Source organism: Tachypleus tridentatus, chromosome 4 (genome assembly GCF_004210375.1).
Source record: "Tachypleus tridentatus isolate NWPU-2018 chromosome 4, ASM421037v1, whole genome shotgun sequence".
In the NCBI taxonomy this organism is placed as follows: Eukaryota; Metazoa; Arthropoda; class Merostomata; order Xiphosura; family Limulidae; genus Tachypleus; species Tachypleus tridentatus.
In genome coordinates, this window is record NC_134828.1 from 95,071,155 (window position 1) to 95,143,243 (window position 72,089).

Here is a 72,089-nt window from a genome sequence, read left to right on the forward strand (position 1 = left end):
CTCCGAATGATAGAGATTCTCAGGTGCTGGAAAGTGATACCTTTCATGTATTGTTTTGTCACATTAGTATGTATGTATAGTTTCTGCTGCATTATCACCTTTTTTAAACTTGTAAAGCATTCTATATCTAATGTGCTCCTTGGACACATCCATCTTCATAAGGGTTTATTTGGTTAACGATCTGAAAAAGTGGAGTTGTGTTAGTTTCTTTTATTTGTCTGAACATTTTTATACATGTCCAACTACATATTTTAGTCATTAAAGCCTTCTACAAAGACAAAAATGATTATGCACTTTCTGTATTAAATTTTTGGACATTACTTATGTGATGACCTGATACATCTGATTTTATTTTCATTATTAAAATTTTATGTTTATTCAAATTATTACTAAAGGGAAGGGGGTTTATTTTACTTTTAATAATTATACATACACTGTGTTAATCTTGTTAAGTACTGTTGAATACTGATAATATTGGTATTAATTGATGTATTGAAACCAAAATAGACTGTATAATCAATGGAGATTTGTTAACCATCAAAGTGGTACTTTACATTTACTTTCATATGAAAAATAGAATGTTTGGGAATATTATAGAGTTCAGAGTAATAACTTGTTGCATAAGAAATGTGTTTGTAAGTAACAGCTTATGGTACCCTGTTGAATATTTTTATGCATATATATATATATATATATATATATTGGTCTTTTACTATGGTAAAGAATAAAATAATAAAAAAAAGACTAAAATAGAAAATAAAGAAATAGATAAAAGGAAAAACAGAGTTTGGACAGACTATTGGTTTAATGTCCAGGTTTATCAGTGGGTTTTCAGAATGTTTTCATGAAATATAGCTGTCAGAAATATGAAAGTAATTTTAAATTTCAAAGAAATTACAAAATATCAATTTTCTTATATTGAAATTTTATAAATATTGCTGAAATTGTCAACCTCCCATCCTACAAAATAGATAATTATGGTAAAAGTGTGTAGACAATTTATAAATGGCTGCAGAATTAAATAATTTTATTTGTGAAAAACTATATAAGAAGCAAAAATCTATGGCAAGCATGTTTATTTAACACAGGAATCTATGATGTCATAGACTAATAATAAGTGTGATGAAAATGCATTTAAATGTTCTTACTGATGTGCATCCTTTCTGCTGTCATTTAGTGTGCATGTGTATGTGGCAAATCTGAAGTAAACGTAATGTGATATATAGCTACAAGTTGGATAGAGGTACTAACAAAATTATCTTCAGCACTATGCACTTATAAACTGGTAAAATGTATCCCAAATCTTATTATATTTCTATTTTTTTAAATGTTAAAAAGTCTAAAACAAGTGTTAAGACACTTTATTAGGTTGGTTTAGAACACACATTGATTTAACAAGAAGGTTAAATTTATTATTAATTTTAATTAAATCATTACAATGTTGACTTTGCAACCTTGGTTCAGAATTTGTCCTCTGAAATGTATGTCTAGACTTTGAAAAACCAGTAACTGTTCTGTGTAATGCCTTAATTACCATCACATTCCAAGTATGGGTTTGCATTTCCTAGAAAACATGTGTCTTTAAAGGTTTTCTTCTCCTCCTAGAGTGTTGGTAGAGTTTAGTGGCATTTTACTCAGAACTTTACACACAAACTCATACTGTTGATTCAACTGGGTTTAAAATAACTTTTTGTTTCTAGATTTTTAAAGGCAGTTCTCAGTTTGAAACCTTTGAACTCAACTGTCTCTTGAAAAATTTTCAATTTTAAATACAATAATTTTTATTCACTATACAGTGTATTTATTAAAATTAATTTTATACTTTTAGGATTTATAAACTGGTGCTGAGGGAAAAGAGTGTGTATATAAGTGTGTGTGTGTATAAACATGTACAAGCAAGAGCTTTTAACTGAAAAAAGTGTATTTGAGTAATGTGTTGAATGCTTTAGTATTTTAAATTTCAGCATTTTAACTATGATTGTAGTGTGTTTAAAACTAGTCACTGCACAGAAAATTTTAAGCTGATTAGTCAATTAAATGAATATATGTAATTGTCTTAATAATATGATTTCATTTTAGTTTGAAAGATCCTCTGAATACAGTTTGAATCTAATTTTTATCCTATATTTTGCAGTTTTTATTTTTGGTGCAATCTAAAATAGTCATTTCATATGATTGTACAACTGGAGGATAGAAGGATAAAAATAATTACAAAATTAATTTTTTAAAACTTAGTAATATTGAAATAATATAGTCAAAAAGTAATGACTGTATTTTTTTGTTAATCCATATGTATTTTGATTGCATGCATATCTAAGTGGGTTCAGATTTAGTTATAATGAGCTGAAGGACAAGGAACCAGAACAGACCCCACTTATATAGTTTATCAAATGGCGAGAAACACTAAACCAATTTATATATACATAACAGTGCAAAACATAAAGTTGAACAAAAAATAACTGGCAACTAATTCATATAACCACTTTGTTTTAATGTGAATAATCAAGGTCAAATACAATCTTGAAACAATTGTTTGTCTTTCATGTCATGTCAGCTAGTTACATAAATGGACTTTACTGCCTGGATTAATATGAAAAGAACTTTGAATTAAAGTGCTAGGAATATCAAAGTTTAGAAAATGCTTAATACCATAATCATTCTTAAATATTAACATCATGCTATTTTAATTGTTTTAATTACTTCTGTTCTGTCAAATTTACATACACAATTTATAGACTTCAATGGTACATCTGTGCCATTCCATCCACTAAACTCTAAAATAAAAATAAAAAATTCAAAGTAAGCTTTTAAAATTTAAATATTTAATAAATCTGTCTTTAAACTTCCTTAACATAAAATCTTACATTGCAGAGTAGTGAGTGAAGCCATACATTTACCTTAGTTTTCTTAATTTTATCTATGTAAAGTCTACTAATGGCAATAAAATCCATTTTTCTAAGTATGTTGCATACTGTGGACATTATAGCAAGAATTACTAAGGCAGTTCTAGTGCACATTAAGTGTAAGTAAATGCCCAGGTCATTGGCAACATTTGAAAACATGGAAATCAGGATGAGTTGAAGGTTGTTAGATGCTTTTCTGTTATTCTTACCAAGAACAAACTTTCTAAACTGGAGAATTTTTTATGGGAAATATTTGTTCAGAACTGTAAGAGAGTAATAGCTTTGTTTTTGATTTCGTATTCTGATAGCCAGTAAGGAAATCAAACACGTTGTGCACAAAAACACAAGTTTTGATCAGTGCAAGCATACTGATGAAAGAGTATCCAGAATATTTAGGAATGTTTGGACATAAAATCAGTTTTCCTGTAGTATAATTTTAGTGCAACTCTGGTAATCTTAATCCTGCACAATACTTGGTGATCATAACAGTGTGGTCATGAATCTTGTCCAGGAATGTTTTCAGAGATTCATACAATTCAATAACCAACAGCAGTTAAATATTTTATGCTCAGTACTAGTTTTGTTGAGTTTCTCCAGAGAATATATCCATGGCACTGCTTGAATCACTGATTTTGTTTGATTCATTTGACTCGTGAGAGTTTTGCAATATGTCTGGTTTCTGTTGATGTTTGTTTGTGGTGTTGTATCAAAAACCTTCTTTACATGTACATCACCATTCTTAAATACCTTAAAACTAAATTATGCTATGGTCAAACAGCAAGTGCTCAAACTGAAAGGTGATCTTTAACATTCCTTAGTAGTTTCAGTTGTGCAGTGAACCATGTGTCTTATCCTCTCCATCTAATACCAGACCACATTCATCAAGAGACTAAATAGTGTGATCTAATAAGTTTTTTTTTCTGTATTTACAGTGAGGTTTGATTTGCCTAGTTTATCTCCTCGTACACCACACAAGCATTAACCAATTTTACTGTTAGGATTGTTCATGATGTGTCAGGGTAACTCCTCTAAGTTTCCAGTCCTCAAAGTTGTAATGAGACAGTACAGCAACCAGTTACTGTTGACTTATTCCTTTTTATAATTTCCTTGTGTAGAAATTGTTTTAGTCAGATAACAGCTATGATCTTTTTTTTTTCCTATATGTACCACTTCTACTCTGATAGTCAATTTGCCCTCATTAAGTCCTGTATATACAAAGTGGTTTGTCCACATTCCATTTAGCCAGATACTTAATATGAATTAAAAGTAAAGGAAGATTGCTGTTACTTTGATTGGTAATTCGTGGTGTGGGTAAATTGAATCTGACTTTTTATTTCTGAATGTTTCAATTCTTCAAGTCTTCCATTAGGAAAAGTAGCATTTAAAAAAAAACTTGTGAAGTGGTTATTTAAATTTTGTTGTCATTATTTTATCTTTATGGGATATAAAGCCAAAAATGTGGTGGTCTCAGAATTTTTTCCAGTAGCCATCTTTCTTTTTTGTTTTTCTGTTAATTTCTCTCTCATGTGCATACTTTCTCTCTTTTGTCACCTTCCAGTATGCACATGACTAGAAAGAGACACCAGAATGTAGTTAGTGCAGTCATGGGGCAAGTGGTTTGAATTTAAGAGTCTGAAATAGGGATTTAGAAAAGATATGTATGTATTTTAACCTGGGCTGTGGGTTTTGTAGCAGTCCAGGATTGTGGACAGATGTCCTGATTGCCCTTCTTGAAATGCAGTCATGATTCTAAAATACATATTCAATCTTTGTAACTTTTTTTTCAAACTTCTCGAAATTAGGTGTGTTGTAAACCTTTAATTTAATATATATTCATGTAGGTTTTTACCTTTAGATATTTCACAAACAAACTTGGTGAGGGAAGACAAAACTTTGAAAAACACTATGTATTTGTTAAGAACCTTTCAAGATGCTTATGTAAGTGATATTTTACAAATTAAACAGAATACATTTTAATATTTTTAAACCTTGATTCATATCAAGATGTTATTTTCAAACATGACTATCTGCTAATGATTTTCTGTTTTATATATTTTTTTAAATGCTTTATGTACTGTAACATGATTAAAATACAAAGCATAACTTTCACATTTCTCTTAAGGTATAATGTAAGCGCTTGAAAGGAACAAGTGAAACATTATGCAGAAGCGACAAGAAACGAGACAGATTGCTAAAACAAGTATTGTGCCAAGAGGAACACATAATCAGCCAAGACTGTCTAGTTCTGGAAGTTCAGGAGTGTTGATGGTTGGACCCAACTTCAAAGTTGGTAGAAAAATAGGATGTGGTAATTTTGGAGAATTAAGATTAGGTGAGTTACTTTTAGAGGTGCATTTAATTGTGATAATTATGATAAACTTTTGCACTAACTAAGATAATTAATTATATAAATTCATATAAAAATACTTGTAATTCTATGTAGTTGTGGAAGACACGTGGAAAGCATCTGCTACTAGGGTTGACAAGCTGGTCTTCAGTTAACATCTCATTATTGGACCAATTTTGTATTTTTTAAATATGACTACTCTTTTGACCAATATTCTAACTCATTGTTGCATGTAATCACTTTAAAGGATCACTTGGAGCTAAACAGTAGACAGCAATGTAACTTGCATTCTTACACCATAGCTCAGCCATTGGAAATAAGTTTGATATTTTAGCTGTATGATCAGGGTTACAGTACATCCCATTTTGCTCTAGAATAGCCTTGTTACAAGAGGTGTCTCCCAGTTTACCATTTTTATATGAACACAGTAGCAAATTTAGATATACACATTTGGCACATGTTGTTTGGTCATAATATATAAAGTAAATGATCAGTGCATAATTACCAAGATCAGGGTTGTTTTAAAGTGTAGTTATATTGATGTGAGTGATGAAATTAGTCCTTTTCTAGTTTTGTGTAAGAAACACATTAAGTTAGGGAAGTATGAAATGCACTGTGACTCATCATTATATTAAAGTATTTGATACATTTCTGTCATAAAGTAGAACTCTTACATGATACAGCTGACAAATTTATCAAATTTGATGTGTATTTTCTTTGAAATTGTTTATTTAAATGAAGATTTAGTTGAATAGAATGGCCAAAAATAATGTTTTTATTAGAACTTGGTGGTTTAATCAACATAATCATTACAAATGATTATTTGTCATTTGAATTAAACGTCTATTAGATCTCCTGTAAAAAAATGTTGTTGCATGCCACTTTTTTATGATTTTTTTACGAGGATACTTTAAAAAATTATAACTTAAAATTAGGTTGAACACCATCCTGATTTTTTTTGTATATTATATTCAGAGATGTAAGAATATATGGTAAAAATCTGAAAAGGCTGAATAACTGGTGACATGGTCAAACTGTGGCCTGAAGTAGGGCTATTTTTAGCTAAGTCATAAAAAGTTGCATGCAACTAAATTTTTTTACAGAAGATCTAACAGACTTGTAATTACAACAATTGCTGATTTATCAACTGATATGTTATAGGAATTAGAAAAAAAAATCAGCTTTGTATCATATTAAGTCTTAGAGCTATGGCTTATTACATAAACCAATGTTTTTTAAGATTTTGGGTTTTCAGGTGAGTTTACAGCCTCACTATGAAAATCCTAAGAGAGATAAACTTGGTTTGAGACCGTTTTTGAATTCTGTGAGATTAATTCAGTCAGTGTCGCAAATTTCAGCCTTCTACCACCATTACTCTTGCAGCTTTAAGCAGCCAAAGTTGCCTAAAAATGAATTTGCCAAATATAAAAAAAAATTAATTAAATTTTACAGGGCTGTAAATCAGAAACTATTAGAGATATTGATCTAATCTTTGGCAGTTTTTCATTATATGGATAGATGAGCACATGTGAATATTTTCAAGGCATTCTGAAGGGGTCACCTGGAAAATTTTCCAAAATCTGGATGATCTGACATGGAATGACCCAAGTGTGACTAATGTTATAGAAATTGCAATGATGCAGAATGTGTGCACTCATGTTATCATATCCAATAGTATAGAGCTGGTTTTTACAAAGTGACTTGTCTTGGCTTTGTCCTAGTGGACCAGTATTTTAGAAAATGTTGTCACATATTGGTTATAATACATTACTTGTATATGTATGTTATTGCTATATACAAACAAGCACTTAAATTTTGGTTATTTTTCTTAAAACACAGAACAGTAAATAAGGAAGTATAGAAAACAGTTATCTTTTCTAGTTATAAACTGTGTACTTGTTTGCCTCTTACTGTAATTTAAGTCTTGACAAATTTTGTGTGAAGGATGTAAAACAAAATTATTGTTTTACACTTTGTATTTGCAAATTGAAAAAACAAATTACAATATAAATACCACATAAATACATCATAACACTATGTAACACAAGTTTTGTTCCTGGATAGTATGCATTACTTTTTAATTGCTTATGTTGTAAAAGTACAGAAAATGGCCATTATTCCCTTCAAACTTTGCTTTTGTGACCAGGATAATGAAATTTAGAAAATAACCTATTTTCTATGTAAAAACGAGCAATTTTGCACATTTTCATTTGCATGAGGTCTGAATAAAACAACATATGAATCAAGATTTACATGTATTTATACTAAAGTTATACAAAAATGAACAAAAATGTGTAGAAGTGAGTAGTTTTTTGAGATTTGCAACTGTAATATAAATCACTTTCACGTATCAGCCCTCAAATATAGTCTCCCATCATGATTTCATTATATGCTCCCAGGTCAGAAAAGCAAAGGTTTTGAAGAGAAAAATGGGCCTTTTCCATTTACTTGAGGCATAAGCAATTGGGAAATAACACTTTCTGCCCAGGAGCAAGCAAAAAGAAAATATTTTGTTATGTTGTGTAATTGTACAAAAGAATATTTCAAATAATATTTTCACTTATCCCTTTCTTCTGAAATTTGAGACAAAAGAGAACAAGCTTTAGGAACTTTCCACTTTCAAGAGCTAGAAAGCCATATGGAGGAAATTCTAAGCTTTTTATTGGCTATAAAGTAATGGAGTGAATACAGTGTATATAAGGAAGTATTTCCAAAAATGAAAAGTGGGTGGGGTTACTATATTTAATTTTTTATGTATAATAATACTTCTACAAATAGATATTTTAGGAGGTTATTATAATATATTTTAACTTGCTAACATCAATAACTTGAGTTTTGATTTACAAGAAACCGTTAATTTTTTTATTTGGACATCAACAACAACGAATTTGAAACATGCTTTATGACACACAAAAGGATTTCTTTAAATATTTACTTTTAAACTAAGAAATTAACTAATGTGTAATACTAAATTCTTAATTACAATTTACATTTTGATACCACACTTACTGCTAGACATTCATAAAGTATTAGTTCAATAAAATGTTTAAATCTATAACACAACCTTTGACCCGTCCGTGGAACAAAAAGGTTAAATTCTCACAAACATGATCAAGTATTCAAAATTGTTGTTTTCAATTAGTACTGTTTTTGATTATTTCAACAATCAATTAATTAAAATTATCACATAATTAATGAACTTATTGAAATTAGGGTTTCCAGTTATTCTAATTACCATTTCAAAATATTGCAACCAACTTGCTAATTCTTTGTTATGGCAAAGTTACCAAAGATATCTACCACTATCACTAATTGCTGAGTAGTTGACAACATTTTCCTTTTAAGTGTGTGTATCAGGCTGCTATATATGAAATGTCGGATTTTTGTGTGCAAATTTCAAACTCGATTTATAGTTTCTGAAAGAGAAGTATTACTGTAAATTTGTCAGAATAATATGATATATTGACTGGTTCATTTCAAGCTTTCTTTACTTTAGAAACTAAATTGAATTTATATTGATTTTTTATCACCATGGATAAAATTGTTATTAGTTCTAACTTGATCACAGTGAGGCAGTAGCAGCTCATTATATCAATCATGCATTTGGTAATGCCACAACTAATGAGCACATAGCATTGGTTTAGGAGGGTTCGGCCATACATACCAAACCCTCTTCGATGTTTCCAATGTCAGAGATTCGGCCACTTAAAGACATCTTGTCGTGGTTCCCCGACATGTGCTCGTTGTGGAGGCAAGGACCACGATGCCTATGACTGTGACATGAACCCACATTGCGTAAACTGCAATGGTTCTCACCCCTCTTACTTTCATTCTTGCCCAAAATGGTTGGAGGAAAAAGAGGTGCAGCATTTGAAAACGACACATAACATTAGTTATCCTGAGGCTCAGAAATTGCTGTCCACAACTCCATCTCGGACATATGCTGCTGCACTTCATTCCACAACTACAGTGGAAGTGCAGACAGATCTCTCTGTTCCTCTAAGAGAATCGTTTTCAAAACAAATGAAAAGCCTTTTGACCTCCGTGGTTAAAAAGGTTGATGAATCGACTTTCACACCCATCTCTGTTCCTCCCATACCTTCCAACAAACCTCAAGATCCACGTCCTTCAGTTTCAAATACAGGCATTTCTTCTGATACATCTTTTTCTCCCACCACAAGAGACAAAACAATTATTCGTTCACGTCCTCAGTCACTGGATTCCCCTTCCAATAACAAAAAACCTGCCCACTCGACCCAGAGCAGGATCCATGGAGGTTGACAGACCTCCTCCGACTAAAGACAGTAAAGAAAAAAGATGTGGTCGTAAACTAAAGGGTTCTCCAGCCACTTCACCTACCCGTTCTTAAAAATGGCCACCTTGATACAATGGAACTGTCGAGGTTTACGTTCTAATCTGGATGATATCAAAACGCTGATTGCTTCCTACCATTCTGTTTGTCTTTCTTTACAAGAAACATTTCTCAAAACTGCTGATACTGTCTCCATTCGGCAGTTTTCTCTGCACAGAAATGACAGGTTGTGTGATGGTCGAGTACATGGAGGGGTGGCACTGTTGGTTGATCAACACGTGCCCACCCTGTCTTTGTCACTCAACACACCCTTGGAGGCTGTAGCCATCCATGTTTCCTTGGGTTATACCATCACTGTTTGTTCTCTGTACCTGTCCCCTGGAGAGACATATGATCAATCAGATCTTGATGCCCTTGTTGAACAGTTGCCATCTCCATTTCTAATCCTAGGGGATTTTAATGGACATCATCCCTTCTGGGGAAGTGCTATTATTGATGGGAGGGGCCGATCTGTAGAGCTCTCTGATCTCTTTCTCTTTTCAATACTGGTTCTTCCACTTACTTTCATGCACCTAGTCAGTTGTTTACTGCTATTGATCTCTCAGTTTGCTCCCCTTCATTATTCTCCCATTTTTCATGGAGGGTTGACAGTAGTCCACTAGGCAGTGATCATTTTCCGATCCTTTTGAGAGAGATTGGCCGTGGTCGATGCCACCCTACCCTCGTGCCCCGGTGGAAGCTGGATCAGGCAGACTGGTCCACTTTCACTGCTCTCGCAGAACTTGATCCTGCCATCGTAAATCAGCCATCAATAGGCGACTGTGTAGCAGCGGTAACTGACTGTATTACACATGCAGCTGCTCCGTGTATTCCTAAAACCTCGACACGTTTTCCACGATATCCTCGTCCGTGGTGGAATCCTGCTTGCCACTTAGCACGGAAGGCTAAGCGGGCCTGGGATACTTTTAGTAGATATCCCACACTTTCAAACCGGGTTGCTTTTCAATGGGCCCGTGCACATGCTAGGTGGGTAAGACGTCAAAGCCAGAAGGAATCTTGGATTAAGTTCACAGCTAGCATATCTTCTACCACCAGTTCCAAGATCATATGGGACAGGATTCGAAAGGTTAATGGGCACTACAATTCTGTCCCCCTATCGATCTTACTCTCTGATGGTCAGGAGGTGACTGATCTTCGGAACATCGCTAACACTCTAGGTGAAAGCTTTTGCTGGGTATCTAGCACTTCTGCTTGTTCCTCCACCTTCCTGGCCATCAAGACTAGGGCAGAGCGATCACCTCTTTCCTTTCGAACTGACTGTTTCTTTGACTATAATTGTCCCTTTACCCTGGTGGAACTAAAAATGGCCCTTCATCGGTCTGCCAGTATGTCTGTTGGACCTGATGATATTCATTATGACATGCTGAACCATCTATCTCCTGCTTCTCTTGATGTCCTTCTGATTGTTTTCAACCGGATCTGGCAGGAGAATGTTTTTCCTGATGCCTGGTGCCAGGCTATTATTTTACCTTTCTCTAAGCCAGGGAAAGATCCCAAGATTTCTTCAGACTACCGTCCAATTGCTTTGACGAGCTATCTCTGTAAGACATTAGAAAGGATGGTTAATGCTCGTCTTGTTTGGTTCCTTGAATCAAACAACTTCCTCTCGCCCACCCAGTGTGGGTTCCGTCGACAGCACTCCACCACAGACCACCTAATTCGTCTTGAAGCATCTATCAGAGAAGCCTTTCTCAACTGCCAACATCTTGTATCAATATTCTTTGACATAGAGAAGGCTTACGACACAACATGGAGGTATGGCGTTTTTCGAGATCTCCATACATATGGGTTACGTGGTGATCTACCCATGTTTATTAAAAATTTTTTAATGGACAGGAGATTGCAAGTTTGTGTGGGTTCGACACTTTCCCGTTCTTTTGTACAGGAACTTGGAGTCCCTCAAGGCTGTGTATTGAGCGTTACACTCTTCAGTATAAAGATAAATGCCATCACCGAACAACTCCCTCTCACTGTTGCGAATGGGCTGTATGTCGACGACTTTCACATGTCAGTCGTCAAACATGAGATATATTGAGCGGCAACTACAAACTGCCCTCAATTGTGTACGGAAGTGGACTCTGGCGAACGGCTTTAATTTATCTCTCTCCAAAACTGTATGCATGCGCTTTTGTCATCGACGGGGTATTCACCCTGATCCAGAACTTCATATCGGTGAAGTTTTGCTGCCAGTGGTCCCGGAGACCAAGTTTTTGGGGCTTATCTTTGATCGTAAACTGACCTTTATACCACACTTAAAGCAGCTTTGGGTCAAATGCACAAGAACACTGAACATCCTCCGTGTTCTGTCTTCTACCAGTTGGGGGGCAGATCGCTGTTCAATGTTAAAGGTATATCGTGCTCTTATTAGATCGAAACTTCGATTATGGATCAATGGTCTATGGCTCTGCCAGACCCTCGCCTTAAAGATGCTGGACCCCATTCATCACCAAGGACTTTGACTCTGCACTGGGGCTTTCCATACCTCTCAGTTCAAAGTATATACATTGAATCTCATGAACCTTCTCTACACCTTCGCCGTTTGCAACTATCTTTACAATATACTTGAAACTTCATTTCTTACCAAAGCATCCCACCTGGAAATGTGTTTTCCTTCCTCAGTGGGCAGTACTTTTCAGAACAGGCGATCTGTCATTGCTCCGTTTGGTCTTTGCATCCGGGTGCAATTGGATGAATTGGGTCTGTCCTTGGATAACATTGCAGATTCCACAGGTTGGCCCATCCCACCATGGCTTATTACAGCCCCAAATGTGACCTTTCTTTCAGTCACCTAAAAAGGCAGATACTCCAGATTGGAAGTACCGTCTTTTATTCAATGAATATCTTTCAAACAATCATTCAGTTCCCATTTATACAGATGGTTCCAAATCAGGTAATTCAGTGGGCTCTGCTATGGTTTGCTACGGGTCAGTAGTTGCGCGCAGAATCCCTTCTACAGCTTCTATGTTCACTGCTGAACTGTATGCCATATCTCTTGCCCTGGATCATATTGCAGCTGAGCAGTACTCCAACTACACTATTTATACTGATTTGCTTAGTTCTATACTTGCCTTGGAATCGCCACACGTTAGCTCACATCCTATTCTCGCTGATATTCGAAACCGACTGGCCCATTTCTCATTAGCAGCTACTTCAATCCAGTTTTTCTGGATACCAGGCCATGTTGGTATTTGGGGAATAAGCTTGCAGACATGGCAGCTAAATATGTCTGCTTCAGCACCATCACTCCTATGCCTATTCCGTTACATGGACTATGGTGTTGTCTTCAAGGCTCTGCTCCGTGCCAGCTGGCAGTCCACTTGGAGTGAGCAGCGAGACAACAAACTTTTTCAAATCAAACCCAAAATTGGACCTTGGCCATCTAGCTTCCGTAAAGTTCAGAAGGAGGAAGTTGTTCTCACTAGACTACACATTGGTCACAGTTTTTTAACTCATCATTTTCTTTTATCTGGAACTGATGCACCAATGTGTAGTTTGTGTAACACTCAAATCACTATCAGCCACGTTTTACTTTCTTGCCATCGTTATAATTCTCAACGACGGCAATATTTTAAACATATTTTTTCCCATGGTCAGTCTGTAACATTGGACAGAGTTATTGGTGATGGTAACTCTGTCCACCTTGATAATGTTTTTAATTTTTTAATGGCCATTAATCTTTTTAAGCTCATTTAAGTGTTGCATATTTATTCATTACACCTTTTTAATTGTGGTTCCTTTTTTACAGTTTTAATCTCTCTCATTCAATTTGACATTGGACAATGGCCAGAACATTAAATAACTCGACACCAGGACTGGAAAGGCCAACTTCAGGTGACTAATGCTACTGTTTGAAATATCCGTTTGAACTACTCGTTAGTCATCCTGGGGAGTTGTTATTATACTTTTGCTGCATATCATTTCACACTTTTACTACTTTACTTTTTAGTACTGGCCATATTGACTCATAACCTGGAACCAGGACTGGAAAGACCAACTTCAGGTGACTGACAGTGGTTTTTATACTTACCTGTTAGTCTTCCTGGTGGGTTATGATCATTACCATTCTGCTACAGGTAGTCCTTTACAACTTTGTTGACTGGATGTCACCATTGGTTTTTACACAATTTTCTGTTTTAATTGCTGTTTTGTATTTACCTTCATTTACTTTTACAAATTTTACTCCATTTACTTGACTTTATCTTTTTACTGGACATTTGGCTACTCATTGTTACAATTTTGCTATGTATCTTTTAAAACTTCTATTCTTTTACATTTTGATACTGGTTGCTATGATACATAACCCAGAACCAGGACTGGAAAGACCAACTTCAGGTGACTGAGGTGGTTCTTGAACCTGTTAGTCTTCCTGGTTATGATCATTACCTTTTTGCTAGAGTAAATACCTTACAACTTCTTATACTCTGCCTTCTATCTTAACATTGTAGACTAGGTGTCAACATTGGTTTTATACGTTTTTGTTTTACCTTCATTTCCATTTATGTCTATTACTACATTTATTTATTTTTTTATTTTTTTTACATTTTTACCGAATGTCTGGCACAGATAGCCTCGCTGCTTTGTGCCATAAAACACTAAATCAATCAATCAATCAAAGCATTGGTTTAGGAGATTTTGCTTTGATCTTACAAGCCTTGAAAATGAGCCTCAGGACTGCTGTCAAACAGCCATTAAAGAAGAAGAACTAAAGGCTTTAGTTGAATCAGATACCTGCAAAACCATGAGAGAACTTACCAACAAATTTAATGTTCATTATTCAACACTGTTCTGATATTTTGATGCAATTGACAAGGTGAAAAATCTTGACAAAGAGGTTTCTCACGAATTGACTGAAAACCATCAAACAAGACGAGTTGAAATTTGTTCCTCGCTTCTTACTTGCAACAAAAACAATTCATTTCTCCATAGAATTGTCACTTGTGATGTAAAATGGGTTCTTTACGACTATCTGTGATGACATGCACTATGTTGAAGCACCAAAACATATGCCAAAACTAAGTGAGCTCTTCACCCCAATAAGCTGATGGTTATTTTTTGGTGATTATCAATAGATGTAATTCATTATTCATACTTAAACCCAGAAGACACAATCACAGCAAAGACATATTGTTGTGAACTTCAAATTATGCATCAAAATCTGTCACAGAAACATCCAGCAATAGTCTGTTGCAGTGGACTCTAACTGCTTTGTGACAGTGCTGTCATGTTTCAAATGTTACTGTCCAAAAACTAAACAATCTTCAGTATGAAACTTTATCTCATCCACCATATTCACCACATTTTTCCCCTACAGATTATCACTTTTTTAAACATTTGGACTTTTTTTTAAAAGGAAAAAAAATCATTTGCAAACCAAAGGTTAATTTAACATGCCTTTGAAGACTTCATTGCATCAAAGGACATCCAGTTCTTTAAAGATGGCATTTATAAACTTACATTTCATTGGAAGAAGTGTATTGTGTCCAAATGAGCTTATTTTGATTAAATAAATTAAAGAGCAAAAAGATATACTTGTTTCACATTTTCCTTTAAAAATCTGACATTTTACTTGCGACAGCTTGATACCATGGTTTAAGAAACACTGTATTAAGTAAATGTAATACATTAATAAGGCCATTTATCAATCACTTAGCAAATACCAGTAATCACCCAGATCTAGTGTATATTTAATAATCAACAACATAAAGAATACCCATGTTTAAAAAGACATTATAAAGATGCTGATAAAATGAATGTTCTCACTGTTTGTCAGAATTTTTTATGCTTATTGTAGCATTTCTTACATTAAGAATAACTTTAAAACTGAAAAATACATAGTCAGTATGAGAGCAAATACTAGAAGCTAAATTATTTTTTATAGTAGTGAACTATTAGACAAGAATCTAGAAATTCCTAGAAAGCAAGCAGCCTTTATATAAGTCTGTAATCAGACTTCATTTCAAAATTATTGACTAAATTTTTTGTTTCTGTTTTCTGTGACTTGTACAAGGTACTGAATCAAGTATTTTCAATATAATAACATTTGTGGCAATTTTGGAATTAAATGAGGACTTTATAAATGCTTGTTTTGTGATAGTTTATATTGGAAAAGATTAGAGGATAAGTTTGTACTTGTCACTTTGAGACACTTTAAGCTCCTAGAGGATATCAGAGTATGAGGGAACTTCTGGCAAGGTATTTGAAAAATGAGAAACCTATTGAGGAATAGTAATTATGAAATTGTGAAAAAGGGCAAAGTGTTTGTATTTTCTAAGTTTAAGCAAAAATTTGAAAAAGTGTTAGTAAATGTGAAATTCACGTTCTTCGTAACTGTGTGCAAAATGCAGTAAATGCTTTTCTCATTGAAGGCGAGTGTCTGATTGTAAAAATCAATTTCTTTTTTACATATTTAGTGCTTGTACACCTAGCTAATGAATTTCTGCAGATTTGCTGATGTTAAGTTAGGATGCAAGGCTTTTTCTGTACAGCTGACAGTTACATTCCATTGCTATGTCAGCCAGAGTGTCAGTTAAAACAAGTTTTGGCTCAAATACATACACCCTTTATTCTGATCCACCAGGGTTTTAGAAGGTTTAGAGTTTATACCCTTAAAATGTTGGGTATTTTGGTATCTTGATTGAGTACCAGAATGCTTTACAATATAGAATTCCTCCTACCCTCATTTCACATAATTTTAATTGAATTTGAAGGACCCAAGTTATAACTTTTTCCTAGGCATAATATTCAACACTTGCTGAGGTAGTTTTGAACAGCCCATATGGTGAGATGTATTTAGTGTTTGTGCATGGATAACTGAACATATTCAAACAGACAACACTTATTATGAACATTTATATCTGTGATAAATTGTAAAAGTTTGCAAATGAAAGATGTAAGTCAAGAGTGTAGAAATATTTATGGCATGAGGTATGAAAAGTTTCTGAAATAATAATTTAGAGAAAGTGTATAAATTGACAGTCTTCAAGTTGAAAGGTAATGGCTCAATTATGTGAATCATGCACTGCATAATTAGAACTGTGAGAAGATAGTTTCAGTGAAGCTTATAAGTTTTGCTTTAAACTAGTAAACATTCAAACTAGGAGGTTTTGAGTCTGTACTCACTTTTTAATTACCTTTTCATGAGATGTGTGTAGCTATTGCAAAAGAATATAGGACAAAACACTAACAGGAATGGAAGGAGTATGAAACCATTGCTGAAAAGAAGTTGTTCATGAGTTTAAGTCTTAAGGAAATAAACATATCCTCGTAAGAACTATCAACATTGTAGTATTTATTTTATGCTTGACAGGCATACCACTCTTAGTAGAGAAGTTTTTCTCATTAATAAACAACTTTTGATCATTAGAATAAGGCTGATTACATGATTTAACCATGCATGTAACAAAGACAAACTTTGGCCTGTCGTGTAAAATTCCCAAAGAAATTACTTATCAGTATTGTAGATAATGTTTACCTGTTTGTCTTCACCTGTTGGGTTTTTGTTTTAGTAAGCATGTTTTTTTAGGTTTTGTTTAATTAGATGTGCACTTGGAGTTTGAAATTCATGTGTATCCTGTTGAGTTTGTAACTTAGTTTGGAATGAATGGAAGAATGATGGTTAAATCTTAGATGCTAGTGGTCTGCAGAGTGTTGTTACAAAATTTCCTGATTACAAAGAAAGAAACAAAGATCTAAGGAATTCTTTCCATTAACGTAGTAAAATGTCTTCTGTATTAATTACTGTGGCTAACATCTCCTGATCTCTCTAATGGATTATACTGTGTGTGAACAGAACTGGTCTATTTGGTGAATTGTATGTCATAAAACAAGAAACTTGCTGTGAAGATATCCATGTTTGGGAGTAGGCCATTTACTATTGTAGCCTTTGGTTGATGGAAAGAATTACAGAAAGAAACTTACACTCATAGTTGGACTTAGGCAAAATTATGCCCTGAAGAACCTTTGTATTCAGCATTCCTACTATCAAATTGACAGTAACTGCAAGCTACAATGTTGATTTTGACACCTTTTATGATTGGTTATCCAAGCAGGGTTACATGTTTTCCACACCAAGGACTTGTCCTGTTGGCACAGTATTTATCCAGTGAAGGTAAGTAATGTTCTTGAAACTGAAATAGAAAGGTGAAAGAAAGATAAGTGACAGAATAACAAGGAATTAGATTTAAGAAACAGATGTCAATGGGAGATGAAATTTATGATAGGGAGGATCTCATTTGACTGTCTGAATGTACTACTTTGCAAGGTGTTAGTTTTTTATAATCAATTTTTAATGTTATTAGACAATAATTGAATTAAACATTTAAGTTTTGAGTAAGTAAAATAACCAATTATACAGAGCATTTGAAGATTAGATGCAGACATAAGGTTGCACTATAGTTATAAGTAAAACCTAGCAGGTGGATTCAGACTTTTGAAACTTTATATTCCTTAAGCAAAAAATAATGTCAAAAATGTTTTTAACTCACATAACTTTGTATGCCATAAGCCATGAACTTAAGTAATTATGTATGATCACGTGAGCAAGCAAGCTGTCAAAATTAAATATTTAAGTATGTGTACCACCAATGTTGATTTGATTTTGTGATAAAAGTTATAACTTTGTACTTGTTTAATGTTCACTTTCTATTGGAATATGTATGATATTGTTTTACAAATGGACAGATACCTTCATTTGTCCATTTTTAATGTATTTTCTGTATACTTTTTGTTCACAATAACCATTATAATTCATAATTTAATTGTAAGTTTTTTCATTGTTACAAACTGATTTTTATTTAATTCTTTCAATGAAACTATTTACAGTGATATTACATTTAATTTGACATTTCAGTGCAGTCAGGTTTGTATTATCTTAAAGATTGATATATTGTTGTATTGTTTGAGGTTCTGATTTTGATTTTACCATTACTGAGTAGCTATTTTAATGACTTACTGTTACATAATCAGTAATGTTTTTGTTTTTTGAATTTTTTTCCATTCCTATGAAAATATTTGATATGCTTAACATGGAAACTTGCAAATTTTGTCATTGTGAATCTAACAGTACCTTTGTCTGTGATGTTGAGAAAACCCACTTGTAGAGAAAAATATATATGTAAAAATGGCTTGTTTGGGTTGAGAAAATATTTTACGTAGAGGAGCAAACAACGTTTTGACCTTCTTCAGTCATCGTCAGGTTCACAAGTTTCTCAATCCCAACGAGCTGTTTTTACATATATATTTTTCTAGTACCTATGTCTGTATTATTTGAATAAAGTATTTTATCTCTTTTCAACTAAACAACTTAATGAACTTAGGTTTAGTGCAAGTGTTTTCATACTGTTTTAGAGCTTGATATCTTGAAGTATTTTCATTTAATCTATTGTGTGTGACCATATACAGAATTTAAATTTAGAACACAGAATATGTTTGTATATCTTCATGCATTACTCTTAATGGCAATGCATGTATTTGCCACTTAATGATAAATAATTTTACCTCTCATTAATTTGTACAACATTCATTAAGTACTTTTCATACTTGTGTATTTTCATCTACAGTTTTAAACCTATTTCAGAATTATTATATAGGTTTTATTCGTTTTTCTTGTTATTTTCTATTTTCAGGAAAAAATTTGTACAACAATGAACATGTTGCAATAAAACTGGTAAGTGTTCTTGTTAAAAAATTTAAACATGTATCCTACTGTTTTTAAGAATCTTCACATGTCTTATCCTTTAAAATATCTTGTGATGTATCTCAAGTGCTCTTGTTTTCAAACTTTAGAGAGTACTATGAGATTACATTTTATCAGTAAGAAGTATGAAATATATACATTTGTTGGTAAAGTCATCTGTTTATTATTCTGTACATTCTTAATTACTGTAACTTCATAATTCAAGTTACATTGTCTTGCTTCAATGTAAATTGTCAAGTTTTATTTCTGTTTTTAAAATAATACATTTTCCACTTACTTTCATTGAATTGACTAAATATGTTTATTTCTTGTGAATCGCTAGAAATGTAATAGGGTTTAAGAAAGGTGTTAAATGCAACACTAAGTAGTGAGATGTATGTCATGTTGAGAGCATAGATTGTAAAATGTTGGGGTAGGTAAAATAACAGATGAAATATTAAGATTTACTGAAAACAAATGTTCAAAATTTATTTATAAAGCTTTGGAGATTAAATAGATAAAAATTGAGCTTTTTGAGATGAAGTAAAGTATTTTTAATCTTATTATGGAAATTGCTTTGCTTAGATTAGTATTTAGAAGTACTAGATACGTTGATGGAAAAATCTTTAGTACAAATGCTTCATTAAATATTGATTTTTGTGCACGTTACTAAAAGTCTGAAATTTTGTAAAGATATGCAAAATGTACTAAAGGTTATAGTATAGAAACTACAATAAGTACAAAGTGGTTATGAGATTGGTCAAGATGACTGATCTTATAGCTAGAGAGTTAATGCATGTCATCATTTTCATCATGATTTTTTTGAAGCCATTCTTTCTCTCTATTTCATGTTGTAAATTGTCTTTCAAAATACTTATTTTGCTTTAGCATCCTTGATCATCATCAATTTTGAATTTTCCTCAAATTTAGTTTCATTTGCAAATAAAAAAAATTGATATTGAAAGAGTATTCCAATTGAATGAACATAAATTTTTCACAGTAAGTTTGAGAAGTCTTTTAATTAGGTTTTAATTGAATGTTATTGGTTAATTTGAAAAAAAAAAGGCAAACAAGACTAAACAGTACTGAAAGTAACATGCTCTAACCATGATCGTGTCTTCTGTTAATTTTCTGAAAATTAGTCTCTGTGTTTCACAAAGTTTAATTTATGTCATTTTTCAATATTATTCCTTTACATTTGACCATAATTCTTCTAAATATTTCCTTATTCATTACAGATATGTAAGTTTTCACAAATGTGTATTGTTTGTTCATGGTACCACATTCTGAACCTCTTATAAGTGCTGGATAACAAAAATGTAAACAAATTACTTGGCAATTGAAAAATTAGCTTATTTATTACAGAAAAAACTTTTAGAATAAATTTACAGTTTTTTACATTACATAACTAAGATCTGTTATTTATAGATATGTAAACAGTATAGCAATGACTATAGTAGATTCAGTGTATTCAAAACTAAGATTGGAAATTATGACAATGTGCTCAAATCTGTGAGTCATTTATTTCAGAATATATTTACAGACTTGTGGGGTTCTCATATATGAATAAGTAGCAATTTTTGATTTGTTATATAATATAAAAATTGAGTAAGTTTAATCCGTATTTTCTTATTTAAATATACATTTTCTCCAGGAACCAATGAAATCCAAAGCACCTCAACTTCACTTAGAATATAGATTTTACAAGTTATTAGGAAGTCATGGTAAGATGTACAGTTTATTCTTAAATGTACAGTTTTATCATAAATAAAAAAGTTGTATAGCAGGTTTATAACCTGCTAACTTTACTCAGGTGTATAAATGGAAAATAACTTTTGTACAGAGATTGAATGTGATATATTAAAGAAATTTTTGAACTTCACCACATCTTTGCAATCTATGTTACCCTGTCTATTCATGCTCTGTTTTGATAACTGTGCATTTTGTAAAGAGCTCTTTAGTATATTTTTTATTAAAGAAGACTTAAAGCTGTCATATCCAAGGAACTACTCCTCTGCTCATTTTATTTAAGCCATCTAATGTGCAAAGGTTATGGTTTCCCAGTATCCCTTTCAATAATGTGATATTACAAAACATATTTAGGTACTGCATCCTTGACTTGATCAGTACTTTTTCTTATGGCATAGCATGAATGCCTTTTCAAGTCCCTGCCACACTGAACATGCTCACCCCATCAGCTGTGAGGACATTATAATGTGACAGTCAATCTTACTATTCATTGGTAAAAGAGTAGCCCAAGAGTTGGCAGTGATTGGTGATGACAAGCTGCCTTCCCTCTAGTCTTACACTGCTAAATTACAGATGCTAATGCAGATAACCCTCGTGTAGCTTTGTGTGAAATTCAAAACAAACCAAATCTTAGTGAACCTGTACCTTGTTTTCAGATACAGGTACTTTCTGATAAGGTTGTGTACTGTTGCTTGGGGTGGTACATAGATATTTTTTTTTTACCCATGACTACAGTATGCCCTTCTTTTAAATGGTCCTGATGGTCCAAGTTGATCCATATTTCTTTGTTTTCCAGTGTATGTAAATTTAGAGAATATTTCCATCTTGGAAATATCTAAATATTAGATTCAAACAACTGTTTATGAGCTGAAAATATGAATATTTTGTGTTGGGAAGAGCTGTTACATATTCTTCTCAAAAGTTATAATTTTTTTATGGCATCACACTATATATGAAATGTTAAGCAGTGGCAAAATATAGTCCTCGTACATTTTGTCACTGCTTAACATTTCATGCATAGTGTGATGCCATTATATAAAGAACTTGCTCTTTTTTGTGATTTACATATTATGCGAAGAAAGAAGATAACGTATATTTGATAACTTCTAAGGTATCTCTGAATTTACGTAAATTGGTCTGTAGGCCAGTCATGACCATTTATCAACAAAATGGAATATTTATAATCAGTGGTGTATTAGAAGGAAGCTAAACACTCTTCTTCCCAAAGTATCTACTATATCTCATTTTATTACTTGGGTATTTGGAGAATGGCCTTGCTTCATGTACAGTGGATTTATATAAGGCATTCTTAGCACTATTTTTAGGCATTCCAAATAATAGAAGGTTTTTTGAATATACAGTTCTATCAGTCAGGTCTACTAAAATATTTTCATATTTTTTGATCCAAACCACCTTTTCAGTTACTGAATTGAGATTTTACAGTTGTTTTACATGTATTGTCTCATCCTCCTTTTGAGCATTTAGTTTAGTGTTGTTCATTTCACCCTTTCCTAAATTGTATTTTGTTGTTGATGTTAGCTTTTGGACATAGTTGGAGGGTTGTTTACAGTCCACATGCTTATCATTTCACATTTGTCTTGCAATATATACTGATTCCTGATGTTTTTTTCCCCATGACTAGTAGCCAGGGAAGGAGAAAAGATCATTCTCACCAATTTATTTGCTAACCATTTCTGACATTTATGACCAGTCTGGTTCTGATTGTTATGTCCTGTCAGAGCCCTCAAGTGTTATGTGTCTCATATTAACTTATTTCATGTTACTAGGAACTGATAGTTTATTTGTTGGGATTCTTCTGTTTCCTGTAACTTATCTCCAATCTCCTTAATAGGTGGCATTGCAAGTTGATTTACATGGCCTGTGATAGATTATCATTACAGGAGAAGAATTGTTTGCATGTTGCATCTCAAGAGATTCATCATATCACTATGTCATTAGCCATTCAGTTGAATTGCTCTCTGGAAGATATTGTGTGGGCTGGTAGGGAGACTACTTCCAACAACTTTCTTTCTCATTTCTTACATGATCTTGCAGTTTCCTCTTCTTTTCTGATGGTTTTTGACTAACACCTGTAGCTATTTTGACCACATCTGTTAGACTTTAACCAGAGGTGAGTATTTTCCTCTATCATGTACTCTTTTATTTCCAGAATTTCTTTACTTTTCACTGGATCCCACTAGATGGCAAGTATTGCCTGAGAAAGTATGTGTATGTTTTTCAATTCTGTACTAGCAACCACTTTCATTGTAATTTCTACAAGTTGCAACAGGCTGTGTTGAAAAGGGGTGTTCCATATGACCATCTAAGTACCTACCTGTAGGTATTGCCTTATTATAATGGCTCACCACTGGATTGTCTTGAGTACAGCCAAAAGGGATTGATTCTGCCTGTACCTGTCATTCATAGGATTGAATAAATTGAGGTTGGTTTGTTTTTAAAATTTAGGCAATTTGCTTCACTTATTGTACAGTTTCCAGAGCACTGTTCCTCTTGACTCCCTAATGCATATTACCCTCCAGAATCTACTGGTAGAGCTATGGAGCTCTTATCTATCACAGTTTCTAGTTTTTCTGTCAGACAGAGGCTTTTCCTTCAGTGTTCAAGTGTGTTTCTTCACATGTGTTGGTGAAGTGGGTGAAGTTGGGGGCACTTCTACTAGAGTCCTTAGATATTTTTCCAGATGTCACTTAGAAGTGGCACTGACATTTTCAGAAGTCTACTCATAATTCTGATTGAGATTTGACACAAAGCTATCTAGTTGGGGGAGTGCATGGTCATTCCTGCGATCAATGTTGGTTTCATATATTGTTCATGGAAGGAGGTTCACTATTTACTCATAATTCCGATTGCAGAGTGGTCCCATCTTTGGTCCTTGGTTGAGCACAGTTTCCATGTCCTATGCCTAATTCCATTGGCAAGCAGAATACTTCTTCTGCACTTGGTTGGAGAGTGAAGATAAGTGCTCATATTTCCAGACTGATTGAATTTTGTTCATTTGGTTGAGTGTGGCATAGATGATCGCATCTTTCTAAGCATAGGTTATTGCCTTTTGGACTTCTTCTGATGAAAGAGAACATTTCTCCATTTAGGTGTTGCTTACTTTCTCGTCATGATTCTGGTGGTGTGAAATGCCATCACTCTATGGCTACAAATTGGGAATGGATCAAAAGTATTATTGCATATATAAAACATTGTGGTCCAACAGCCCAAGCCACCTTCCATACATACTGTAAATAAACTATAGTTGAAAGATCTTTATAAGGTTTAGCTATGTTTTATTTTCTGTCATAAGCATCTACATGATTATGTGTGTAATGTGTATAAACTCAAAAATTATTTTATTCTTTCAATTTGTAAATTTAGTCCTATGGTGGAACTTTCTGTCAAAGTATTATAAGATGAACTACAAGTGTTTGTGCAGTTACTTTTCACTGAAAGCTGTTTTGTTTTGGGCTCTGATATAGATATCACTTGATATTAGGGGATGATATATAGTAAGCCAACCATGGATAAAGAGGAGTAACTATCTTGTAAAACTCTTCTCAACTAGATTTTTTATATTTCTGGATCTTATATACATTTATCATTGTTTATTTTCTCTTTCCCCTTGAGGAGAAGGCTGATAATCTTTAATGACAAACTTTTTCATTATTTTTTTATCTTCATTTGGGACAGATTTATTAGAGATAATTAGACACATGTTAATAACTTTTGCACAAGTATTCATTTGGACATTTCTATAATCCTTCACATGAGAAGAGATCAGTACTAAAGATTTGAAACATCCTTGTATTATATAGAACATTTTAAGACTTTTGCACATTAATAACTGTTTTCTTTCAATATGTAATATTAGTGTATCTTTCTGTAATGTTACAGAAGGAATACCAAATGTATACTACTTTGGACCATGTGGCAAATACAATGCTCTGGTCATGGAGTTGCAAGGACCCAGCCTTGAAGACTTGTTTGATCTCTGTGAGAGAAAGTTTAGTCTTAAAACTGTTTTGCTAGTTGCTGTTCAGCTTGTAAGTGTTTAAAAGCAAACAATTTAGTTTTATTCCTTGTTTTTGTAGTTTTAGATTCAGTGTATTAGAAGTTATGCCTTTCATTCATGCCTTTTTTTTTTTTTTTACAAGCTCTTGTTTTTCTTCAGTACTTGTATGGTAATCTTTTTTAATTGAAAAATAAAAATGTAAAACTAGTATTCAGAAATTGTGAGTTTAAGATGGAAGCTAAATAAAGTAAGAAAAACATACCTGTGTGTTAAGTCCTGTTAGTTTTTATTGGTGATGAAAAATTGTGACAGATCACAGGAATACATGGTGTTATAACAGTATTTTGTCAATATATAGTCAAATGTAACAGTAATTTTGAAACATGATTGTAATGTATCTTTCCAAAGATTAATATTTTAAATGAAATATCAAAATAATCCACATTTTCTAGTAAAAGAAATAACATGTTAAAATTTTAGAAGATTATTTTACACGTATAAAAATGTTAAGTGTAGTGGAAATTAAATTCTTTTATGAAGTATTAACATAATATGAATGAAGATTATTAAACAGAAATGAGACATTTAAGATTTACCTTTTGAGAGAGCATATGTATGTTCTTCTTGTCATTTATTTGAGTGGTTAGAATTTCCTGACATCACTGTTTTAAATACAAATGGCACATCAATATTTATGTTAGACTAAAAGCACAGAATTTGAATTTAGTAGTAGTGCACCTATATTAGACTTAAAATCTTTATTTTGTTTAATATTGAATGAATAAGCTAAGTTTTTATTATCTATATAACACATGTAAAGGTGAATGTTTGATTGTGATAATGTAATTTATGAAATAAAATGTTTGCTCAAATAGTATGTAAACATTATTATTCACAGCTACATCGAATAGAATACGTTCATTCCAAACACCTAATCTATAGAGATGTGAAGCCAGAGAATTTCCTGATTGGAAGACATTCAACAAAAAAACAGAATATTATACAGATTATAGACTTTGGTTTAGCAAAAGAATATATAGATCCAGAAACCAGCAAACATATACCGTACAAAGAGCACAAGAGCTTAACTGGAACAGCTAGATATATGAGTATCAATACTCATTTAGGCAGAGGTAACTTTGTTATAATATCTCTATTTGTCGTTGTAGTTATTTTACTCTCAGGAGTGGAATTGTCTGATTGATATTTTAATCTATAAATATTTCTTGATGAAAACAATATGAACCCTGAATCATTGACAAAACTTGTTCAAGTTTTAGTAATTTTTTGAAATAACAGTATGTATCAATAAATCATAACTTGTATGCTTATATGCTATTGTTACTTGGATTACTTTATAATATTTGTGAATGTTATAATTTAGGTGTTTATATATTGGAATTTTATTACATGTGACTTGTTAATTTATCATATCCAGAGCAAAGCAGACGAGATGATCTGGAAGCACTAGGTCATATGTTTATGTATTTTCTACGAGGTAGCTTACCATGGCAAGGGTTAAAGGCAGAAACACTTAAAGAGCGTTATCAAAAAATTGGTGACACCAAAAGGACAACACCTGTAGAAGTACTGTGTGAGGGTTATCCAGGCAAGTAACTGCAGTTTTTTTTTGATCAGACATAACTAGTTATGAGAAATTACTGGACTAAATTAGTTTGAACTTGGAAGTTTATATGAATGTGATTGTAACAGGTGTTAATTACACTTTATGTTTGTCTAATAACTTTGTAATAGTTATTAACTGTTAAATCTCTTGCGACAAAATTAGTTGAATCAACTGACGTCTTAACAATTTTGTACATTTTATAGTTTCTATACTGTGTCTTTAAATAGACTTGGTGTGTCTTCATAAAATTTAGCAGACTTTTAGTAAACAAGTCTTTTGTACAAAAACAAAAATCAGATATTTTAATGAACTGTTTTTACAAACGATTTATCCATGAAAAAATGTGTGTGTGTATACATGCACATATCTATACTATTTCTGTATATTAGTCCGAGAGCAAAGTGGTTTTTACGTTAAGATATAAAATACTTTTGTACTCTTGAAAAATCCCAAATTATGAATGTGTGAAGCTCCTAAATAAATTTCTAGTATGTTTTTTGGCAAAGCTGTGTATTTTATCTGTTACTTTCTCTACCCTAACATTTTGCAGAGTTGTTCAATTTGACTGACCTTGTAACCACCAAAAAAAAATATTTAAGTTAATCTAAATTACCCTTTCTTTTCTTCCTAGATTGAATTTGAATTGTATCATGAAATTGTATTTGTTTATCCCAAGTAGCTTTACATCATTACAGTTTACATCGAATTATTCTTAAATTATTTGTTTTATCACCCTCTGTACCATGTCTGACTATTGTTTGCACCATTAAAAGTTGTAAATCACTTGGCAAACATGCGACTCGTGTTTCCTTATTATTGAATTATATTGTGCACAAGCTACTAATGAGAGTACCTTGTGAACATTGTTTATCACATTATTTATTTCACCTAATATAACCTTAAATAATGTAAAAAGTTTCCTATTTTTACATTTTACTTGTATAATAATAAATAAAGAATACACATGAAAAATGAGAAAAAAATATTACCTATGTTTTCTTTTTCTTGTTTTCTTCTGATGACAATTACTACATTATACTGATGGTAGTAATCTTTAAATTTTTTTATTTTATTAAATGCTGAACCAAAGAGCTCAGAATAATAGTGTGCAGAAAGCTGACAATGCTTCATAACCACTGCAATTTTTTTGGCTTTCAAACTCATGACAAAAGCCATTAAAACTTCATCTTAGCTTGTCAATGTGTTTCCCATGAAAATCAGCTGGAACTGAAAGTGAAATTGACAGTTCTCTTTTCAGAAAACAACATTTGATGAATGACAATCTCAACTTTTTTATTGGTAATAAATAATGTAAGCATTGAATTTCAGAGAGCTGTTGGCAATTTCTGAGAAAGAGATTGTGACAGCATTCCACAATATGACAAAGCATTTCTAACTACAGTAATCATTATCACTGAATCCCCCCCCCCTCGGTGTGGATTCCTGTACGTGGTGAGGGGACCTCCCAGGGAAGGTTCTGTTCTTTCAGTTTACCTCCTCTGGGATCTAAACATTCACCCACGTGTTTGCCGTGTGTGGCGACCCGTGAAGGGGAGGAGAGGATCCTGGTGGTTGAGGGGTCCAACCCTAACACACCACATTGGCCTTGAATTCCTGTAGATGGGTAGCCTTTTGGTGGCCCCTCTTGGGTCAATTGGCTGGTCCACTTGGGCTAGAGTCAACCAAGTATCAGTGTTGGAAGTTCTCAATGGGTGTTGTGGACATTGTGACTGATGCTGGTGTTTAGGTATAGTGCTCACGAAACCCTGGCGTTGCTGCAATGTCCTTGTATGACATTGTAGTGCGTCCCCTCATAGGGCTCCATGGTGGGTGGAGTCAGTGGGTACCGAAATTTTCCTTTTCTCCTGTGGATCCTCCAATAAAAAAATTAAATAAAATAGTGAAAAAACAGTCAATAGGTAAATGACCACATCTTGAAGACTCTGAGCAGCAATCTTCAACATCTGTAACACCTGTACCCCATTTTTTTATATTACATTCTCTTTCAGAAAAACCTTTAGGGCAAATGTCCCCCTTTTTATTCAGAAGGGACTAGAGGGACTTGCTGGCTCTTCAAAGTCAGTAAAGAAGCTTTGATCTGGAGACATATTGGTTGAAACATCTACATCCCAACACAGTGAACTCCTCTTGAATTCAAAGGCAATTGGGGTGTACCTATTGAGGTTACCCCTCATGCTACCTTGAATTCATCAAGAGGAGTTATTGTTGAGAGGGATTTGAAGAATGTCCCCGAGTCAGAGATTCTTGCTGGTCTCTCCACTCAAGGAATTTCTGCAGTGAGGCGGATCTCCACTCACAAAGACGGAGTTACACTTCCAATAAATATCCTCGTTTTGACATTTACATCACCACGTGCACCTGCCACCATCAAGGCAGGTTATCTAATTTGCAGGGTACGGCCGTACATTCCAAACCCTCTTCGATGTTTCCGATGTCAGAGGTTCAGCCACTCAAAGACGTCCTGTCATGGTTCCCTGACATGTGCTCGTTGTGGTGGCAAGGACCATGATGCTTATGAGTGTCACAAGGGCCCACATTGTGTCAACTGCAGTGGTTTCCACTCTTCCTACTTTCGTTCTTGTCCAAAATGGTTGGAGGAAAAAGAGGTGCAGCGTTTGAAAATGACCCATAACATTAGTTATCCTGAGGCTCGGAAATTGCTGTCCGAAACTCCATCTTGGACATATGCTGCTGCACTTTGTTCCACAACTACAGTGGTAGTGCAGAAGGATCTCTCTGTACCTCCAAGAGAATCATTTTCAAAACAAATGAAAAGCCTTTTGACCTCCATGGTTAAAAAGATTGAATCGACTTCTACACCCATCTCTGTTCCTCCCATACAGTCCAACAAATCTCAAGATCCACATCCTTTGGTTTCAAATACAAGCATTTCTTCTGATACATCTTTTTCCAACCCCACGATGCAAAACAATCATTCATTCGTGTCCTCAGTCACTGGAATCCCCTTCCAACAACAAATACCTGCCCCATCGACCCAGGGCAGGATCCATGGAGGTTGATAGACCTCCTCCGAATAAGGACAGTAAGGAAAAAAAGATGTGGTTATAAACAGAAGGGTTCTCCAGCCACTTTGCCTACCCGTCATTAAAAATGGCCACCTTGATACAATGGAACTGTCGAGGTTTACGTTCTAATCTGGATGATATCAAAACACTGTTTGCTTCCTACCATCCTATATGTCTTTTCTTACAAGAAACATTTCTAAAACCTGCTGATACAGTCACCATTCAGCAGTTCTCTTTGTACAGAAATGACAGGCTGTGTGATGGACGAGTACATGGAGGGGTGGCACTATTGGTTGATCAGCATGTGCCCACCCTGTCTTTGTCACTTAACACACCCTTGGAGGCCGTAGCCATCCGTGTTTCCTTGGGTTATACCATCACTGTTTGTTCTCTCTACCTGTCCCCTGTAGAGACATATGATTAATCCGACCTTGATGCTCTCGTTGAACAGTTGCCGTCTGCTGGGGGACTTTAATGGACACCATCCCCTCTGGGGAGGTGCTGTTATTGATTGGGGGGGTCGCTCTGTAGAGCGTATGCTCTCTGATCACAATCTTTCTCTTTTCAATACTGGTTCTTCCACTTATTTTCATGGACCTAGTCAGTCCTTTACCTCTATTGATCTCTCAGTTTGCTCCCCTTCATTATTCTCCCATTTTTCATGGAGGGTTGACAGTAATCCACTAGGCAGTGATCATTTTCCGATCCTTTTGAGAGAGACTGGCTGTGGTCGATGCCACCCTACCCGCGTGCCCCGGTGGAAGGTGGATCAGGCAGACTGGTCCACTTTCACTGCTCTCGCAGAACTTGATCCTGCCATCATGAATTAGCCATCAATAGACGACTGTGTGGCAGTGGTAACTGACTGTATTATACAAGCAGCTGCTCAGTGTATTCATAAAACCTCGACACGTTTTCCACAATATTCTCGTCCGTGGTGGAATCCTGCTTGCCACTTGGCACTGAATGCTCAAAAACGGGCCTGGGATACTTTCTGTAGATATCCCACACTTTCTGGACAGCATTGCTTTCCAACGGGCCCGTGCACATGCTAGGTGGGTAAGACGTCAAAACCAGAAGGATTTCTGAATTAAGTTCACAACTAGCATATCTTCTACCACCAGTTCCAAGGTCATATGGGACAAGATTCGAAAGGTCAGTGGGCACTACAATTCTGTCTTCCTCTCCATTTTACTCTCTGATGATACCAAGAGGTAGCTGATGTCCGGAGCATCACTGATACTCTAGGTGAAAACTTTTGCTGGGTATCTAGCACTTCTGCTTGTCCCTCATCCTTCTTGGCTATCAAGACTCAGGCAGAGTGTTCACGTCTTTCCTTTCGAACTGACTGTCTTTTTGACTATAATTGCCCCTTTACACTGGTGGAACTGAAAATGACCCTTTATTGGTCTGGCAGCACATCTGTTGGACCTGATGATGTGCACTATGACATATTGTGCTATCTCTCTCCTGCTTCTCTTGATATTCTTCTAATTGTTTTTAACCAGATCTGGTAGAAGAATGTTTTTCCTGATGCCTGGCATCAGGCTATTATCTTACCTTTCTCTAAACCTGGGAAAGATCTCAAGATTCCTTCTCACGACCATCCAATTGCTTTGATGAGCTGTCTCTGTAAGACCTTAGAGAGGATGGTTAATGCTCGTCTTGTTTGGTTCTTCGAATCAAACAACCTCCTCTCGCCCACCCAGTGTGGGTTCCTACGACAGAATTCCACCACGGACCACCTAATTCGACTTGAAACATCAATCAGAGAAGCCTTTCTCAAATTTCAACATCTTGTTTCAATATTCTTTGACATTGAGAAGGCTTGAGACATTGAGACCTCCATATATATGGGTTATGTGGCCATTTACCTATGTTTATTAAAAGTTTTTTAATGGACAGGAGATTCCAAGTTTGTGTGGGTTTGACACTTTCCCGTTCTTTTGTACAGGAACTTGGGGTCCCTCAGGGCTGTGTTTTGAGTGTCACACTTTTCAGTATAAAGATAAATGCCATCACTGAACAACTTCCTCTCACTGTCACAAACGGGCTCTATGTTGACGACTTTCACATCTCGTGTCGGTCGTCAAACATGAGATATATTGAGCGGTAACTACAAACTGCCCTCAATCGTATGCTGAAGTGGACCACGGCAAACGATTTAATTTCTCTCTCTCCAAAACCGTATGCATGCACTTTTGCTGCCAACAGGGTATTCACCCTGATCCTGAACTCCTTATCGGTGAAGTTTCACTGCCAGTGGTCCCCGAGACCAAATTCTTGGGCTTATCTTTGATCGTAAGCTGACCTTTATACCACACTTAAAGCAGCTACGGGTCAAATGCAGAAGAGCACTGAACATCCTCCGTGTCCTCACTACCGCCAGTTGGGGAGCGGATCGACGTTCCACGTTAAAGATATATTGTGCTCTTATTCATTCAAAACTCGACTATGGATCAACGATCTATGGCTCTGCCAGACTCTCAGCCTTAAAGATGCTGGACCCCATTCATCATCAAGGACTTCGACTCTGCACTGGGGCTTACTGCACCTCCCCAGTTTAAAGCTTATATGTGGAATCTCACGAACCTTCTCTGCATCTTCGCCGTTTGCAACTGTCTTTACAATATACTTCGAAACTTCATTCCTTACCAAAGTATCCCACCTGGAAATGTGTTTTCCTTCCTCAGTGGGCAGTACTTTTTCAGAACAGACGATCTGTCATTGCTCCGTTTGGCCTGTGCATCCGGGCGCAATTGGATGAATTGGGTGTGTCCTTGGAAAACATTGCAGAATTCACTGGTCAGCCCATCCCCCCCATGGCTTGTTACAGCCCTCAAATGTGACTTTTCTTTAAGTCATCTAGAAAAGGCAGATATTCCCGATTGGAAGTACCGTCTTTTATTTACTGAACATTTTTTGAACAACCTTTCTATTCCAATTTATACGGATGGTTCAAAATCAAGTTACTCTGTGGGCTTCTGCCACGGTTTGTTGCGGTTTGGTGGTTGCATGCAAAATTCCCTCTACAGCTTCTGTGTTCACTGCTGAACTGTACACCACATCTCTTGCCCTGGATCATATTGAAGCTGAGCGGTACTCCAACTGCACTATGTATACTGACTCTCTTAGTTCTCTGGTGGCCTTGGAATCACTTCACGTTGGCTCACACCCTGTTCTCGCTGATATTCAAACCCGACTGGCCCATTTCTCATTAACATCTACTTCTATCCAGTTTTTCTGGATACCAGGCCACGTTGGTATTTGCGGGAATGCGCTTGCAGACATGGCAGCTAAATCTGTCTGCCCTGGCACTATCATTACTGTGCCTATTCCGTACATGGACTATGGTCCTGTATTCAAGGCTTGGCTCCGTGCCAGCTGGCAGTCCATTTGAAGTGAGTAACGTGACAACAAGCTTTTTCAAATAAAACCCTATATTGGGCTTTGGCCGTCTAGCTTCTGTAAGGTTTGGAAGGAGGAAGTTGTTCTCACTAGACTACACATTGGTCACAGTTTTTTAACTTATCGTTTTTTTTTTTATCTGGAACTGATGCACCAGTGTGTAGTTTGTCTAACACTCAAATCACTGTAAGCCACATTTTACTTTCCTGCCATTGTTACGACTCTCAACGACGGCACTATTTTAAACATGTTTTGTCCCAGGGTTTGTCTGTAACATTGGACAGTGTTATTGGTGATGGTGACACTGTCCACCTTGATAAAGTTTTTAGTTTTTTAATGGCCATTAATCTTTTTAACCTCATTTAAGTGTTTGATATTTATTCATTACACCTTTTTAATTGTGGTTCCCTTTTCAGTCTCAATCTCTCTAGTTCAATTTGACATTGTAAAATGGCCAGAACATTAAATAACTCGACACCAGGACTGGAAAGGCCAACTTCAGGTGACTGACGGTGGTTCTTGTACTTACCTGTTAGTCTTCCTAGCAGGTTATGATCATTACCATTTTGCTAGTGAAAGTCCTTTACAACTTCTCTTACTCTGCTTTCTCTCTTAACATTGTAGACTAGGTGTCAACATTGATTTTATACTTTTATGTTTTTCAATGATGTTTTGTTTTACCTTCATTCCCTTTTATGTATTTAACTACATGTAATTTATTTTTACCTTTTTACTGGACGTTTGGCACAGGTAGCCTTGCTGCTTTGTGCCATAAAATATTCAATCAATCAATCAATCAATCAATGAACCCTGCCTAAAGTAGCCAAGACAGGCACATGTCATGCAGTATGACACAGTGTATAATCATGCTGACAGAAGAAATGCTAAATAGTCTCTTTACACAGAATTTTTTTTAATTTGGGCAGTGGATATTGCATTATCCAAAATATTAAAATACACCAAGACTCATGACTGCCTTAACTATTATCAGTGGACAAACTTCATATTAGTTCAAACAGGTTCATGCTGTATTAGTATCGTGACTACTATTCTTGGTTAGAATAACACTTCCATTTTAATTTTTTCAAGATTTTGTTTTTTATGTTATTCCCTTGTTATAGACCCATGCATGTGAAATAAATAACTGTAAGTAGAATTTATCACTGTTTACTGTTTTATCTCCCTCCCAGTTTTGAAGCATAAGCCACCATGAGAACTAATAATTTGTAAAGAAAACCATTTGGAATAAATTCATTTAGTTGGACCCTTTAAGAGCTTGGGTCATACTATTTTAATATGTTTGGTTACATTGTGTATGCTGTCTTGTCAAATGCATCTGCGAATCTTTTGATCACATACAAAAAGTAACCTAGCATTTTCAGCAAGTAAACTTGTCAGCATAAATGTCACCATGTTTCAGTGGGTTTCTCAGAAATCAGGCTTAACCATATACAGTTATGACAGAAAGTGTTTGTACCCCTGCGTCGTGAGTAGTTTTTTCCTCATAACTTAAAAAGTATCACAATTAGGATAATGACAGTTTTGTATATTATAAATATTATACTAACATACATCTACAAAAATTTTTATGTAAATTGAATGATAAATAAATTGTTTATAAACAAATAACCAAACATAGGAGGGGCAGAAAGTGTTTGTGCATCTACTTTAATGGTCAGTTGTGTAGCCTTTCAGGTGAATTACTTGGCACACTCTCTCCTCATAGCCCTCCATGATTGTTTGACAGTACTCGACTGGTATTTTCTTCCATTCTTCTTTACAGAATGCCTCCAACTCTTGCAAGTTTTTTGAATGACGCTGATGAACCCTGGTCTTCAACTCGTGCCAAACGTTTTCAGTTGGGTTGATCGGGTGACTGCGATGGTCACTCCAGAACACTTATATGGTTACTCTGCAACCAGGATTGCACATATTTCGATGTGTGCTTAGGGTCATTGTCGTGCTGGAAGATCCAACGATGCTCAAGCAGCAAGTTCCGAGCATCATTCTTGATATGAGTGCCTAATATATCAACGTATTCTTTTTTCATGATTCCATTGACGCGGTGAAGGCTGCCTACACCAGAAGAGCTCAAGGAACCCCATAGAATGATCGAGCTGCCTCCGTGTTTAACTGTAGGGAGAGTGTTCTTTGGAAGATTACGTTCCCCCTTCTTACGGAAAATATTGCGAACATCATTGTGGACGAAAAGCTCTATTTTAGTCTCGCCTGACCAAATAATACTCTTCCAATAGGTAAAGGGTTTATCTACATGCTTTCTTGCATACCTCAATTGTGCTTTCAAATGAACAGGCTTTAAATATGGAGTTCTATGAGGACGGCATGCTTTGAACCCAGAAGAGTGTAACGTGTTCATAACTGTAGAGGTGCTTACTTCAACCTCAGTTTCCCTTACCAGATTTGGTATGTCATTATGTGTTAAACAATGGTTCCTACTAACTTCTCTGAGAACCTACCTCTTGGTTCTCTCTATAATTTTGGTGGGGTGTCCGGAATGAGGTGGGTTAGCAATTGATCCTGTAAGCTTAAACTTGGCAATTATGCTTTGAACAGCAGATTTATGCACATTAAGTTGTGTTGCAATAGCGGAAAGAGACATACAAGACTTGTATTTTACAATAATTTGGTTTTTTTAATCACTGGACAGTTGTTTCATGTTCGCCATGATGACCAAGCAGATAATGATGGAGAAGGCACTAAATTGCTGGAAGTGCATTTTTTGTTGGCTAAATTCCAATAATTATGAACCCAGTGTTTAGTTCTGGAATGGTATGATGTAGTTTATTCGCCAAACTAAATATAATTTTTACGGGAATATCAGTTTTTTCACACGTTCTGAACTGTATGAACACTTTTTGCTCTTTCTATTTTTGGTTATTTGTTTATAAACAGTTTATTTGTCATTTAATTTACATAAAAATTTATGTAGATGTTTGTTAACATAATATTTATAATATACTGTACTGCTATTAGCCTACTCTTGATACTTTTTAAGTTATGAGCAAAAAACCACTCGGGATGCAGGGGTACGAACACTTTCTGTCGTAACTGTATAACATTTTTGAAACTCTCTAGAGTAAATCCTCTTGACACAGAATCTTGTGCATAGTAAATGGTACCTCCCTAGTAAGGTTTTACCTTTGTAGTGGAGTTAAAGATCCTGGTTGTTGAATGGTGTCAGTATCACTGCAAAACATGACATTCCTTTTGAGTTCCTATAGGTTGTCCTATTTAGTAATCAACTGGTAAGTGGTGGCTAGAATAAGGTAAGTGTCAGTATTGGACAACCTCAGTAGTTGTAGTACAAATTGTTTGATAATGGTGTTTGGGTATAGTGCCCACAAAATCATAATGCAGCTGTATTGATCTCAGTGTGTCTTCTTATGTAAATGTAGTGAATTTCTCTTTATAAGAATGGGAAAAATGAGCTTGTCAGGCTATTTATTGCTTGCTATATTTTCTCCTCCCTGTTTCTGTGTAACTGTCAAGGTGGTTTATTTGAATTGTCCTGTGCAGCCTAATATCTTGAATTCTGTCCAGTTATTTCACTTGCTATCAATTGTCCTTTAAAGATTAAAGACTTCTTGTCATAGTTCTCTTGTCTGTGTACATTATGTTGAGAAAGACCACGTTAATACTGTGTGTTTATTTGAATCTTGCTGTATTAATTGTCTTAAGCTCACACATTTTTTATTCAAGGTATTATTCAAAATGGATGGATAAGAAAGAAGTGAAATGTCTCACGACATTCATTAACATCATGTATGATGAAATGCAAAAACTTGACAGAATTTTGCTTCTGCTGCATGTTTCACTAATTCAGTTGGGGTATAAGCATCTTGGTTTATACCCCTAATCTGAATTTTTTTTGTTCTATGTTAATAATTTATCTTTCTCCATAAAATGTTCAATGGAGAAATCAACATTTACTCCAGGTTCTTTGCCCAGTTGCAGAACTCTACCATGGCTTGGTCTAAGATCAATTTGCAGTCTCACCTTTTCTCTGTGGAGTTGCAACCATTGGGTGACATTATATTCTTCATTGCATCATGAGAAGTTTCTTTTAAGATGGATTAACCTACCAAGGACAAAAATAAAATGAGGAGCTGAAAGAATAAACCTTTAAATGCTGTCTTCCTCTTCTTTGGGCTGTAGATGAAAATGGTTGCTTTAATGTAACTCTCAAGATTTTAATTCTAATCTAAATGGTATTAAGACTGGTTGGCTCATATCATCCTGTTGTATTTTCTTACAAAGGCATTTCCAAAATATGCTGATTCGACTCTCAGTTGGTAGTTTTCTTCACTGTGCAGAAACTGTTTATTATTTGATATTGTGTTCATGGTGAAATAGCAACATGCTCTCTGATTGCCTCTTCTAATCAGTTTATTCTTGGAAGCTATTTCTGTTTACATCTTCTTTGGCTGAACTGTCACAGTAAGCTTTCTGCATGTTATCTTGTATCTCTCTCTATCACTTGTGAATGCAATCAACTATGGAATGGTGTAAGTATTGATAAAAGGATTAATCTGTCTAGTGTTTATTCTTAGATCAGATACATTTTCTCCAGTACTTTGAAGCCTTGAGTCTAATGTTTATAGCCATAAACTTCTGTTGTTTTCATTTTTTTAAATTTTTTGTGAGAGTGAAAGGTGGACAGTATAGTAATAATTTTCCTATCATTCTGAGGAAAATTGGGCACAGCCTATGCCAGAGTGAAATATGAAAACAGTCAACTAGCTGTCTTTCATCTTTCTTTCTAACTTGATTCTGCTATTGTTAACCTACTGTTTCTGGTAACAAATTCGTTGAAGAAGTAATTTACCATGCTGTTCAGGCAGCTCAGTCTACTTTATCTAAAATTTCAGTATATTTTCCACAGTATTTTTGTCCATGACATTTGAGCCAAAAGATCATAGAGGGCTCAATTTATCTTGTATATATTTTAAAGATATCCCATACTTAGCAATTACACAGCTTTTCCAGGGGCTGTTGCCAGTACTGAACTTATTGGGAATAACAGTGAGAAGGAATTTACAATTCAGCATATGCCTCAACATATTTAGTTGTAAAATAACTGTTGCAAAATTTTGATTTCTTCAAAACTTTAAGGTAAACCCTTATTTAATAAGGTTATTTTTCCATCTATATTTGTTGTTTATTGAAAGAAAAAAAGGGTTTTTGACAGTTTTATTTAGACAGCCTTCTGTCTTTATTTCAAACATTATTAACAGAGAGACAACAGAAACTGTAAAAATGGCACCTGTGACTTGAAATGATACCACTGTAGTTTATTTTTTAAAAATGGAAGAATAGGATTACAATATTTGTAGTTTCCATAATTTTAATTATTACCTGTGTTTGATTCTGAATTAAGACTTAAATTGTTTTGCTTTTTTTTTGTACTTTATCCATGTTAATAGCAAATTGATGGTGGTTATATTTTTCACCAGAGGAAATGTCCACATATCTAAGATATGTGAGAAGGCTGGATTTCTTTGAAACTCCTGATTATGATTACCTAAGGAAGCTGTTTCAGGACCTTTTTGACAGGAATGGCTATCTGGATACAGAGTTTGATTGGTGTGGAAAGCAGCAGGTAAGCATTCCCTCAGTTAAAAGTGTCATTCCAATTTTATTTACAACTGTGGAAATTACATAGTGTAGAGAACATATTAAACTTTTTAGAGCCCCACCATGTTGTTTCTGCCCATGTCACCATGCTCTGTCTAGCAACTGTGCATCTCTACAATAGCCTTGGATTGTAGTTTCCAATACATAGAGATTAACTGCAAGTCTTTCACTCTTCCCTGTAAACTCGCCATAATCCATCTTATGTATGAGGATGATGGTTTCACAGTGTCCATTCCAACAGTCAGCTGCATAGAAATCAATATTTGCTACAGCTGATGACTTGATCACTATGTCTTTGTGTCAGATAGAATGAAAACCCATAATATACTTCAACTTTAGAAGCATCTGATGGTTGAAATGAATGGTATAATTAAAAGCCTTATCTTTTTTAACTCACATCAGTCTGATTTATTTCTTATTATAGGAAATCATTGTTGATTATGTTGCATACTGTTACTTGGTGTTTGTGAATAGCAATTTTATCATTGACCTTTGTGTTTGTGGATTCTTACATTTTACAAAATGCCACACTTACTGTAGCTGGAGTTCACATTTAATTCTTTTTCTGGATGCTCCTAATACTCCATCTTGATCTGTATTTGTTTGTTTTTCAGTGCTATTAAGTATATCTTGAAAATTTCAAGTCTTTAATTTATAATTGTTTATGGTCTGAATGTATGAATGTTTTATATAACAGAGACTATTATATACCCTCCCAAAAGCAATCAGTCTTTATTGCATCACATTACCATGAAATGTAAAAATGAAGTTCTGACACATTAAGTTTCACAGGGTCTTTATATTGGCTGTGGTTATATAGTCACTTGCTTATTGAAATATTCAAAATTATTTTAATATAGCATAATTAGCCATTGTATTTTTATGTTTGGAATATTTGTGTGTAAATGTGGATTTTCAAAGATACTAAGAAAACACACAAAGTAATGTTTTTCATTAAATAGGGGAATTGTGTTATTTGTATGTTTACATTGATGGATACTTGCAATCCTAAACTAATGAATTGCATTCCATTTACTTTATGCTCAAACTTATATTTTTATGTTAGTTTATTATTATGTGTATTCATGTACAATAAGTGAGAAGTCTAGCAAACTCTATTAAACTTAATTTTGTGTATTTTAACATATGGATATAAATAACAATGAGTGATGCAAGTCATATTTCACCAATGGTTTGGCTACAGACATGAAGTAGTTACAGTTTGTATGAGTAATAACTGAACAGCAATTAATGTGATTGTACCTCTTGGGCTAAAACACTGAGAGCATAGATAATTCAAATTAAACCCTCCATCACTACTCGTTATACATTCAGTTGATGTAAATAAAATGTTGCTCTTGGCATATGTTTGTTTTGTTTTTGTTTTGGTTCAAACTTATGATGATGATTACTTACTATTTCTTTTATTACTAGCCTTACTTGAGCTGTCAAAGAAAAGATGGGTTGGAGTTTTGTTAAAATTCCCTTAGGCCACTGCCCTTCCTTAAGTGAGCTTTGATCAACAAACTTAACCCTTTATCATAAAATGAAAACAACAGTAATGCATTCTACTACAATAGCTCATGTTTAGAAATAGCCCTAATTTACAATGAATATCAAAATCTTATTTTTTCCTTAACTTAAAATTTCTTTTTTGAGAAAACAATTTAATTTTTTTTCTCTTGTATAATTTTCGTTATTTTTTCCACATGTTTAATTTCCTTCTTCAAAATGAGATTAACCCTTGTAATGGATTTACTGTTATATATTTATTTTAATATCTATGTTTCAGTTTAATGTATGTGATGTATATTGTTGAATGTGTGTTGCTCAAGACCTGCTTGTTCTGTAAATTTGTAGAATATTTTCAAGTGTAAGAATCAACAATATAAGTTTTATGAAAGCACTAGTATATCTTCAAGTATTGTTGCCACATGAATTCTTGAAAATCTTGTCTAATGGGTATAAAAGCTAGCTATCACAAGACTAGGAGAGACAGTAAAAGTATATTGCTGGTCAGCTACAGTCAGTAGGCTATAAGTCTTGGAAGGTATAATTATGATGAACACTTTTTAATCAGAAAACTACAGAACTTGACTAGGAATGTTTATAGATTTTGAACATTACAAACCATTTAATTTCAGTAAATTAACTTTTGATATTAGTATTTCATCAAGGACATTAAATATCTTCATCAATAAAAAGTTAGGTTGTAAGCAGTGTGAGGCCAGCCAAGAATAGATAGCTAGCTATCTGAAGTGAAGTGTAACAATATCAACTTAGAATTAATTTGCTTACCTTGGATCTGGACTGTTGATAAAATATATATTCAATTCTAGACCAGATAGGAGACTCGGTGTAGTTTGTAAATTTGTAAATCTCTTGTATATAAACCATTATTTAGAATAACTGTTTGTTATAACCTTTATTATAAATTGCATTATTGTTTTTATATTAAAATATATTTGTATTAAGTGAGAAAATTGTGCGTGTCAATCTTGTTGGCAAATATAAATTTAATACATATCGACATTCATTTAAATTCTGAATTAAAATTAAGATTTCTGGTTATTTGAAATTATAATAGATAATATAATAAATTGGGGACTTGTCTCAAATAAATTATAATATTTACCCCCACCCCCACATACATTCCGGCAATGCTGTTGATGAGTTTAGCACATGCTTTTGCATCCCCCCCCCCTATCTGATAATCTTCTCAAGGAACTTTTAATAGTAATGTCCAATATCAATTTGATTTAAGTGAAGGACAAGCAAAATTCACCAAACTAGAATTACTAGGGGTTGGGGGGCATATGATTGTAACTATAGGAATATATAAATTATGTATAAAAGTACAAATTTAAAGATAAAGAAGTTTTAAAAACTGGCTTACAAATATTACCACTATTAAGTAACATAGTAACAACAATTAACATGGGAAAATGACCCATACGGTAAATTACATTACACAGGGTTAGGGGGCACAATAAAACGAATTTTCAGAAAGGGGGTGCCATTATAAAAAGTTTGTACACCACTAGTTTAATAAGTGTATTTGATAAAGTAAATGCTGTTCTGGAAAGCTGAAAATACTATAAGTATAGAATTCTAAAAAGTATGAAATCCAGTTTAACTTTCATAAAAATACTGCAAATTATCCATTCCTGGCTTTAGTAGTGATTAAATAAATGGACCAATAAATAAAATCCACTTGTATTGTAATATTCTTTTCTTTGGTATATAACAATTGCTTTGTGCTGAGCCTACTATTTTACTTGAGTTTTAAGCCTAGACAGCATTTAATAAAATATAAGCCTAAAATCTCTGTATTTAGATTTGAAAATATGTATGCCTAATATTAATTATAAAAACTTGTGTAATGTAAAACCAAATGTTCTGTATCTCCAAGATAAGTTCCACATCTTAAATGTTTATAATTATATCATTCCATAATGGTTTGTAAGACCTAATGTAATCTTACTGAGGATTATTCCAAAATGTTAATTGTTAACTGTAATAATTTATATTCAAACAAATTTAGTTTCCAATTGGTACGCTTAAGCACTATTTAGTAGAAACCAAGCCTTAAATGTCTGAAGTAATAATGTACTCAATTTGGGTTAGGGGTCTAAAAGACATATTAAGCCTTTATACCATTTAACCACACTAGTGGTGCAATCACTTGCCAAATTTTGTCATTTATACAATACAGATTGAATGACTTTAATAAAACAACTACAACAAATTAATTTTCTTATATAGCAGGTTTTGTTATAAACTGTATATATTCTATTGTATGTGTTTCATGTTTAGAAATATTTTTTGCTGAAGTACAACATAGTTATGAAACATTTTTTAAAAATAATGTTTTGAGGTGATTAGTGATAAAAGAAATTATTCTTGGAAATAAATTTACATTTTATGTTATATTTGAGTATTTAAAAAGATGTAAATTAGAGCTCAGTTATAGCATGTATAAAAGAAAGAGTTGTTAATATAGAGTTGCATTTTTAAATTTATTATATTTACTTTATAAAGTATCAATATGTAATGTGAACAGAATTTACACATATTACTTTTATGAATTTATTGTTGCATTTAAGCTTTTTCATTATAGTAATTGTTATTGAATAATCCATCAATTTTTAGGTATTTGTATATTCAATATGCATGGTCCATTAAGTATATTTGCATTCTGTACAAGAGGCAAAATAGATTACATTGTAAAAAATAATCTTTGTTTTATATATTAGCTCTTTACCATCTATGAAGTTACCAAATCATTTTAATATATTTTTTGAAGAATTCTATTGTAAAACTAATTTTGACAATTTTTTATAGTATTAGGAGGTCTTTGTCATCATTGGGTTTGTATTTTTAAGCACCAAAAATGTCTTGAAGCTTTTCACTTAAGTTTTTTTGTAATTTATTTTATGGCTAAATTGTTATATGTAAATTCCAAAAGCATATTCAATTTTAAAGCACATTTTATTAAGCTGTTAAATTTTCAAATTTGCTAAACTATTTATGCCTTTCTTAAACCTGGCAGTTGTGATTTGGTCATTAAAAATGGTATTGTTTCTAAATTGTTTGAAGTTGCACCTGAACGAGTGGTTTTTTGAAGCATGGTTTTACTGAGGAAGGGCACTTGTCTAAATGAGTAGGAATTTTTATGTTATCATTATATTTAGTACATTATAAAATATAAATGTACAATAATATGCAAGTAATGTGTTTAACTTATAATAATTTTCTGAGTATCAAATATTGTTGGTAAAAACCTGTTTATTAGTAAACAACATTTATGCATTTTACAAGATTTTCTTAAAGTATATATTTATTTCTTTGGAATTTCAGATGTGAATAAGCATTTTAATTTAAAATGTTTACTTTAACAGGCAACACCTGTGGGTTCCATTAGTATTGCTCAGGAAGTTGTAGTTTCACCAAACAGAGAAAGACATATCACTTCTAATGCAAGAGTAAGTATTGAAGTAATTAGAAATAATAAAAATCTAATACATATTTTTAATTTGATCAAAAATAAAAAATTAGTAACAACAGAAAGAAGTGTAATTATCTAATGTATGGAGTTAAAATAGGGTGCGTATTAGATGTTTTATCTGTGATGGGTGTTTCAGAATGTTTCTCTAATTTTCACACTATGGTAATGAGCAGTAAAGGCATGTTGGAATCACATTTTGTTTAATATTTAAGGTATGAGGGACTGTTGTTTTTAGTACATCAACTATTAGTTTTCTGTTATGTTATGTATGTGGTACAAAGTAACAAATACAATTTATGAAACATATACTTGTATATCAGTATATTTGTTTTCAATCTAGTATCTGATTTTTTTTTTTTTACATAAATGTGTTTTGTTTCCTGTAACATAGAATTATTGTAGCTGTTGTAGATAAATGCATGATGCCATTAATGTATCATTAACTAAATCTTAGAATTAAGTCTTTTTTTTTTAAAAAAACTTATCACTACAGGTAATGGGTCAAAGGCCATATCATATCTTGTTTGTTGACTCACTTTCAAAATTTTATTGAACTACTATTTTATGAATGTGTGCCAATAAGTTTGGTGTCAAGGTGTAGATTATAATTCAGATTTTAGTATGATACATTAGGTAATTTCCTAATTTAAAATTAATTACTAAAAAAGAAATCCTAAATATTGATTTTTTTGTGTTAGATGATCTTTTGAATGCAGCATTGGTTCAGATGAAATGTTTGTGATACCCAACTAGAAAGCTTATAGTTTCTTATGATTTAGCACTCAAAATTACCAGTATTGACAAGCCAGATTATCAAATAAGAACCTCCTTTCATTTCTATTTACTGAGTTATGGCTACTTGTACAGAAAAATCAGTGGCACTGCTCACCTCTTTCTATATTTGGAAAGACATGCTTATGTGCACTTATTTCTGTCTGCAATGTTTGAATAACTAATCAAAAACTCAATGTTCCCCTAGTGACTTTTTCAGTCTAGTTGAATTATATATAATGCCATACTCATTCTCTCAAAGCTTAGAGTTGAAGAGGTAAGGTGAAAGTTTAGTGAGCTTGAAAGAGTGATGATGTATAAACATATATAATGAATTAAAACTGAATTATGACTGTATTATACAAAATACTAGTCCACTGAAATATGGCTAAGATTAGTTTTATATTCTTGGATATGGTAACATGATTGTGTGTGCACCATATCATTGAAACTTTTTTTATTATTATACCAGAGGGTCAGTATAATAATAATAAACACACACAGACAGAGAGATGAAGTAGTAATTTCTAATTCCTTGCTATCTTTTCCATTTTGTTCGTCTTCTGAATCTCTCACACTGTTACTATCTTGCAATTCTATTATAGATTTTAAATCAATTTCATCAGTTTCTGTTAAAACATTCTTGTCAATGTTCACAAAACTTTCTGCATTCACAGAATTGTCTGCATCAATCTTCTCATTCAGAATTTGGATTTCACTAGAATTGTCATAACAAAGAACTTCATCTCCAACATTATCAAGAGTAAATCCACAGTTCTAAAAGCACTTTATTTTGCATTTGATTGAATGACTTAAAAATGCAATTATATTTAACATCAATTTTTCATGGTCATTTCAGATGCTCTCTTACAGTCATCCGTGTTTGCAATAATATGCTGAAGTAAGAATTTGTTGTATTTCAGTTTTATACACTGTATAATTCTATTACTTAGTGGCACAAGAACTGATGTTGTACATGGAGGTAGGAAGACTAAACAAACGTTTGAAAGTTGAACTTTTGGGTGACAAGTTGCATTTGCATTATCTAGGAAAATTAGAATATTCCTATTTTCTTGTTCTATTCTTTTGTTTAACTGCAAAAATAATGATGGCAGAAAAAACATAGAATATATTTATCCAATACTTACTTAACAAAATGTCTGAGAATTTATAAATATTCAAATAATTATTAATTAAACAAGAATTTATTAATTAAATAAATATTTTAATCAAAAACATTTTTTCTGCCTTACTCAGGTTCTAACCTCACTTGTTGGAAGATTAGATAGGTGAAAGATAGTTTTTTCCATCTGCATTACACAGGTTCCAACACACAGAGAGCCTTTTATAAGAGAAATATTAATATAATGATGCAAAATTGTGATATTTTCAGCTGGTAGAGGTTTCCACCTTATGCAATTTCTGACTTCGACAGGTTTTACTGTGTGTGTGTGTATACAAATTTCCTCCAGAAACCACTGAAAAAATTTATCCATACATCTAGATCAACAACAAATAAATAATAATGATAAATCCCAAGATACAACCAACTACAAAACCTTACACTGTTGCATACCACATATTCCTGACATCAGCAAAAAAACCAATATTTGGAAAAAAACAACAAAACACAACATTTCTGTAAACACGAAATTTATTCAAAAACCAGGTACTAAACTAAAGTCTGTACTATGCAATAACTATATTGACAAACAAAACACCAACATTATTTATAAAATACAATGCAAGAACTGCCACAACTTTTATATTAGAGAAACAAGCAAAAAAAATGGAAAACCAGATTCAGAGAACACAAAAAAAAAACACCTTCACACATTTTTGGGCACTGGAAATCAAATACAACATAACTGTAGAAAACACCTGGATACTAAGTATGAAAACAAACACAGACAAACATGAAACCAAGGAAACTCTACTTATACATCAACTCAAGCCAAAATTAAACCAGCCAGTGTAAAGGAACTTCTTTATACCTAAACTAATTAATAACCTAACATCTAACTGCAACGCCCCCTACAATCCCATACCATTTACTCATTCATCCCTAAGACATGCTTGACAACAGTCAGTTTCAAACTCTCTCTTTGTTAACTTGAAAATGACCCAAGAAGGTCGACACATTGTTATCTGATTTATTTTGGTAAAAGTGTTAATACCAGCCATCCTGAGATGCATTTTTATTTCAGGTGGGTTTCTTGTCATCACAAATTACATGGTTGAATGTTAATTTTTCTAGAAACTAACTATATATTGCATACAAAATAAAATTTTACGTAAAATGCATGGTTTTGAAAGCCACTAATTTAATAAATTAAGAACATTTTCAATGCACTAATCTCTTCCATCTGTTTTTTTCTTTTTATAGTGACCACTTACCTCAGAATAATTTGCTATTTTCATGGTATTTTTTGTAATGCCTAAAGTAAACAGTACTTTCTGTCAACTTTGTGGCATCCTTTTTTATGACTTTCTGGTGCAACATACAGAATTTGGTTAACCTTGTAATGGGATAGAGGTAGAATGATTCTAAATTAAAAAGTAATGTTTTTTGTGAAAAACCTCATAAGACAATTTAAATATAAAAAATATTCATTGAAATGCTTCCAACAATACTATTACAAATTTTTTTAATGCATGCCATGAAGTTGTAATACTTGGTCTTAAGGTTTTCTTTTTATATTTACTGGTGCAACTTTGTATTTTGATGCTGTGCTATAATTGTTTATGATGCAAATGCTGAATTTGTATTTATGCAAAAGCACTGCAAACCATACTAAAACCTAGAACTTACAATAATTTATTCTGAGTGTAATAAGTAGAAGTTAATTTTGAACACTTCAGTAAATTAACGTAATATTAATAAAATGTTTGCTGCAATTAAAAACACCTTATGAACTTCAATATTTTATAGCTAGTTTTATATGGGCTATACTGCATACTAACCATGTTATTTACATGTCGCTGTTAGCTAGTATCACCTAATGTCAGCATGTACAGTATCAGAAATAATCATGGAAAGATGCAGGTGATAGACATAAAATTAATATTTAAAGAGTACTTGAAACTAAATGGTCAGTATATCATTCATACAGATTAATAATAATTTTTAGAGTTTTATTTACTTGTGGTTTTTATTCCATTAGCAAATAAAGCAGTTTTGTACATACTCTGTAGCAAATTAACAGTTGAAATTTAGGGTATCATTTACCATCTAACAGAGATAATACATATAATAACAATAAAAAGAAATTAGTAAATAATTACCAACAAATCTTTGGATAATTTTAAGGAGTACCAACCATGTTAAAAATTAATATTCTCACTACAATTTATAAGAAAAAAATTATTGCTAGATAAAAAACAATGTATTATTGGCTACAGAACTTGAAGAAAGGAGCCAATTGAAATGGGGATGGAAGTGGACATACCACTTGATTAGCTGATGATCACATTGCAAACTAAGCACTCTGGGTTTTACATGGAGAATAAAATCCCTACATTACTGGCTTCCCCATTTTTACTATCAAAATCTTGATGTTTGAATAGAACCTTGACTTTCATCATGATGCTTTTCTTTCAGTTCACTTTAAAATACTACTTTTATGATTATTTTGCAGTGGAGTAACATTTTATGTTTGCAAACTCTGCTCTGTTTTTTTTTTTAGCAGTAGCTGGTAGTGTAAGGAGCTTATTATACATGTAAAGTTGAAACAGCCTAGTGTACTATCATTAGCTGAATCAAGAGATATGTCCACTTACATAGCTGTCTTGTTTGGTTCTTTTTTACAAATTCAGTAGCCAGCCCTAAATAGCTTGTTTATTTAGTAATAAGTTTTTTTCCTTGTACTTGTTTGTTTCCTCTTTTTTTGTTTTTTAGAGATAGCATATATGGGTTAATTGGTTATAGTATATTTTTAACTATAAATTTTGCATATAATAATAATAAAATTTGTAGCCAAAGGTTGTGAAATCTGTTTTCATCTATTGAATGATGATAAAATTATAGTAACTGCTAGAACTATGTCGGTGGTAAGTCAGTTGAAGAAAGATGATGATGAAAAAAAAGGCTATTTGCCAGTTTTCGAGTTTGGGCCACTCTAGATAGTGAAAAAGCAGCATGGTGGTAATGTGACTGTGCTAGACAGCTTTTCATATTTACCTTCTGATGACTTGTGTAGGAGAATATCCAGATGAGTTTTGTATTGCTTTAATACAGGTGTCTGTACCATCTGTACGTAGTGTGTGTTAGTGCACTCTAGTAGTCTTACTTTCAATACTTAATGCCACAAGTATATTTTGTGTTAAAGAATTATTTGTTTGTATATACAGTTATTTAGTTTTAGGTTTTCTTTAACAATTTTCCCTTGTTACTTAATGTAAATTAAGTATTAGATATTTTAAAATCTACGTTTTCTATTCATAGTTTCCTATGCAATGCTGCTTTAGTATTTTATTAAACTCGTATATGTTTTGAACTTAAAACCATTATTTGTAGGGAGCACAACAGAAGGCTGCTTGGAATGAACATCAGAGGCCATCTGGTGGAAACTTTTTTAACTGGACATTCAGCCTTTGCTGATCGCCATGGCTCAGTACAGGTTGTAAGTTCAACTAATGGAGAATTGGGGAATGATGATCCAGGAACTGGATATTCTAACACTCCCATCACAGGACCTGTAGAGGTTGAAGTTATTTCTGAAGCAAAGTAAGTTCTATATTTCTTTGAAGTAGAACTTTAGTCCTAATTTCTTAAGGTATTCAGCACGTCTGTAGAATTATTTTGTGAAGTAAATATTTTTCTAAATTTTTAGTAGAATTTTACTGGAGCAAATAGGTGTTATCAGTAATATTGTTTATGACATATTTCTTGAAAGAATCTGCTGAAATAACTAATATTGTAATGGTATAAACACATCTTGCATTTTGTTCAAAACTAGTTTTATAGTTACCCTTGGTATATGATAGTAAAATAACAAAACATCAATCATGACAAGAAATATGACAGTAACCTAAACGTGTAATATTTGTCAACAGCAACCTAGGCAAAATAGTGCTCAAACAGTTTGTATTCTTTAATCATTTTTAATGTTATTTACTGAATATTGTAATTCTGGTATGTTTATACCACTTATAAAATGTTTTATATAAAAGAGCAGTCCTTTATGTTTACTTGATGTGGTTGTGTATATATGTAGACACATATTCAAACCTAATTAAAATGTAACCCATCCAATTGCAATTTTAAATAGTCCTTTGGCAAATGAAAATGCTATCTATGAAAATATCTTGTGCAGTAAGTAGTAATCATTGATTTGTTGTGATTGTTCATGAGGCAGACATAAAAGATGACAATTGGAGACAATAAATTTGAATTGAAAACATTTTAGAAATACATAAAATTGGATATTATTAGGTACAAAAATAAAGGAGGAGGAAGAGCAAAGATTAATTCTAATGACCAAGTTGTAAACAAGTGAATAAGGAAACCAAAATCAGAATGAACCTTACTGGACATAGTAGTGCTTATATAGATTCTCTCTTTTTATAATTTTGATAAACTGATTAACAACTACTGATATTATGTAAATATTCATATTTTAAAGAAGTAATATTTTCTTGCTGTTTCATTGTCATTATGCATTACTCTAAGCATCCATGCAGTTTGTATGCACAAATTCAATTGTATCTTCAGTTCATCATACTGGTATGTCCTCATGAAAACTCCTAAAGATCCCCAGTTCATGTCTTTATATTAATTAGCCTCTCATTAATTGTTTTGTCATTTCATACAACAATTATAATATGTTCATTTTCTAGCTTAGGGAATTTTTTTCTTTGTTACATATAGAGATATAATAAATATTTGTATATTTTGTATTTTAATTGTATTTCTTCTTAACTTCTTGGTAATAGTTTTTGGCTTAAAATATAAAAAGAATAATATATTCTGGCAGTGTTTTTGTGTTAATTGTTACAATTTTAATGCATAGTGATTGTAAGAGAGAGATTTTTGTTTCTAGAACCTCTAAAATAAATTAGAGCTTGGTACTTAGTATTAACATTTTTATTTTCTTAATTTTCTCTATTTTTTCATATTTTTACATACTGTTACTGTTATTTTTAATTCTTAGTAAGTGAAATAAAAAGAAAAAGTCCTTTTCCAGTCAGTAAATATGTTTATAGTGCTTCTGTACAAGAATATTACATTATCAACTTTGTGGTGTTTTTAGGTGTTGCTGTTTTTTCAAGAAAAAGAAGAAAAAACCTGTAAAACAAAAATAATGTACCATACAGTGAAAACAAATCTTGGTTGTGTAATATAATTTAGACATTGTTCAGAAAATCCTTTAACTTTTCTATTATTTGGCAAGTTTTAACACTTCATATATTCATCTTGATCAAACTGTTAATAGGACAGTACTATGTTCCTATAACTCTCTCTTTGTATCACATCCTTTAGTTGTGCATTATCGTTTCGCTGACAAGCAGTAAGCTAAACTGATGCCATTTTAATATAAGAGTTATCTTCTCCCACACGATGTCACATTTAATATTTTGATCTTTGCAAACAATTATTATATGTCTGTAGCCATGGTCACTAGATATTGGAACCTTAGTCTTTCAGAACAGTCTGAGAAACCCAGTCACATTGTAGTTCCTCAGCTGCTCAGCGTTCTTGCTTTGATCCCAAGTACAAAATGTCGTGCATCTGGAGAAGAAATTATTTTACTCACTGTCATTGCCATGTTATAAATGATGTGTCTTCGATACTCAACTTTTTTTCCTGTTGGATGTCAGTACATTTTTGGACCTTCACCATATTGTTTCTACATGTTAATTTCCTGGTTGATATTGTGCCATTTATTAAAATATTGAAGCAGCTGGTCCCTAAACTTCAAACTTCATAAACAATGGTTGTAGGTATCTAACAAGATGCCTTTAAATTGAGCCTTGATACATTTTTACACTGTCATTCTTCTGACTTTAAAACATTTAATACAAATCAGTTTCTCAGTGTTCACCAAAGTCTTTCTTTGTACTTGTAAAAACAATTTGGTAAAAAAAAAAAGAAAATAATTTTAGAAATGTTCTTCCGAATCATGTTTCACAAATAACTCTGGTTATTATACAATCAGTGAAATAGTAATGTTTTTAATAAACCTTCCCTCCTTACTTTTTGACAGCATAACTGATATCTTTAAATATATATATATATGTTGATTAACTAAAAAAAATTTGGTTATCAGTCATGAAGATTCAGTGCTTCAGAAAAATTGATTATTTGAAGTATTATTTTGTCTGTTTGTATATTTTTCCTTTCATGATTTAATTTCTTATATTATTCCATCCAGTTATCACGTAAACATGACAAGAAGATTTATACATTTTATATTCATAAGTTTTTTTTATGATACAAAATGTATGAATATGATATGATAGAAATGATGCCCTTTGTGGTAACTACAGATTTTTATTAAGGAGATAAGTGTCTCAAATTTTTTGTCACCATGTTGTTTCTTGAAATATGTCATCACAAGAAAATCAGAGAAACTGCTAAAAAAATGTTTCCTACGACATAAAGAAACAACCCTACATTAGTGAAAAGGAAAATGTAAATTTCAGTGAAAAGTGGCAACAACTGTTGTGTATAGTTCATTGTGTGCTGACATACTTTAGTGTTAGTGCAATTGAAGCTTTTAAACATTGGACCAGGTTTTAGGCATTTGTTTATGCTGTGTTCAAATAAGTTGTAAAAAAACAATTAATGTACTTAGTTACTATTCACCATAAAGTTACATTCAATTCACTGCACTGTTGTTACCTTGTATAATTACATCATATGTTTATTCTAATGACTCCTCAGTAGTAATTGTGATATGCATGTGTTCAAATATCCTTAATTAAGTTAAGTGATTATTGATATATATGTATATATATGTGAAAGTTAATGTGATAATTTTGTGATGTTACATTCTTGTTAAGATTGGTTTTCCTGTTTTACAGTACCGGATATAATTCATGCTTGTATGTTATCCTAAATACCTGTACATACAATGTCAAATATTTCATTTTTTATGTTGTTAGTGTATATATACATACAGATATATATAAATTTCTAAGCTAGCCTAAGTGACTATAAATAAATAAGAATAAGATTATTTGGAACAGTTCTGTTTTATTCAGTAGCATATTTTGCAGTGTCAGTTGACTGCCTCTGTTTTGTAGTATTTTTAATAAACACCAGTTATAAAATTTTAACTGATCAAAACAGTGTACAAATATTGAATTAAAATACAAAAGTTTGATTGTTAGAGTATTCTTGCAAAGCAGTTACAACATTTTTTATCTGATGAATCTTTTCATTAAAAGTAAATTAACCAAAAGAAACAGAATAATGGAAAAAGTGGAATGAAAACAAATTAGTAATCAGGAGCTGTTTGTGTGGGTAAAAGCAATTGTCTGAATCTAATTTAAATAAAAGATGTGTGTATATTACTGTTATGAAAGTTATGTGATAACTTCAACTAGAACTGCAAAGAACTGCTAATAGCATTAATTATGAGTAATGGGAATATGGCAAAAAACTTGTGTAACCCCTTTGTTGTTGGTCATCAGTTGGATAGTCTTGCTGCTAGCAGTGTTTTTGGCTCTTAACCCAAGAGCACTAAATGAGACTGGGCCTATTTAGCAATGTGACAAAACCATGAAGCAGAATTCTCTCATGTAAGGCTTCATACCATGTATTTTGCTTTTTGTTAATGTAGTTATGACTATTTAAGAAATTTATAATGTTATATATTGATCTAGTTAATACCATAGATATTTAAAGTGCATATTGAATTATATAAATTTAATACTGTAAATCACTGTGAGGTACAAAAACAAACTTGCATATTATTTATGTGAGAAGTTCCAACTAGGTAAAAGTTATCAAGTAAACAAGTGTTTTAAACCATTTTCTCTAATTTAATTAGTTTCAAAATTTTTGCCAGAATGAAAATATGTAAATGAGAATTATGTTGGTCATATTTATTGGTAAGAATAATAGTTTGAAAATTTTGGAACTGTTTATCATTGTATGATGTGATGAAATGTAGTCATATTAGTATAATAGTAGAAATGTAGCTAACTGAAAATTATTGAAAATCACCAAAGTAGCAAGTGTCAATTAATTTTGAATATAAAATAATTTTTATTACTGTTTACTTGAAGTATACAAGGATAAATGGAAGGTCACTGTATAGTTTTTTTTTCTGAAATTGTATCAGTTCTGATTGAGTCGTTAGTCAAACAAGAACTTTTATTACACAGTTTGCATATTTGTAGTCATTACCTCGTGACATACTGATAAAAATGTCATTGATTTAGTTTTTACTAGAGGTAAAGTATGCTTTTTGTTACATAGTAGTTACAAATTTGTACATATGCTTTTAATCTTGAATACATTTACAAAAGATTAGTCACATCATCTGTGTCCAGATACTGACAATCTGACAAACTTTTTTTTGTGCTTTGTTTACCAGCCATATGTTTAAAGTGGCCAGAAACCACCTTAAAAGGTTCCAAATAACTAAACTTTATATAATAAACATGTTCACATGAAATTTACATAAATTTTACATGTAGAATTAAGTTCATTAAACATTTATATAATGCTACATTTTAATTGCAATTTGTATCTCTTTACTAATGCATTAAAATATGACTTAATGTTTGAAATGTGAGATATTTTGGTATGAATATTGTTTCAAAGCATCCTATGTATAAAAATCACATATAAGTCAAGGATTTTCCTACTATCTCTCATTGTGGTGTGTAATGCTTTTTTTTTTTTTCTTTCTAGAAAGGGTCATTTAAAACAGATACCAACAATAGTTTTTTTTTTTCTTGTATACTTTGACATTATGAAAGAAGTGAACATTAGCACCTGATTTTGGAAGTGTATAGTATATGGATTTCATTAAAAGTATTTATTTACTCTAAGCTTTTAAGTGGATTTATTCAAGAATAAATTATAATTCTGTGAAATAGATGATTTACTTGTATGTTGAGGAATTTGTGATTCATCAAGACCAGTTGGGAACAAAAAATAATACACTTGGTATAAGATTTAAAATATCCCATAAAAATTATTAAAAACAAAGTATAACTTTACCTGTTGATTTGGAATTTACATTCATTCTGCAATTATTTCATAACTATACCTCCCCCCACAGTGGCACAGTGATTTTGTCTGTGGACTCTCACTGCTAGAAACTGTGTTTCAATAACCATGGTGGGCAGAGCACAGATAGGCCATTGAGTAGCTTTGTGCTTAATTCCAAACAAACAAAATAAGTATATACTAATTACATGTATTTACTTAAACGATTAAATCTAGGACTATAAAGGTCACAGGTATGCACTTTGTTAGCATGCTTGATAAGTCATTTGTTGTGTCTAATTTAAAGTATGTCAAGGATAGGAACATAATTTTTAAAATGACTTATGCAAACAGTTCAATGTTTTAGTGCTGATTTTATGCACTTCATGAGAGTGATAATCTGCTTCAGATTTTCTGTTTTCAGATTACAGTTCACAGTTTCTGTCATGTTTGTTGTATAGTTTTGATTATCATACACTGAATATATATTTTAAGCTTTTGCACCATTTTCTTTCCATGTTAAAAATATTTTTATGCTTCAAGATATAAAGGCTTTTAAATTTTGTCAAAAATGCACCAAAAATTACCTTTGAGAAATCTATTCTTTTGTTAATATAATTATTAAATTTAAGTTGTGTGCGAACTGGTGTACATAATTTGCCTTTAAAGCCAAATTTTTCCTATATATCTGTGGTCTCGGTGCAAAGGAAAAATACAATGAAGTATCCATGATATCCATGGCTACACAGATAATCAAATGGAAGATTATGCTGTTTACTTTGCCATTGTCATTGATATTTGTAATAAAACATTTGTCAAGTTTACTGCAGACAGTTATTGTGTTTATGCACAATAAGTATTTAGTTCTAATGTCAATTAAAAGAGCCTTATAAACAATCTCAGTACTAACATGAATCATTTTATTTTGAGATACAGTTGAAACTTAACAAGGGTGTTCATGGAGATTAACTTTGACTTTTTGTAGGTGTTCATTCAGATCTAATTTCCAGCAAACAGTAACCTTTAACAACCTCAAAAACTCCTTTGGATGAGGATTTGATTTCAGTGTAACTAAAGCTATAAAATCAATTAAAAAGTATCATGTTCCTCTGCTGCTGCTTTCTTTCACTAAATATTCTATCTATAGTAGTGTGCAGCATGAACAACAAGGCTATAAAGTCACTTCAGATGACCAAGCATGTTTGCATTACAGATGGTATTTAGGTCTGGTTGTTTTTATGCATATGTGCAGAACATGTCTGAATCTATGGTCAAATAAATATACTGTGTTCTGCCATTGCATTATATTTAATTATATGAAAACATCTGTTAGCTCATTAATTATTTGATCTTTCAATTCTCATGTTACACCACTCCTACTGTGAAAGTTTTTTTGTGCTTCAATTAATTTATATTTTAAATATAGGGCAAGTTGTCATTCAGAGGATATTTCATCCAACACTAGTACCATTATACTGTTATCAAAACGATTGCAGATAATGATAAATAGGTAAATAGATACAATTTATTTTTTCAATTATAGTGAAAATGTAGGTGGAGTAATTACCAAATTGTTTTTCATCAAATATACCCTATGGACCAATTTTCTAATTTAATGGTTGGATTATATGTATTGATGAATAATTAAGAAGAAATTAAGATTTATCGTCACAGATATCAATGGTCTGGAAATAGTTTTGCTACAAGTACAAAAAAAAAGAACAGCCAGCCAACGGTGAATTTACCTGTTCCGTCTACAGTGATTGAAGTAATGACTAAACTATGTGCTTTATGCTATACAAATGCCATGCAAGAGGCTACCCTTTCCAAAAAATGTGTCGAGAAGTGGCAAGTTTTGTTTATATTGATATTAATGATATAAACAGTAGTTGTACATTTGTAACGGATGTGGCAAGCAGCTGTTGCGAGACAATTACCGAATTACAAAGTATTTATTTAAGTACCGGGAGTATACAGCCTATGGAGGCCTCTAAGATCACAAACTCGAGGAGGTTTACGTAAGAATAAAGGAAACTGGGACTTTTACAGTAAAATACATTTATTGACTACTATTTACAAGATTGCATTTCAGATTAACCTGAAGATGACCTAGGAAGGTCGAAACGTTGTTCTATGTTTATCAGTAAAAGTGTTAATACCCATACCAGCCGTGTTGAGATGCATTTTTATTTCAAGTGGGTTTCATCAAGAATTATTTACAAGTTTGTCTTAATAACCCGTTTTAGGTGAATACTCATTAATTGTTGCACTAAAATATTAAAAGACTGAAATAAAAGTTGACTAACTTGTGATGACAATATATCCTGTATTGCACACACTATCTTGCGTATATTTGTAACCCAGTCTTGTACAATTTTGAAGTAATGTGGTGTGTGTTCGAGACCTAGATGTAATTGATTATATATATGGGTTAGGTTATTCCTCTTAGAAGGCTTTGGAATATTTGTAAGAAGTGTATCATTTGTAGTCTATTACCGGCCACCATTGGCGAAGACAACTTTAACGATTATTATTTTGTTCACGTATTAGTATTTGTATAGTAAAATTTGGCCATCCATTCGAAGGCACTTTCAGCCTTTTTCTTTCATTAAATTTTCTTTATACATATTGATACTTCTCGTAACTAATCGAATGTTTATATTTCGTCGCTTAGAAGTATCACATGATAGAGTTCAAATTAATAAGATGACATGAAATATTCTCCAACTTACGCAAAATGACCTCGTTAATGTTTAATGCCTTTTGAACGATTTGGTGTGTCTTTTTGGCATCATGATAAAGTTCATTTATGTTATAGACATTCTAAATGCTTGTAAGTTACATGCAGCCTCTATTCCATTTTAAATTAAACCTTTATGTTCACGAAGTGCATATCTCTTTTGTTTTTAAGCTATTTAGTTTGCAAATGTTTCGCTTCTAAGCTTCAATGTATTTAGTGTAATTATTTTATCAATTTGTAATGATGCCTCAGCTTTTTTCTTCTAATAGTTCACTAAGATATGTCTCAAGAAATATATCTCGTGATTAAGGTAATTTCCTCAATTTATTTAACTATATACTCTTTTATCGAATGAAATCAGTATTTTCATTGACACAGTTCTGGTTCAGGGTGATCTTGGTTATCATAAATACAGTTACAAACCATTGTGGTCGTCTTAGTATTATATGTGTTACACGAAAGACAGGGATCTTTACACAAATAGATACTGAACATGCCCCTGCTTTTCACTATGCACATGTAAACACATTTTACACAAATGTGTTTTAAATCTCGACTAATTGTCATAAAAATGAAAGAACGAACAAGGTAACAAGTGGCCTCTGAGTTTGTGACAAAATTGACTTGGTGATTAATTGGGCCTGCAGTTGAGTAACATCTCAGTATACACAGGTTGAATATAATGTATGAAAACAAACTTAAGAGTTTCACCACGTCATTAATGTTCATATTACTACGTCTGTTCATTCTATAAGTGACAACCCCGGAGAATAACGTTGCTATCATGTCCAAATCGCACTTTCCTGCAGGCTTTCAAATATATACTTAACGTTTGTGGACAGTGCCCTTCCAGCATCTGTTTCAATAGTTTAGTCAAATAAACATCCAACAACTTGACTGGTATATTATTTTATAAAACAACATCAACATTCGTTTCATTTTCTATCTGCTTGAGGTATGGGAGGTGTAATTGATTTACAGTTATGCATTTATTTTACTACCTACGTGCGTTTCAGTTTGATGCACATGACATATTTTGTTGGAAGTGTATTGCACAAGTCTGCCTGTTTTATAAATTTGTAGAAGATTCTCTCGAGCAAGTATCAACAATATGTGGTTTAGTGTTTTCGAACATTATTGCAAGTCGAGAATCTTGCCTTAAACTATATAAACTATCGCACCGAGAGGCAGATCATTATTGGTCAGCAACAGTCAGTATACTCTAAGTTTTGAAAGCTATAATTGTAATTAGCGCTTATTAATCGGGAGATCACAGAGTTTGACCAGAATATTTTTTATATATTTCGAACATTATAAACTGTTTAACTTCGGACGTTAGTATTTCTTCGAGGACATGACATATTGTCGTCAGCAAAAACTTATGGGTTCTGTCAAGAGAACTGTACAGGCGTATCAACAAAGAATTAATTTGCTCTCCTGAAATAGATAAAAGATTGAGTTCTAGACCAGATGTAAGACTCGGTATAGTTTCTAAAACTCTTGTATATACTCTATCATTTGTAATAACTATTAGTAACATTAGTAAGTTATTATAAATTGCATTGTTTATATTTGTATATTAAAATATATTGGTATTAAGAACGAAAATTGTGCGTATCAATCTCGTTGGGAAATATCCTAAATTTTATACGTATCAAAATTTAATTAACTTGTAAATTGAAATCCTAGGCTATTTGAAATTGTAATACGTAACAGAGGCACGACTCAAAACCTTATATTAGTGAATATAACTGCACTGCTTTTCAGACGAGTATACTTATTAATTATGGTTCTTGGTTCATGTGGGTGGGTTCTCACCTATCAAAAAATATTACACGTTGTTCATCATGGCTAGGATAGAATTTGTTTCGTGCGTCTTTCTGGATGGTTCCGGTGCCTCAACTTGATCCGTATTCCTTTCTTTCTGTCCCCCCCGCTAGTACAGCGGTATGTCTCCGGAGTTACAACGCTAAAATCAGGGGTTCGATTCCTCTCGGTGGGCTGAGCAGATAGCCCTTTGTGGCTTTGCTATACGAAAAACACACACACACTCCTTTCTTTCTGCATGCCTTATTTATTTTGACCTTATATACTCCAACACAAGTGTGCTCTGGCATGGTTTGATGATTACGATGCTAGACTCACAATCTGTGGGTCTCAAGCTCGAATAACGTCACCGAAAATGCTCGCCCTTTCAACCGTGAGGATGTTATAATGTTCCATTGAATCCAACGTTTCAGTGGTAAACGAGTAGTTTAAGAACTTGGAATGGGTGGTTTTGACTAGCTGCCTACTCTCTAGGTTATCACTTATAAATTAGGGACAACTAATGCAGACAGCAAACGATTAGCTTTGTCAGAAATTTTACTGTAATGGAACTCTTTCTTATACGATATCGGAAAAACTATTACGCGAAGTGCAAACCTTAACTTCGCGAAAATTTTATCCTGTGTGCTTGTAGATTTGCAACAGGGGTCACAGTTTTTCAGTTTCGCCTACGTTTTCCGTCATGCTGAACTTTTTCTCCGTTCTCAGGATGCAGATATGACGTAATAAAAACGTCACACGCGGATCTAATGCACTGACGCCATTTATATGAATGCAATATCTGATATACGTCCATGTAAATACTTCGCAGGGTTTGGATGGATCTTTACCAAAATTGGTATGGAGATTTATTAGGTCTATGGGGAGAAGCACATTTTCAATTTTGCATTTTACGATTTTCTTGAGTGCTTTAGCGGTTTCTTTTACCACTACTTTGCCCCTGTTGATAAATCTTCACCAAATGTGGCATGAAAGTTTTTTGGGTCCTCTTAAGATGTCTTTCCATCAATTGACTCACTTTAGTAACCTGGTAGATTTAACAAAATCCAAAGCATCTTGTTAAACTTTGTATTTATTTATAGTGACTAATGGTTGGTCATTCTTATTCAAACGGCCCGGCATGACCAGGTGGTTAAGGCACTTGACTCATAATTCGAGGGTCGCGGGTACGAATCCTCGTCACACCAAATATGCTCGCTCTTTCAGCCGTGGGGATGTTATAATGTGCGGTAAATCCCACTATTCGTTGGTAAAAGAGTTGGTGGTGGGTGGTGATGACGAATTATTTTCCCACTGCTAAATTAAAGACGGCTAGCGCAAATTGCCCTCGTGTAGCTTTGCGCGAAATTCAAAACAAACCAAACCTGATTCAACGTAAGGGTAAGTTCTAAACCAGTTATTTTTTACTCTACCAGTGTATGAGACTTCTGTCGTTGTCTTCTTGCACATCGTGCAGAATGACAGTAATATTCCCACATGTGGAGCAGACAATACATCTGAAAAATAACAGGAGAAAAAGGTAGCCAAAATAAAACGAACATGATATTTTCTGGACGACGTGTATGCTTTACAATAAGACGAATTTAATTTTTGTAAAGTTTCTCTCTACAATTGTTTTTTTGCTATTGTTTCTCTTCAAGAAGTTTTCTATAAGAAGTCACTCTTTAAATTAATTATTTCAGAGATCATGAACATGAAACATTTTAATCAGATTTGTGTGTCTTAAAAATACACCTTTTTATATAGTATATTTAGATACAACGTAAATAGACAACTGTATAGCTTTGAGCTTAAGAGAAACCAAAAAAATCTAATACTTGCGTTTTTGGCAATGCTACTAAGATTATATACTGCCGTCCTTAATTTACAACTACTGACTAAAGGAAAGACACCAGTCAGCCGGACCATATACACGTTGTCCACTCTAAGAGATACATTGTCACTCTTATAACGTACCCACAGCTTAAAGTGCGAGGAATAATTTTTGTTATCGCAAGGATTTGAACTGGCTTCTTAGATCCGAAATACAGAGCTCTTACACAGACCCGATCTCCGCCTGAACTCCAACATCCACGTTCTTGATTATTATGCAAACAGTAACGTAAGTGTGATACTCTATAGCTCTCAATTAAATGAAAAATATTTATAATAATAATGACTAAAGACAGGCACGATTCATTAATGTTAATGTTTGACACTATCTCTATATCAAGGGTGGCCAAACTTGCTTAACATAAGAGCCACACACGATAAACTTGAGATGTTTGAGCGTGTGTGTGTGTGTGTGTGTGTGTGTTTTTATAGCAAAACCACATCGGGCTATCTGCTGAACCCATCGAGGGGAACAGATGTTTGAGAGCCACAAAACGTGAACAAGTATTACACACACGTTGTTGCTGTTATATGCACGTTTTGTTACATAAATTTTATATAAATATTAACAAAAAACATGTACGTCATAATATTTATTCATGTATGTGGTTTGTAAACTGTTAATTTGTATTAGTTTCAATAATCACAAAGTATGTATACAAAATGTCATCAAAATCCCGGCTGATTATTGCTCTAACTATATTGAGCGTATTTAATACGGTAATGAACTACAGAAACATCTAAGAAAAATATGCAGATTTGCATTTCATTAACGTTAAACGAGACTGCCAAAAAAAAGGGGATAAAAACATATATTTTTAATGCTATTTGTTTGTCTTAGTAAATATCAAAACATGAAGGAAAATATGTAAAACAATAAAATTAAAGATATATTAATCAGATACCACTTTACAATATTTTAGTCTTATCATAATATTTTTATGACACAAACATACATTGATATAATTATCAGGCTATTTACTATTAGTAGAGATCTTGTGATCTTGGTTGTGAGTCGTTGAAATTCCGGCTGATATGTTGTCAAGGCTGTACGAATTAGCTCCGTCAGATGTTGATTTGTAAGGATTGCACGATGCTTCGAATTCATAAACTTCTCTTTCAGGGTACAATGATTCACATCAGTATGTTGTGCTGAAAATGGAGATGAGTCGCACACTGGTTTTCTTCATTTCAGGATATTTTATTTATGGAACTTGCTTCTAGAACTAAATTGTAGAATGGGATTTGTGGATCATATTTAGACCCAGGTCTTCCTATAGCTCTATTAGTTCCATTCCCACAGCAGCTAATTCTGTAACCAGAGGTTCGAGAATTGGACAACCATCATTGACACATCAACCATGAATGGATTTACAAGAAAGGAGAAGCAGGGTTTCAGCTTCTGTAAGTCATCAAACCTGTCTAGGAAATGATCAAGCAGTCCTTGTAATTTATCTTTGTGTTCTTCAAGTTTCTTTTATTTCAATATTAGGGAATGTATTTACTCTCCTTTTGAGATTAGGAAAGTAACTGAAGTTTCTTGACAATATGTCTCTTTGAAAAAGTCTTATTTTATTCTGAAAGCTAAAAATTGTCTGAGTAAGATCAGAAACAAGCTTATCCTTTACCTGGAGTGCCAAGTTGAGAGTCTGTAGACGATTCATTATATCAGTAAGGAGCATTTGACCTTGCATTCATTCATCATTTCCAAGTTGAGGATAGAATCTTTTCTTTTCTTCAAGAAAAGTAATAATATCCTCAACAAATTCACAAACCTATTTAAGATATTGATGGTTGACAACCATCTCACAATGCAGTTGAAAAAGCATCACTGGGTTTATCTTCAAGCTTCAGTTCGTCAATAAAAGTTTTGCATTGTCGGTAGGTATTTCCATTTAAGCGTATGAAATTGACAATTTCAAGAACAAATTTCATAACATCTTCATATTTGAAGTATCTGGCTGCCAGGTTTTCACGATGAATAATGCAATAAACAAAGAGAAACTCTGGAAAGCTGGGATCACTTTTCATACGTGCAATTAATCCTTCATTTTCCTTCACCATGGCAGGTGCTCCATCTGTTCCAACACCGACGAGTTTATCCAGTGGAATATCAGCATTTGTTAAGGCTCTGTATAGCACATTTTAATGTAAACACCACGAGTTGTTTCTTTCAATGCCACTAAGTCTAACATCTCTTCTTTCATAGTTACGTTAGAGGAAACATAATGAACAAATACCGCCAGTTGTGGATTGTCTTGTATGTCTGTATATTCGTCAAAGGCTAAGGGAATTCTTTAAATCGTTTTGCATTCTGCCTGCAACATCAGCACTGATCTGGGAGATACGTCTCCTGTAGTGTGGCGTAAAGCTGGTGTTTGTGCTTTTAGTCGCTGAAGTTTTGTGTTATTTGGATCTAACACTGCAACAACTTCAGCAATATTTTTCCCAACAAATTCACCATCAGAATACGAGCATTTAGCACGAGCAGTAATCCATGATATAATAAAACTAGCTTCCGTCGTTTTATTAGTTTCCTTATTGAACGTTATCAAGAGTGTCTTATGGCTATTTAGTGATGATTTCAACACAGTTAATTTGTTTTTCTGTAATTCTGCTTTTGGTGGATAATCAGACGAAAAGTTTTTGTGATTTATTTCATAGTGGCGTTTCAAGTTACTGGTTTTGTAATGACTGAGTAACACATTGCAGATAAGATACAAAGGTTTACCTCCTTTAAGGGTGAATGCAAAATATTCCTCCCACTCTGGCTTAAAATTTCTGTTTTCAACTTAATACTTTAGTTTCTTACAATTTGATGACGTCATCTTCCTTTACAAAATTTTCACAGACATTTCTAAGAAATTAAAGTGAAAAGAAACAATAAGCTCCAACACACGCAACACAACCAAACTCTATAGCGCCTAATATCACATTCACAGTCCTCTAATTTCACTGCCCGCAGCACAGCCACACACGCCACAGTAATGCGATCGCAAGCCACTCCCATTAAAAGTAACATTGTCAACACTGGCTTATATGATTACTAATTCTCCAGCACAATTCCTCTGTAATCCTTGCTGATCCGAAATTTCTTTAATTCCTAAGTCAAATCTAGCATTAAAATTAGGATTTAAATTCTTAACTATATTTACTCACTATGCACATTAAACTTACGTTTTAATCAAGTAGATTCTCAGTTTATACATGGTAAACAATTATAAAGCTTGAAATTATTTTAATTACCTTTTATATTAATTGTGGTGTAAAAAAGAGTTCAGCCAACATATTTTTGCAAGCCGCACATGTCAAAGAGCCGCCTCTGCTCTATATGGAAGCGCTTTTAGCAGTAGCAAGTGTTTTTTATAGACGAAAAGCATTTATTGCAGTTTTGTAATTATACTTCATGCAGACCTACTTATATTAAAATTTACTTCATTACTTTGAGCTGTGACGGATTTTCTATTACATTTTTTATTTTAATATTGATGTTTGTTTTAGTTAAATATATATTTAGAAATGCATGTAACGTATACTGCTAAATGTGTATTGCGAGATTTTCGCTTATTCACTAAATTTGTAAAATTTAACAATATATGTCTTACGAAACCGTTAGTGTATCGTCAATAGAGTTGAGCCAACTGAAATTTCTAGAATATGGCTCGCTTAACTCTTATAAACTAACGCAACACTTCAAGAGACAATATATGATGTTGATTTGTTATGGTTGATGTACTACAAACCTCGGAAGCTATAATCGTGATTAATGCTTATTAATCGGGAAACTATAGATAGATAGTTGACCAAAAATATTTATAAATTGTAAACATTACAAACTATTTAATTTAAGCGGGTTACTATTGGATGTTAGTATTTCTACTAGGACATTGTATAACTTCGGCTGAGAAAAACTCTCACTGATCACTTGTTAACTGTAACCTATATCAACTCAAAATTAATTCGCTCATCGTGAACCATCGATAAAATATTCAGTTATAGACCAGATAGGAGACTCATAGCAGTTTTTAGAACTTTTGTATAAATATCATTATTTGTAATAACCGTTATTATAAATTGTATTATTGTTTGTATACTAAAATATATTTGTGTAAAGATAGAAACTTGTGTGTATTAGTACTGTGGGTAAACATACTAAATTGGATAAATCTCAACATTTAATATAACTTCAAAGTGTAAATAAAAATTTAACTGAGTGTAAGACCATTTGAAATCGTATACGTAAACTAATTCGTTGGGGCTCATCAGAGCAAAATTACAATACGTATTTTCTACATAACATATTATAAGTGTTACACCATATTTTTAGATGCAAATGAACAGAGAAGAAACAGCAACTTTCAGTGGCTCAGCGGTATGTCTGCGGACTTACAACGCTAAAATCTGGGTTTCGATACCCGTGGTAGGCAGAGCACAGATAGCCCATTGTGCAGCTTTGTGCTTAATTCAAAACAACAATAACAACATCATGGATATTACAACGAACCCTAGAACATTCCAAGGTAATATGATTAGCGAAAGTATTACAACTGCATGTTTAAGAAAAGTATGATTATTTTTTCAACGGAAAGCTACTAAATGGTATATCTGAGCTCAGTCCATCGCAGGTAGTTCGATTTTGGGTTTTAGCATTGTAAGCCCTTAAATTTACTGGTAACTCACTGGGGAACGTTCTAGGAAGAAATGAATATTTTAGCAGATTATAAAATGTCATTATTTTCCTATTTTTGAACTTAGCTAGACAATAGGAGTAATATTTGACTTGAAAAAACACATTAGTTATTCGGCTCAGGAATAAAGTGTTAAACATGAAGCATTTTTTGATTAATAAAGTAATTTAACATTAAATTTAAGGCCACGCAACAGAACTACAAGTCATGTAATTTTGAAATGGAAGAAATCCTAATATCTTGCACTTCTGTCCAAGGAACTAAATATCTATAATCAGTTTTACCTTAATTCTTACGTCTAATCGTACCTTAATCGTATATATTTAAATACGCAGAGATATATACCTATTAACTTTTGTATATTTCTAAGTAGTTTATTTTCTCCATTTGAGATGACTTTATAAAATAAAAATGTATATTTGTAATTCTGTGTTTACACTTTCTCCATAAAGATAAAAAAAAACTTCCTGTAAATAGGCACCGCAGTTAAACGCGAAACGGTGACGAGGAATCCATATATCGACTTTGTATAAGGGTGTATTTATTTCTAAGATATTAATAATTTTGTATAGCTCCAAAAACTAAGCGCATTTTGAGATGAATATTTTTTAAAGTTGTGTCCAGAAAGGAAAAACTAGTACATATCAGGTTTAGAATATCTTGAGAATAAATATTTAATAGGTAAAAGAAAAAGTTCTTGATGGGAAATAATTTTATAACTGCGACACAAAAGCTGATAGAATGATTCCACCTTCTTTGTTTTTGTAGAAATTTTATGTTTGTAGTTCCGTTAGATATTTTCTTTTTCATGTACCTCGTTAAAATGGAGAAAAATATATTATCTTTGAATGTAGTTTTTAATGTTGATTTTGGAAATATGAAATAAAAATTGGAAAAATAACAAAAAGTATTTTTTATGTTTGTTATTTTGCTTATGAAAGGAAATAGTTTAACATTGCATATATATCTATGTATTTAAAAGAATTACAAATCATTAACACAGCACAAAGTAACTAGTGACAAGGTAGCAAATTTAAAATGAATTTATAAATATTCTTAAATACTGGGTGCCCCCCAAAAATGTATACACATTTTGAATGATTATAAATACAATGTTTATTAAGATATATCTAAGTTTTATAATCCAAGTTAAAAAGACAAGTGTAGAATCTTTTGAGTTATCGCAGATGTTCGAACTGATAACCGTTCTGATCCAGGCGCTACTGATAACGTGAACAGATGGAATTGCAAATTTCACAAATCATTTCATTTTGTATTTGGTTACATTCTCTTTCAATTGCTGTTCTCAGCTCATTGATTGTTGCAGGTTTTGTGCTATAAACCTTATATTTGACGAATCCCCATAAAAAAAGGCCAGAGGTGTGAGGTCTGGTGAATGTGGGGGAGTTTTAGTTCTACCTCTTCACCCAACTCATCTATTAGGCAAATTTTCGTCAAGATAGGCCCTCACATTACGATGGTAGTGGGGGAGGTGCTCCATCTTTCTAGAAATAAAACTCTTCATCTCCAAGTTGTTCTGGAATGCGTGTCATGACAGATTCTTGCAGCAAGTTCAGATAAACAAGGCCAGTGATTGAGTTTTCGAAAAAGAATGGTCCAATTACGCCCAACGCTGATAATCCACACCACACTGTAACCCCTGGTAAGCTTACGTGGTGTTCAACCGTAACATGCAGGTTCTGAGGTGCCCAATAGGTGCAATTGTGACGATTATCTGAGCCATTTAATTTAAATGTGGCCTCATCGCTCCAGACAATCTTGTTTGGAAACTGTGCGTCCTCTGCAGATTTTGTCAGGTACCACTCATGAAATTCAACTCTTCGGTCAGGATAATCTTCATTGAGGGCGTGGACTAATGCCGGAATAAAACTTTTCCAATGAACGCGCTTGAACATGTGATGGACACTCAATTTTGGGATTCCTGTCTCACGGGCTGTTTACTAACAGATTTTCTTGGAGATCGGTGGGGACTTTTTAACAGCTCTGCTTCTCGTGTGGGACTGGTGGACAACCGCGGTCTTCTAGAACGCCTTTTATGGACGTCCTGAACAGTTCAATTTGTTTCAAACTTATTTCTGATGCGATTATTGGTGAGTCGCGTTGGTGGATCTGTTTGAAACTTCCTTATAAACCGTCTTTGCACTTCAGCTATTTACTCACACTTCCAGTAACACTTTAAGATAAATTTCCTTTTTCTCAAAGCTTAGTCTTGCTTCTGCCATTACTTCAAATCAGTTGCACCTGTAAAAAAAGAAAGTGTGAGTGAGTTATAATCATTTAAAGTGTGTATACATTTTTTGGAACACCTTATATTTGCTTGAAGCGATCATCGTTTTCATACCTACGACATCAAACGAATTCGCATAGATAAGAGTCAATCATGTTACGATTGGTCCCACAATGTCGCTTGTTACGCCTCTTAATCACATTCCAAGTACTTTCAATTTGCTGCAGGTTTCAGAAAAATCAAATAAAATTTGTAGAATTGGTTTTTATTGGGAAAAAAATGTGAAAATATTTTCATTTTAAAATAATTTTTAGTTAGCTTAATTTTTATTTAAATATACGTGTAATTACTTACTAATTAGTCTAACTTGATCTAAACTCACATAAACTGATCTAACCTAGCAAATTAATATATATATATATATATATATATATTCATTTCTCCAAAGTTTAACTTGTATTTCTGAAATCATTATTAAGAACTACATAATTTAGCAGGTCAAACGTTTTCGACTAATGTATTTGACCACGCCATAAATTAATTTACTCTGTATTGCTTAAAATAATTTCAATTTCAGGATGAGATGATAGAGATTTTAATGAGAAATAAAATAGAATTGGGTATAGGCGCACATTATGGTTAGTATTGCTGGCGCACAAAAATATATCCGATAAAAAGGTCTCATACATTAATTTACTCTAGTCTTGCTTAAAATAATTTCGAGTGCCGCGGCTATTGAGAATCCTCTCTTGTTTGTAAGGAAAAGATCTTACGTAAACATAAAAAAGAACTGACAGGTGAAACTGATAGGAATGAAAAAAACGTGAAAAATATTAAGAAATAAATAAAATAAATGCAAAATAAGTTCTTGAAATATAAATATTTTGAGTAACCGTTTCGTTAGGCGCCGTTTTTTAAGTAATTATACTTAATCACTATTATATCTATATTTTCTGGCGAGATATATCCAGTTTTATTCACATATGTCGAAACAGAGCTACTTAATAGAAAAGCTGGAATATTTAGAAAATTCTGCAGAAGAATATGCTTGATGCATCACATACTGTAATCCACCATACTTTAGTGGTGAGACGTTAGCAACGGTATGTAAATTTTAAGTCACTCATAATAAAAGTAAATTTTTACATCAATTATTTTTTAAAAGAAATGTTGAGAAGCTGTACATGTAATAAGAACATTTTGGTTTCCAAAACAGCACACCTCAATGTGACTCCCTTTAATCTCAGGTATAAGTTTTACAAGATGGCAGCCTTGTATTCATAAGTCTATATTCACTCTATAAATACAAGCAAATATACTTATATAAATATTAGTTTGTTATAACTTGAAAAACAAGCTGAAACAAAAATAAATTAAAGAAAAAACGCTGCACCATTTAAAATAGTCCCAGGGTACAAGATATAATGTGGGATTATAAAATATACCCTAGGTTTTGGAGGCGACTGCCGAAGTAGGATCTACATTGTGGTGAGGATCTACTTAACCTCCATGTGGTGAAATTGGATACATGTCTGCAGAGCTTTTAGTTTAATTTATTGTTGTTTCGGCTTGTTTTTTAAGTTATAACAAACTGATGTAATTAATCAGAGGTTTAGTTTTGCTGTTTTTAACGCGATCCTTCTTTGTGATTTTGCTCATTTAACTTCATTAAAATGTATTCATTTTCACTAAAATACACTTATATATATAAATATATATACATACAAGGTGATTACACAAAAGATTTCACAGTTTAATGCGTCATATCTCACATACCATTGAGACAGAAGGTGAAATTGGAAAGGAATATTAAAGGTATCGTGCGTATGCAAATACCACAGTTATCAAATTTTGCCATTAGGGATGAAAATGCGGTTTCATGTACATAGTTTTATTTGGGTGTAAATAGGCCTGTCAATCACAATGCAGATCATTCGAAAAGCATGAAACCGAGAAGTTTGCAAAGAGGTTAGCTAGTGAAATATTATTACACCAAAAGAGGCAATGCTGAAACAACTGTCAAGGAATACTATAGAATTAATAGCGTTCAGAGAAAGTCTTTATCCAATATTGCTTTGCGTAAGAGCGCGAAAATAAACTGAGGAAATGGTTCTGTTCTCGATTTGAACCACGTATAAGATATACCACACCGACGTACTGAAACTGTAAGCTGAGATCAGCCATGCTTAAGCAGAACGAGACAGCACATATGTGCGGCAGTGCACTTTATAACGGCTGATGTAAGGACTTGTTAACTTCAACTGTTCATAAGGCTCTTCTGTTAACTCTACGAAACTGTATCATGTTCAAGTTTTGAAGTAAGCAAAGTTTTTCCGACATTTTAATCATGTGTTGCAGTTCTTTGTAGGACTGGAAGTCGTTGATCTCTCGCCTGCCAATATTATATGGACTGATGAAGTACGCGCAATAGCATTATCTGATCGAAAGCTAATTCACATGTAACATCAATTACACGCCTTCATGATATTAAGTGACAGTGTGGTCTGGTTTGACAACTGAATTTGTTATTAGACCGTAATTTTTTTGAAGAACCATTAGCCTATGGATAGCAGATTTGTATGGCCAATGTTGCACGATATCATGCCGTCCCGGCATGGCCAGGTGCTAGAACTCTCGACTCTTAATCTGAGGGTTGAGGGTTCGAATCTCCGTCGCACCAAACATGCTCGCCCTTTCAGCCGTGGGTGCGTTATAATGTGTCGGTTAAAAGAGTAGCCCAAGAGTTGGCGGTAGGTAGTGATGACTAACTGCCTTCCATCTAGTCTCACACTACTAAATTAGAGAGGAATAGCGCAGATAGCTCTCGTGTAGCTTTGCGCGAAATTCAAAACAAACAAACGATATTATGCAAACTGTATGATTCCCATACTTTAACAGCAAACTGTGATGAATGTTGCGGTTTTATTGCAGGCTGTGTCCTTTCCGTATAATGGTAACGAGGTTAATTACGACTTTGAGGATAAATTCATTTCACGTCACCTTTCTTTTGAGAGGCTACCTCGATCACCGACCTAACACCAGCCGATTAACGGTTGTGTGGCATCTGAAGACACACGCACCGTTGAAAGTATCGTACGATTACTGACATTAAGAATGTAATTGATTGTAAAGTGGCGAGCGTAACATAAGAGCATCAGTGATGCAATGTTTGTTGTTACGGATGCAATGCATTCTAGAGGCTGGAGGAACACATCTTGGACAATAACTGGAATTAATCAGGCTCTTTTGGTGAAAACGTGTAATAACATCCATGTGCAATTTATGTTAACTTCCAATGTTATACATTTTTGTGAGATAGGAGGCGCTGATCTATAGATCTTTTCTTATAAATTACCCTGTGTATTAGAAAAAAAGGAAACACCTTTATATCATTTTCCTGATTTTGTTCTGAATCAGTGCGAAGCCTTGTTACCATAAAGTTTCGTTTGTTTTGAATTTCGTGCAAAGCTACACGAGGAATATCTTCGCTAGCCGCCCCTGATTTAGCAGTGTAAGACTAGAGGGAAGGCAGCTAGTCATCACCACCCACCGCCAACTCTTGGGCTACTCTTTTACCAACGAATAGTGGAATTGACCGTCACAATATAACGCCCCCACGGCTGAAAGGGCGAGCATGTTTGGTGTGACCGGGATTCGAACCCGCGACCGTCAGGTTACGAGTCGAGTGCCTTAGTCACCTGGCCATGCCGGGCTTACCATAATGTAATTCACATGCGTTGTTTCAAATACAACGACGCCTTGTTTTATAATTTTTGTAATAATTTCATAAATGTATATTTCAACATTGACACACCACGGGTTTGGCGTGCACAGGTGGTTTTGACGCTTGACTCTTAATTTGATGGTCGCGGGTTCGAATCCCCGTCGTACCGAACGTGCTCGCCGTTTCAACCGTGGAGACGTTAGAATGTTTCGGTCACTGCCATTTGTTGGTAAAAGAGTAGCCCAAG

General features: G+C 33.3%; 1 pseudogene across 1 annotated transcript; it reads left to right on the forward strand.

The window, feature by feature from the left end:
* Positions 1 to 4,800: 4,800 nt before the first annotated feature.
* On the forward strand, positions 4,801 to 52,879 carry LOC143249716 (casein kinase I-like; annotated as a pseudogene). Its single transcript, XR_013027917.1, has 10 exons — positions 4,801 to 5,235; positions 19,246 to 19,286; positions 20,950 to 21,019; positions 24,945 to 25,093; positions 25,961 to 26,195; positions 26,501 to 26,671; positions 38,619 to 38,764; positions 43,701 to 43,784; positions 49,095 to 49,304; positions 50,830 to 52,879. The product of XR_013027917.1 is annotated as a casein kinase I-like (transcript).
* The last annotated feature ends 19,210 nt before the right edge of the window (positions 52,880 to 72,089 follow it).